This window comes from Bidens hawaiensis, unplaced genomic scaffold, assembly GCF_021521415.1.
Source record: "Bidens hawaiensis isolate Kalapana, Puna unplaced genomic scaffold, B.hawaiensis_p1.1 tig00010895_1, whole genome shotgun sequence".
NCBI lineage: Eukaryota > Viridiplantae > Streptophyta > Magnoliopsida > Asterales > Asteraceae > Bidens > Bidens hawaiensis.
Window position 1 is genome coordinate 338,763 of NW_027491842.1, and position 72,089 is coordinate 410,851.

The 72,089-nt window shown below is 41.2% G+C and overlaps 2 protein-coding genes and 1 pseudogene across 2 annotated transcripts; all 3 read right to left on the reverse strand.

Annotated features, from left to right (window-relative positions):
• Positions 1-21,878: 21,878 nt before the first annotated feature.
• Positions 21,879-25,149, reverse strand: LOC143536708 (uncharacterized). The gene is made up of 3 exons (XM_077030643.1): positions 24,807-25,149; positions 22,472-23,141; positions 21,879-22,141 (listed from the first exon to the last, which is right to left on the reverse strand). Exons 1-3 carry the CDS (start codon positions 25,105-25,107, stop codon positions 21,964-21,966), a joined length of 1,149 nt encoding a protein of 382 aa, XP_076886758.1. The 5' UTR covers positions 25,108-25,149; the 3' UTR covers positions 21,879-21,963.
• A 16,000-nt stretch (positions 25,150-41,149) lies between these two features.
• Positions 41,150-41,858, reverse strand: LOC143536709 (protein ZW2 pseudogene; annotated as a pseudogene).
• Positions 41,859-58,253: 16,395 nt separating this feature from the next.
• LOC143536717 (protein RESPONSE TO ABA AND SALT 1-like) lies at positions 58,254-63,045 on the reverse strand. Its single transcript, XM_077030645.1, has 2 exons — positions 62,730-63,045; positions 58,254-58,713 (listed from the first exon to the last, which is right to left on the reverse strand). Exons 1-2 carry the CDS (start codon positions 62,939-62,941, stop codon positions 58,254-58,256), a joined length of 672 nt encoding a protein of 223 aa, XP_076886760.1. The 5' UTR covers positions 62,942-63,045.
• Positions 63,046-72,089: the final 9,044 nt, after the last annotated feature.

Below are 72,089 nucleotides of genomic sequence, written 5' to 3' on the forward strand. Positions count from 1 at the left end.
TTACCTTGGCGCAATTCTGTTCGCGCATCGAACATCGCCATAAAATCCATTCTACCCTTTTCAGAGGGTAGAACAGGGGATTTCGATGGAGTCCCCGGCGCAGCCGTGGCACCTTGTGGCGCCTGCGGCTGATCTGTTACCGTCCCTGCCTCTGCAAACATTTAAATGAGCAAAGGTTTAATAACAATTCAGCCAGATGAAGATAAATAAAGTATACCTGTTGCAGGCGCGGCACTGCTTCTCTCTTCAGCCGCGCGAAAGGAGGAGGCGACGCCACCATACCTCAAGTGGACAGGAGGTCTGCCCACTCTCACAGGCAGAGAAGCTAAAGAAACCTTTGTGGTAAACACCTGGGTTTCCTTAGGTCCCTTCGTTTGAGCATGGGGATGAGCGACAGGGGTGTCATCTTTCTTCTGTTTCTTACTGGCCCCTGCGCCAGATTTCCCCTTAGCTTTGCGCTTTAGTAGGGGCGCCTCCTCTTCCTCCTCCTCCTCTTCCGCGAGCTCTAGCTCGTAGTTTTCAAGCGCATCTACAAAAACAAGCGACAGAACTGTTAATAAACTTGGGTATTCTAAAGGAATGAGCAGGAGTGCGAAGGCTTACCAGGCGCGTCACCGTCAAAGTCAAAATCAAGATCCACTGGGATGAACATGTCATCGAAGCGATCCGGGAAACCAACCTCCCCAGCGCCAAGTTCGACGGAGCCGCCCTCCACATGTTCATCATAAGCGGCAAGGATGTAATCCTTGGTGACTGCGCAAAGACAAGTTAAATGATATCAGCAAAAGAACGATGTTCGCAAAAAAAAAAAAAAAAAAAAAAAAAAAAAAAAAAAAACTTACACAACCCGTCGACTTGGATAACGGGCTCAAGCGCGCTGTCGGCCCAGAGCCTGCTCATGCCGACCCCAACCAGCGCCTCCTCGCAAATTTTCTTCGCGGGGGATGGTTCGGCGGTCAGTTTCTTAACCCATGCGCCAGTTGGTTCTTGAGGACACCCTCATCCGCAGGCGCAGAAGTGATAGAGCGCATGGTCATACGGATGGGGATCACACCGGCCTTAATGTAAAAAAACCTCTCAGACCAGTCATGAAGGCTCTTGAATGAAACAGTGGAGCACTTCACCTTCTGACTGCGAGGAATAAAAGAGATCCAATTGTCTTGGATCTTGGCCTTATAAAAATATTGAAAGCGCCGAGGAGTGGGTTCCTCGCGCTGGGATTTGCACATGAACTCAAAGTGAGTCACGCGCACGAGTCCAAACGGATGGACTTGGGATATGTGAATCCCATAGAACTTCAGCAGTGCACCCACAAACCTTGTCATCGGGAGACGAAGGTTGCAGTGGGTGAAAAAGTGGCTATATAGGGATATATAGCCGGCAGGCGGGTCCGCCGCCGTTTGCCCGGACCTAGGCAACATGCAGCCAAACAGGGTGGGAAAGCCCTGAGAGGTGATGAGGTTGTCGAGATCTGCCTGCTTCAATTTGCAGGGGATTTCATTCCACCTTTTGGTGGCCTTGGTCCTCCCTACTTCCTCCGATGTGGTCTCAACAACCTTCTTCCCCTTCCCCTTTTGCTTCAATGTCGACATCACCACAGATTTCACGCGGCGTCTTCGAGAGGCAACGGAGGTGATTGAAGGGCTAGACGAGTATGAACTATCAGACATACAACTGTAATAGCCGATAATCGAGGATTCGAATCGATGTAAACACTCAAACCAGAATGTGAAAGCAGAAACTTGAATTTTAGCAACAATGAAGATGAAGATAAAAATTTCCTAATGGCCTGCTTTTATAGGCCCAGGAGAGAGAAATGTGGCAGCTGATCGGATTTCACGCGCCCCCACTCGCAGGGGCAACCCAACGAAAGCGCGACACGTGTCCCTAACAGCTGTGTGAGGGGACAAAAAGATGTAACCGACCTGCCACAAACAGAGACGCGCCCCCACTCGCAGGTACTAACCAATGCGAGTGCGACACGTGTTCAAGACAGCTGTGTGAGGGGACGTGAAAGGCAACTGTAGCACCTCGAGCACACGAAACGTCTGACACGTTTACGGCGCACGTCATCACCAACCAACCACGTGTTTGGACCTTTCGTTTTCAACCAAATGGATAGAACTTCGCGCGACGGACCTTTCGTTTTCAACCAAGAAAACGACAAAACCCCCTATAAAAGGACAATTCAGTGAGTCTAATATCTATCTTACCACGCTCGCGCAAGATAAGACACACATTAGACTGGGGGGGCTTGAAGAGGTATGTACCCGCCTCAACACCAAGCAAGGCGGGTCAACCCACAAGATAAAGACATTATGAAGGCACAAAGCCAAAACCCAGGCGCATGGCGCATACAAAACATGCTCAGGCATCATATGCTCGCGCATCACATATGCGCGCGGCGCATATCACATGCTCTTGCACATCACATATGCTCGCGCGTCACATATGCGCGTGGCGCACCAGCGCGCGGCGCATATCACACGCTCGTGCATATCACACCTGCGCATGAAATATCTGCGCGTGAGAATAAAAAGAAGACTTCGCGCATCCTCAGGATGGGCGCATATCACACGTACACATAATCAACCTCGTCCTTATCCAAATCAGGATCAGGGCAACCTTGATTGTGCACGTCAGACAATCTTCCAGAAGGCATCTTTTTAAGGAGTAAGAATATGCTGATGTTGACAGCTGCCAAATGAAAGGTCGACAACTCAGCATGACACATGTGCTACCACATGATTACAACCAACGAGAAAGCGCCAGGTGTCCCAGAGGACACGTGGCGCAGTGCGATTGGAGGAGGCCAACGAGGCTGAGCCCAACCAGTGGAAACCCTAGCACTATAAATACAGCATCAACTCCACTTTGATGACACATTCATTCATACTCAATCATTGACAGTTACAAGCAGTGATATCACATTCAATCATATTGAATTATATTCACTCACAGTCAGTTACAGAAAACACACAGTCACACAATCAAGAGTATTCAGCGATTCAGCAATACTCTTGAGATTCACTGACTCACACTTTATTATCTTCTCCACAAAGATACTGATTCTCACGCCGGAGGGTTACCCCAAAGAGGACCCCTCTGTCCCTTTCTGAGGGGTAAGTAACGGCGCTGTTCATTTTGTAGGTGGAAGAACACGGATTCAGAGGAACCATCGGTGAAACAGTTTAATCATACCCGAGGAAAGTAGATCTGCTACCACTGAGTAGATCCACGTTTCTTCATAATACATTAATCAATTATCCCACTTATATTAATGAAGGTTTGGTATATCATGATTGCGAATATTTAGGACCTTAGAATGTGGTGAGTCTTAGGACAGCCATCAATTTTGGCTTTTGTGTGCCACAAGTCCCTACTTTACAATCATTCGTGTGTTTTATATATATATATGTATTTTATATAAATACTTAGAATATTATTTTATTTTATAAATACTTACAATCATTCGTGTGTTTTATATATATATATGTATTTTATATAAATACTTAGAATATTAATATTATTTCTAAAATATTATTTTATTTTAGAATATTATTTTATATATATATATGTATTTTATATAAATACTTAGAATATTATTTTATTTTATATAAATTACTAAGAAATTAGACGCTTGTTAAATAATTATAGATACATATGCCTGAAAACCTTTATTTTTCTGTAAAGTTATATTCAATTCCCTGATAAGGAAAAATATGTGATGTTAACTTTTGTAACAGCATAAATGTTTAAGAATCTTTGAAGCAAAAAAAAAAAATCGTGGTAAGTGGCAGAATGACCAAAGGATGGAACATGACCCGGTAATAGGCAATTGTGTTGGCTCTGCAACTGAGTTATGTTGGCTGTTGCGGAGCTTGTTAATGTTTCCTTTGATGATGGGTAGACAAATGGCTTTGTTTTCGGAAAATTTTTTTCGTTAAGACAACTAATTTAAAAGAGAAGGCTCCCACATCATGCTGGGTATGTACATTGTTGGTCCAAGTGGGTACCCATAAAAGTTAACTACTTTGTTTTATTATGTGACTCGACTGACACAAGCCGACCTGAAAAATTGATATGGCATACAACGATAAATGCCCGAGCCTGTTTTAAAAAAAATGGGTTCACCACAGACAATGGTGTAATGTATGTGTACCTAGGTTGTGAGCTGTGTATTAAGCCTTTTGAACCTCCTACAGACAGTCCTGAAAACGTTGGCAAACAAAATGGTGTGGCAGTGCATTTTCTTAGAGAATTCCTAGCCTATCCCCTGTATTTATGTGATGATAGTTTGTAAATTATAGGGTGAGGTTTGAGTGGTTGTGAGTGTAAATTATAGGATGGAAATAAAAAATGTAGTGATTTTTTTTGTAAATTTGGGAAAACTTTGTTTGTCCCTATTTATTTTTTAATATTTGTTGAATTAGTTATGAGTAGAGCAGAGATAAAACTATAATGATAAATGTATAAAATAATATTATTTAATTAAACAGGAGGGAAAAATATAGTGTTTTGTTGTATAATTATAAAGATGAAGATGGAGGACGGGCTGGGAATGCTCTTAGAAATAATATGGGTTATTTTAATGTGTAAAAATAAAGCCAAAAATCTTACCTTTGGAATAATGGACTCATTAGTATAATTTTAACTTAATTTCTTGTATTGTCTTTCCATCTTTCTAAATTCTAGCCACCGGATAGTTATTTCTTTTAACATAATTCATCGTATTTATTCAGCATTAGCGTTTAATTTGAATGTTGACAAGACACATTTTCAAAATGTATTTATACACGTAAAAATATTGTTTTATTATTTTTTTTCTTCTAAAAAATGTCAACCCTAATGGCAACTAAAATTGGACCTAGATTTTCATGAATCATTACACTAAATAAAGTTGCACTCACATTCATCCATAAAGTCGGCAGCTTTTACACATAAAAAATGGTTTTTAATTTTTTATAACTAATATTCTTTAAATGATTTGTTTAATTGTGTAAAATTTAACATCAATATGTATATGTAAAAATGAGGTCATCATACATGAATACGAATGGCTACACATACGAGTACTTTATATATATTTGTGTATTTTTTCTAAAGAATGGAATTTTTAAATAAACTACAAATTAAACATATGTTGTCATTGTCGCACACCACTTCCGAGCTCACCTTTAGTGGCATTAGCGCCCTTGGCAGTTGGCACGGTCAATAGGACACCAACCAAGCCCCAGTCAACGCCCACAATACATAGTCTAATATGAGCAGGCGTATGCAGGCCACATCTAGTTATCAACGTGCGAATGCGAGGTATATGCACATGTATGTGTTAATGTGTAGCCAAACATTATAACTACAACAGCGCATATAGAATGCATATAAACTATTTACACCATAAAACCAAACACAATAGCATTACATATAGAAATATGCACTTGTGTATCTAAAATATAGAAATATGCACTTGTGTATATAGATATAAACATGTAAATATAGTTGTTTCAACAAAACCATCATGCACTTGTGCATATAACTAAAACGGACCCAAAACAAAAAAACTAATTGAGTCATTGAACTTAAAAAAACATAACCAAAAATTTCGGTTTACAAAACACCAAACCGATTGGTTTCTATTAATATGCTATCAGTTGGTTTTGACCTTTATCGAACCATTACCAAAATTTTCGATTAATAAGAAACCAAAAGTGACTGATTTCGGTTAGTTCTGTTAACGGTTTTAGGTTAATAACAAGATGGTTTTGTTTTATGTTTTGCTAATTTGGTTAAACGAACTACGGAACATGTATCAACAGTGGCGGACCAAGGTGGTTCGGAAGGTGGGCATCCGCTCCCCTTGGATTTTTTCCTTCAATAGTATATATATGGTCTAATCTCAACCTCCCCCCATGAAAATGTGGCATCGCCCCCCCATGAACACGAGCAGTTTCATAGAAGAAAGAAGAGAGTAAAGGAAAGATTTTTTTCAACATGTATGTGTATTACCTAGTGGTAGCTAAAATTTATTTTGTTAGATTTCATTTAACTAAAATTTATTTTCACTAGATCACAAGTTTGGTATAAAAGTCAAATTAAAGGGGAAGTAACAATAAACTTGAATTATTAATAATAATGGCTCAACTTAACAAGAAAAAACTTTTTAAACATCTGACCTGACAACAAATCCTTCTTAATAAACATCCGAAAACCAAAATTTTCCACCCCCATAAAAAAGTTTTCTAGGTCCGCCATTGTATATCATGTATGCCATCCTTTTATTATATTCAACCAAACAAGTAATGGGTTGATGTTTGACAAAATAGACTTGGCTTTTCAACCTAGACACAAATGGGCCAACAAGTGAAGAAGAAAAATATTTGTGTTTATCCTCCCAACTTCTCCATGACCTCCCTTTTATATAGATTTTATTCAATGAACTTTGACTCCCACCTTCATTGTGGGAGGCTAGAAACTTCAAAAAGTTAATAGTTTGGGCATTCTAAATAAAACAACACCTATGTGTAAACTGATGATTGGAAAAATTAAAAAATCGGGTTGTAGATAAAACACCACTGATTTGGGTTTAAGGAAACTTCACAAATTTTAACAAAGTTTATTTGTATACTGATGCTTGAAAATGATCTAGCATCTTATGTCAACTGTTTTGAGTCTTTTGACATTTGTGATCTGTAAGAGCTTCAACATGATGTTTGGTAGATTATTAAATTTGAACCCGCTAACTTTTGCTACAATGTCACAAATTAGGTTACACCACACCGATCTGTTGCTCAGTATCAAACCATAATCTCAATCCTTTGCTAGATGACAAACTATATATGTTTTTGCCAAGTTATCATACTTCATTCGTTCGGGTATGATAAACACAGCCGAAACCGACCCACAAAAAATCGGCTTTCAGTAAATGGTTAACCAAACTTCGATTTTGAGTTCGATTGGGTTCCTTATACTAGTCACTGGTCGGGCTTTTTGAAAAAATATATATGAATACTCATACAAATACTTCAGACATAAACTAAACGTAAACATAACATATCAATGAGAAAACCAAGGTCCAATTGCATAACAAAAAGAACTAGTTTTATACCCGTTCGGTGGACGGGTTGCTTAAGATCATAACGCCATAACCATCTTTCTTTTTTCTTTGTATTCTAAAAGATAACAGTATTTGTTAATAAACTTCAAAGATTTTCTCCAATTATTTCATTGCTTATTCTTCTCTTTCTGTCACAAAATTATCCGGCGACCGGAAATTTAACATAATAATATATGACAAAACTCTCTTTAAAGTATAAACAAAATCAAACAAAATAAAATAATATGTCAAATAAAATCACCATCAAAGCTTGCAAAAATGTCACATTCTATAAAGTGTAACATAAGACTCTTAACCAAATATAACATTGTTCTCCTAGACCTCATGCCATTTAAGAAAAATAGTAAATGGGTTGACTTATAAAAGTCAAATATAAACTAATTGAAAAGGTTAAAAAAAGTAGAGATACATTTGTAGGTTGTGCAAGGTATATGTTCGAAGCAATTCGAAACCGACAACATCAGCAAAACTGGAACCGAGGTCTGGACTCATCATTTTCCGGTTCGTGCAAGTTTCGGCTAGTCAATCAACATGTGCAGAGTCAAAACTGAAGGGATTGCCCATCACTGGTTTTATAAAATGTGTATACTTTTCCTCCCACCGGTCAATTTTGTATGAATATGTGCATAATGAGCTAAAGAGCTAATTGTACCGTGTTGCCTGAATAGACATTAAAATCCACCAATTTAGAATTTACATAGAGAGATGTTAATTTAGTATAAAGCTTAACAAAAAAAAAAAGTTACCTTGAAACATTTGGATTGCTTCAGAATTAGAGGTTATAAAGTAGCCTTCTGAACTCAATAAACCCAGTCTTACTCAGCAACCAACTGATATTGGACCACCTCTAAATTAACTATATAAACAGTCAAAACTCATTATGAAGATGAAAAAAAAATCAAATCACCAACAAATATGCAATTTATGATAAAATTGATGAAGATAATATAATTGGTTTAGAAGCTAATCCATACATCCACCTGTTCAACACAACTATGGTCTTGCTTTCCTGCTTTTTTAGTGCAGTATTTAAAATAAAAGACCAAATGAGAATACAATTACCAACTGACCAAATGCTATGATATTCTTTAAAGTCAAGTGTTATAGGTATAGAATTAAAATTGATGCATTGTACCACATATGTTACCTTCACCCTAGACGTACTGAAGAGGTAGGTCCCAGCAGAGCCCAGTTGGACCCGCAAGACTCACCTTGAACAGGGACGTCTGCGCAATGACCAACTGCTCCAGCAGGACCCACCATGCTCAAAGAACCTTACGCGCAGTACGCCAGCTGTACCCGCAGGGAAAGCCTCCCAATGGTGAAGTACCCCGCCTGTTCCCGCAGCTGCGGATACAAGCCATCAGGGAAGGCTACCCGCACTAACAGCAAGGCTACACGCACAAGGCATTCGTTACTTCAGTAGTCACATGAAGGAATGAGCAAGGCGGGAACACTCCCGCCTAAATGAGCCAGTCCGTATGCTTCTGGAAGGTCTTTCGTACTATACCTACTAAGGTATGGGCGGAACAGACAGTTTGACCAGAGCAGCCCATGAACTAATCACAGGGTGACAGCTCACCGACAACAATACGAGGAGGAGCACCCTCTAGTACTGTTTGTCACTATTAGCCGCTGCCTACTCACCAACCCTTACGATGGAACGTGCGCAGCCTACAGTTGGTGGAACAGTGCGTAGCCGGCAGTAAAGGAACAGTATACAGCCGACCTTATTACTGTTGGCCGTAACCTATCCACCAACCAGCATGGCCTGTGCGTAGTCCACTGTTGGTAGAACAGGAATACTATTCAGCCGGCTGTACCTGCTTGGAAGCCTACCTTCGGCTATAAATACTCCAACACCTTGGAATGGTAAGGACATCATCTGATATCTCAATCTTATCTAGCAATCTCTTAATATACACTTATATTCAGAGCAATCTAGTCTGATTCTCACGCCGGAGGGTGGTCACAAGGAGGAACCCCCCCTTCTCAGTGACGAGCTTACGGTGTCTGTTTTGCAGGTCCCCTGAAGAACAACCTTCTCTGCTAGACCTCATTCTCGTGGGAAACATTACTTAACCCCCCAGATTATCTATAATCTGCCCGTGGGTTCACCTAGTGTTTCTTCATTGGCGCCATCCGTGCATAAAAGCTAGAACTAATTTAGTTTTTTCAAAATTTCTGAAGAAATGGTTAACGTTACTCCGGTCCCAAGGCCAGTAACCGACCAAGAAACCCCGGTAACCACAACCCCAGCACCTGGGGGGAACACCGGCGGTTATACAAATCTTACGAACACTACCCCGACTACCCAAGCCGGGGCAAGTGCAGTAAATATTCCACTGGGGTTCACTGATGCCCAGTTGGAAAAACGAACGAGGGCCCCTCGCCAAACACTAGATCAAGTGAAGGCGTGGGCCGAAGCACGTCAAAGAGAGTTCCAAGCTGAATTGGATGAATGCTTGCATTCAGTTCAACCGGCTGACGAATTCAGCAGTACTCGCCAACAGCTCAATATGAACAGCGAGTGCGAGTACTCAGACGAGGAGAGAGAAGAATCCGATACCGACGCAAACCCTCGCCATAAGGCGAAAGGGAAGCGTAAGGAAACGGACTTCCAGCAAAAAAGGAATTTTGGGGAAGCTTTTAAACCAACAAATGCGGAGAGAAACCCGCGTGACTTCTCAAAAACCTTTAGGCCAACTGCTACAAATGCAGGAAAGTCAAAGTTCGCAAGGGACATTGCGGAAGCAATCGCCCCGAGAAGTGCCAAGCAAATGTCCAACATTGGCACTTATGATGGTCTATCCGACCCAGACGACCACTTGAACAGATTCATTGCGGGGGCAACCGTCAGTAACTGGACGGAACCCACGTGGTGTTATATGTTCCAGATGACTCTGGTTGGAGCGGCCAGGGCATGGTTCGACCGTTTACCGGTCCACCACATATATGACTGGGCGGACTTTCAGAACAAGTTCAGCCAGCACTTCAGCCAACAGAGGAAATACACTGAAGAACAGTGGACGATCCTCAACTGCGTTAGAGAGGAGGATGAATCTTTATTAGACTTCATCACCCGCTTTAACTCCAAAAAGCTAAGTCTCGGCAACGTAAGTGAAGATCTTGTTCGCGCCGCTTTCATCCAAGGCGCCGAATACCCGGAGCTTATCCGCACATTGACGGGTAAGGATGGCATGCCATCAACATGGGATGCCATCATGACGGCGGCCAAGCGCTTTGCCGAGACGGAGAAGCAACTGGGAAGGGATCTTCCCCAGAGTACACACCTCTACACGCAGAGGACAAGAGAGAACAATGTCCGGATCGCCCGGCAGAACAAAAAGAGGAAGCTAGGTATCTGGCAGTCAAGGGTAAACTTTGACACCTCATCCAGCTCTCACCCTCTTGTTGGCAGAAGAAATCACACACACCCTTCAAGCCAAAAGCACCGGTGGACGCCACTCACCAAAAGCGTCACGGAGATATTTGCCACTGAAAAGCTACCGTGGCCAAAAGCTCCAGTGATCCGGCACCGACCTAATGCGGATCAGAGCAAATCCTGTGACTTCCACGGGACAAAAGGTCATGGTACGGAAGAGTGTACATCCTTGAAGGATATTGTTGAAGCATTCGTCAAGGATGGAAGACTGGCACACCTGGTGGCATCAATCAAGAAGGGAGGACGGAACGACAACCGGTACCGAGGCAACGGACGAAAGCCCGTTGACATCAGCATCAACATGGTTCATGGCAACATCAGAGGAAGAAAAAGGCGAACGCCGGAACCATGTGCGTGGAAGGAAGCTGAGGTGCGCTTCCCGCGAGTGCCAGGAGGACCCAGCAAAGAAGGCCCTATCGTCATCAAAAGCCAGCTGGGGCACTACATCACTTCTCGCACTCTTGCTGACAACGGCGCCTCGTCAACGGTGATGTACAGGCAGTTCTTCGACAAGCTAGATGACGAAGACAAAGAACGCCTGGAAACGATCTGCGCCTCGATGGAAGGGTTTGATGGCAGCACAAACACCCCCCTGGGTATCCTATCTTTCCCCGTCACTCTTACAGATGGAAAACACTCCCGCACAGAAGATGTGGACTTTGTCGTGATGAGGAAGCCACACCACACGTACGACATTCTCTTCGGGAGAGACGGGATGGCAAGATTCAACGCCGTGGTATCCTCAGTCCACGGCATGATGGGATGGCCAACAGCTGAGGGTGTAGCGATGATCACCGGCATTCCCCAGGTATGCATCGCATCTGTCTCATCTAAACCCAAACCAAAGATGGCTAAACCAACCATCACCGAACCAGAAAGATGGGCCTTCAACGGCAAGTACCCTGACCAGGCCGTAACCATTGGCCCAACAATTGTTGATCCCACACGCACCTTACTTAAGCGCTTATTACAAAAGAACGCTGACATCTTCGCGTGGACACCAGCTGACATGACTGGTGTACCCCGAAGTAAGGCAGAGCATAAGCTAAAATGCGATCCGGCTGTTACGCCGGTCGTACAAAAGCGCAGAGTAATGGGGCCAGAACAAACTAACGCGTGTAGAACCCAAGTCAAGGAACTCCTTGACGCAGGCATCTTACGCGTTAGTAGATATCAAACTTGGGTTGCAAATCCCGTTATGGTACCGAAGAATGACAAACAATGGCGCATGTGCATAGATTTCAAGGATTTGAACAAAGCATGCCCCAAAGATTGTTATCCGTTACCTGAAATTGATCTTAAGGTGGATTCGTTGGCACCATTCCGCCTTAAATGCTTCCTGGACGCGTATAAGGGGTACCATCAAATCCACATGGCCGTTGATGATCAGGAAAAAACCGCTTTTCGGACGCCCGATGGCACATTTTGTTATCAAATGATGCCATTCGGACTTAAGAATGCCGGGTCCACATACCAACGCCTGATGGACAAAGAGTTCCATTCCCAAATTGGGAGGAACTTGGAAGTCTACATGGATGACTTGGTCATCAAAAGCCCTGACCCAGAAGCGATGTTGAAAGACATCGAAGAAACTTTCAACACGCTCAGGAAGATAAACATGAAGCTCAACCCGAGCAAGTGTGCCTTTGGAATGGAAGAAGGGAAGTTCTTGGGGGTCATCGTCACTAAAGATGGCTTCAGAGCGAACCCTGAAAAGGTCGAAGCCATTATCAAAATGGAATCACCTACTACCATCAAACAGGCTCAGACACTGAATGGACGACTAGTGGCACTTAATCGCTTTTTGGCAAACCACGCGGATAAGTCGTTTCCATTCGTGTCAACATTGAGAAACTGTTTAAAGAAAACGCACTTCCGCTGGACACCAGAAGCGGAAGCAGCTTTTCAGGAGATTCGGTCACGCTTGATCGAACTCCCAACGCTGATAGCACCAAAAGCGGGAGAGGAGTTAATCCTATACCTTTCCGCAACTGATAGAGCAATCGGGGCAGTCCTGCTAGTAGAACGAAAAGGCATCCAGATGCCAATCTATTCCGTCAGCCGTATCCTAACAGACGTAGAAACCCGGTACTCTACCCTCGAAAAATTAGTCTTAGCACTTATACACGCTTCACGCAGGTTAAGACGATATTTCCAGGGTCACCCAATCCCCATTCTCTCCAACTTCAAACTTGCAAACGTTCTAGGCAAACCCGAGTTATCGGGACGCCTAGCCAAATGGGCAATTGAGTTGGGGGAATTCGCGATAAAGTATAAGCCAAGACCAGCCATAAAAGGCCAGGTTCTGGCCGACTTTATTGCAGAAGTGCCTGCATCGAGGGAAAAAGAGTGCCAGGAAGAGGCTCAACCCTCTCCAGCACAAGACATCAATGATGTCTGGCGACTCCACACTGATGGGGCAGCCAATAACGAGGGTTCAGGCGCAGGGCTAAAGCTAACCAACCCAGCGGGCCAAGAATACACTTACGCTATTCGATTGGATTTTCCAAGTACGAATAACGAAGCCGAGTATGAGGCATTCCTGGCTGGGCTGAGAATTGCGCGTAAGATGGGAGTGAAAAACTTGGAAGCCCACGTGGATTCCATGTTAGTAGCCAATCAAATCAACGGGACGTACACGGCCGTGAACGACACAATGGCCCTGTACCTCGCACAAGCAAAATCCCTTATGTGCGATTTCAATGACTGCAAAGTCATACACGTCAAGCGAAGTGAAAACAAATCTGCGGATGCGTTAAGCAAGCTTGCATCATTAGCCTTCACCCACTTAGGAAAGGATATCCGCATTGAACTCCTCGAGACACCATCGGTCCCGCACAAGGAAATTTGTGTCATCCAAACATGCACGGAAACGTGGATGACACCAATAATAAAATACCTAGCGGCAGGTACACTACCGGAGTCCAAAACACAGGCAAGAAAACTACGCTGTAAAGAACTGAATTATCAACTCATCGATGACATCCTATACAGACGTAACCTTCTTGGCCTACTCTTAAGATGCGTGGACAACCAAGATGCTGACTACCTCCTAAGGGAAGTACACGAAGGCATCTGTGGAGTACACGCAGGTCCCCGCGCTGTTGTAGCCAAGCTAAACAACGCGGGATACTTTTGGCCGGGGATGCATACGGATGCACTGGCATACATCAGAAAATGCAGGTCTTGCCAGCTTTACGCACCCAACACGCACCGCCCGAAGAATGAACTTGTTCCAGTCACTTCTTCATGGCCATTTCAGAAGTGGGCCATCGATGTGACAGGCCCATTTCCTACAGCAGCAGGAAATGTTCAGTTCCTAGTGGTAGCCATCGACTACTTCACCAAGTGGATAGAAGCAAAACCTTTAGCCCAAACAACCGCGAAACATATCAAAAAATTTATTTGGGAATTTATTATTTGTCGTTTTGGACTTCCACAGAATTTGGTGAGCGATAACGGCACCAACTTTGCTGACAAGAAGCTACAACAGTGGCTGAAAGAACTTCAAATCACCCACACCTTTACCTCAGTGGCACACCCGCAAGGTAATGGTGAGGTGGAAAGAGCAAATAAGAGCATCGTCGAAGGCATAAAGAAAAGACTATTGGAACACAGATCCGGCTGGGTGGACGAGCTTCCGCACGTCCTTTGGGCAAACAGAACGCTGAAGAAGGCCAGTACGGGAGAAACCCCGTTCAGCCTCACTTATGGCACTGAAGCCATGGTCCCGGTCGAAATTGGTTTACCCTCACCAAGGGTCTTGATTCAGCCAGAAGACAATGATGCGGAAAGACGGTTGGACCTTATGCTAACCGAGGAACGCAGAGACTTAGCCGCAGTGCGTGAAGAAAACTACAAGCGACAAATGCAAAAGTACTACAACACGCGGGTAAAACTCTGCAACTTCAATGTAGGAGACTACATACTGCGTAACAACGAGGCTTCGAACCAAGAACGCCCAGGAAAGCTGGCCCCGGTCTGGGAAGGGCCATATATTATCAAAGAAGTCCTGGGAAAGGGCGCATACCGGCTCGAAAGGCTCGATGGCACTCCCATCCCAAGAACATGGAACGGAGCTCAATTACGCAAATGTTATATGTAGATCAATTCCAAACTTGTAAAGAAAAGGCCTAGAGCCACTTCTAATGGAAATGATTCTCCTTTCACAATGTGTTGATAGCCTTACATTTCTACTTATGAACTTCCCACACTGGTGCCGGTATTCACCGCATAAATGGGGGAAGAAGTAAGTCATTACGTGTGGAAGGCGGCAAAACCCGCATAAACACAACGCTAAAAATAAGGAAAACCTACACGCAGGTCAGATGTAAGTAAAGTTTAGCCTTCCTTGTAAATGCAAGTGACGGTCTTACCCGCACAATCACGAACAAGGAAGCAAAACTTCAACCTATCATCTACCACGTTCAAAGGTTAACTTATTCTGAACACTTAGAAATTTCAAAAAAGGATGAGGAAAACCTACACGCAGGTCAGATATGGGTAAAGTTTAGCCATCCTACTAAGTGCAAGTGACGGTCCTACCCGCACAATCACGAAAGAGGAAGCAAAACTTCACACCTATTATCTACCACGTTCAAAGGTTAACTTATCCTCAGAAAAGATGAGGAAAACTTCCACGCAGGTCAGATATAAGTAAAGTTAAGCCATCCTACTAAGTGTAAGTGACAGTCATACCCGCACAATCACGAAAGAGGAAGCGAAACAAACTTATAATTTACCACGTTAAAAAGTTAACTTATCTAAGTACTAAAGAAATTACTAAGTTAGATCAAAACATGCGTAAAATAAACAAGGCAAAGAACAAACACAATCTTTATTTCATCAAATTCAAATATTACAAAGCTATACAAAAGCAAAAATCTATGCTAATGGTGGAAAGGGATCTTCAGAATCAAGCTTCAGGACCACTTCCACTTGGACCCGCTCCATCAGTAGAGCGTGGTGGTTCAAGGAAGGCTTTAAGAATAGCTAGCCCATCATCAGCGGCAGCGACTTCGTTCACCTTCTCCATCACAGGATGCGAGAAGGCGGCATACTGGTTCACTGCTTGGTCGTAAATAGCTTCAGTATCCACGTCGTACAAAGGGAAGTTGGAAGGCGGGATGCCTTTCTCAACGAACCCTAGACCAAGCAGGAAGCCGGCCTTTTCCCCATCCTCATGAGAAGCGTTAAGGGTTGCGCTCATAGCATCGTCATAAGACGTCTCTGAGAAGACCCGATGCACAACCTACAAAGAAAAAAAAATACAAGTATCAGAACCTTTTCTATTTATAAAGAAAAGCGTGAAGACATGAAGTTGACTTACCTGAGACAACGCTTCTCGAAGAAGCCATTCCTTGGCAACCAGGGCTTCTTGGAGGGCAGCTTGAGCTTCGTTACGGGCGCGATCGGCTTCACTCTTGTTGAGGTTGGCAAGCAACACTTCTTTAGCCGCAGCCTCTTCGACGCCCTTCAGCTTACGCTCAGCATGGTCAAGCACCCCCCTCTGGTCCAGGATTTCTTGGAGTTTTTTGGCGTCTTCCATCGCCAAGGCATCATGAGCCTGCTGGAGAGCCTCTAATTTGGCTTTAAGTTCTTCATTCTCCACGCGTAGAGGCTCAGCAACAGCTTCAGCCTTGGTGGCCCTCTCGGTTGCGTTCCTCGCAGTTTCCTTAGCCAGCCGAAGCTGTTCATTAACAGCTTGGGCAGCCTTGGAACGGGCCTCGAGTCGTGCCTGAACTTCAACCTTGAGGGCCTTGAAGGCCTTCTCCTTTTCCGCAGCTACGGCGGAAAGCCTTTGGTTCTCCTCCCGGATAGCCCGCGCCTGAGCCACTTCTTTAAGGCGAGCTGCTTTTAACTTGTCGTTTTCACGACAAAGCAGCTCGACACGCGGCTGCATCCGGGCCAGGAGAACCCGAAGCTCATTGGTTAGCCTACCCTCCTGGTAGCTAGCCATGGCTTCCCCCAACTCACTACTGGGAGCAGCGTGGCGAGCCCATTCCACGCACTCCACAGGGGTACGAAGGGTTGTTCCTCGGCGAATGTTCCATCGTGGAACATACACTTCATTGGAATCCGACACTGCAAAAAACATAAAGCAGTTAGGAAAAGATGATAAGGAAAAAATATATATAAATGGCCCAAAAGAACCCTACGCACCTGTAGGGTCAATTACAGGCCGATAGCCGCCGAACCCATCACCTGAACCCAACGGAAATCCATCCAAGAGGTCAGGCAGATGGAAAGGTGGCAGAGATTGGCGAGAAGCCCCATGCGTACCTGATGGATCGGCCGTCGTTGCCGATGGCGGGGGTATGGTAGCAGCCGCCGCGGTCGCCGCCGCGGAACCCGCAGCAAAAGTCACCGCCGGCTCGGTGAAAGATGCTGTAAAAATAGCACTCACAGCCGGCGGAGACGTCATCACAACTGGAACAGTCGGCTCAACGGAGTGAGCAACTGAACCAGTGGAAGCAGGCGCAGGCGCAGCCGCTTGGGTCGTCGCCTCAGGTAGGCTGACCGGGCCTACCGTCATCGGCGGGGAGGTACTCCTCTCCGCTCCACCCTGGAATGCGTCAACATCCACGCCTGCACAAAGAAAAGTGTTAAATGATATTAAGCTATGAAGATTAAAGCTAAAGGAAATTTGTACTTACGGGTCTTCTTGAGCCTGAAAGTACGGACGGGCGGGGATGAACCCGATGGAGCCGGCCTCTTCACGCCGGTCACCGTTGTCATCCGGGGCTCTTCGGTGACAGTTGTCACAGCCTCCGAAATGGTGATCTTGTCACCACCGGGATTCCCCGCCACCTCTTCGCTCTCGGTCTCCGAGTCAGACCGAGGCGCTGGATCGGCTGTGGAGGCCACCTTCTCCTTCCCCTTCCCGCCGGAAGCCTTCTTCTTCCGCACCAACGGAGGACCATCTGCGGATTCCTCATCAGAACATACGATTAGAGGAATTCCAGCAGAGGTTTCAACATTGAGGGGTCGAGGGTCGAAGAGCGCCTTACCTGGCCGACGGGCGCTAAGGATCTCATGGCCTAGCGGATAGACCTCCACGAACCGATCCGCCGTTTGTTCTAGGATGGGCAACTCGTTCTCATCTAGAGCGCGAGTACCCATCCGTGCGGGACCGTCAGCCTCCCGCGGGTTCAGTAGCGACTGCAAGTCGTTCCCCTCTGAAATAAACAGGAAAGAAGTTAGAAGAAATTCAAAATCAACAAAAGGGAAAAAGGCATACCGTAAGGAACAGAGTTCGAACCGTATTCGAGGACGATCGGAATCTTGCGCGCATCAGCCTCCTTCCACACCCGGCTCATCCCCAGCATCACCATCCCGGACTCTGCAAACCGGTAAACCGGAGATTGGACCCGAGATATCTTCGCAAACCATTCCGCCTCCTGGTAGCTGGAGGCGTGAAGGCTGGGAAGTGCTTGCCCGTTCTTGAATTTCATGGCAATGGGGATGGCGCGAGCGGATATGAAAAAGAACTCCCGCTTCCACGAGCGAAGACTGCGCTCGGTCGCGCAGATCTTTAAACCCTTAATGCGGGTTGTCAACGTGTACCACCCCTGGATGCACCTCCAAGTGTAGAAGGTCATCAGGCGGTCAACATAGGGCTCAATGCCCAGTATCCGGCACACCCACTCAAAGTGGCGAATCTTCGCGATCGCCATGGGGTGCAACTCGGTCAAATGAACACCGTGCCTCTCAAGGACACGGTAAAAAAACTTTGTCAATGGGAACCTAAGATTCCCATAAACAAAGAATGCAGCATAAACCCCGATCTTGCCTCTGGGGGCATCGTACACCGTCTGGTGGGGTTCAGGAAACTCAGGCTCGAGAGACTCGAGCATGAACTTCCTGACGACGTACCGATACAGGTCGCCAGGTAGAGCACACTGGCACTCGCCAGCAGTACTCTTATCATCAGCCGTAGATTCGGGATCACGAGACATCTTGTAAAAGAAGAAAACGATTTCGGGAGAATGCTTGCCTGAAAAGGTTAGTATTTGCCGGAAATCGCAAAGAAGATGAAGAGAAGAGTGAAAGTGTGGATTACAAAGAACCCTCTCCCCCTTTATATACTAATCGCAATTAATGCGATGAAATTAATGCGGAAGAGAGAGAAAACGAAGGTGCAATGAAACTATGACACGTGGCAAAAGGCAAGCTGGCAACAGCTGTTGACAGGACGCATACCATTAATTTCGCGGCCACGCGCCCGAAAAATCGCGCCCACGCGCCTGAAAAAGCGTCTGGAATGACCATGTACTGTCACGTCACCATAACTTCCTGCACGTCCTGACACAGTCAGAAGAAACCGTCGCACTACGTTTCAGAGGTTTGGACTGTTCTTATCCTTTCACCAACTCTTCGAATTTCAAAATTCAAAATTCAAAAAGATTCAAAAGTGAGCGGGAAAATACCCCTTACCTTGGCAACCAAGTAACCGTAAGACGGATGCGGGTACAGTGTCAAGGCAAAACCCTTCACATACTTAGCACCCGCAGGGAATTGACGTCAAGAATACCTTGGAAGTAAAGTAACCGTAAGACGAGTGCGGGTACAGTGTCAAGGCAAAACCCTTCACGTACTTAGCACTCTGCAGGGAATTCAAACCAAGAAGGATCTTCTGGGCCATGCTTGCGGAAACGTGAATAACATTCCCGCACGACGGGAACGTCGAGAACTATATTGTTTGAAACTCCAAGATGGAATTGGTGGTTTTAGCATAATTGATCACTATGTCGAAAACCACCAAGACCCCATGGAGAATCCACACAAGTGGGACTCAACGCACCTGACGTGCGAGGAGGTTACAAACCTACCCGCTTCACACCCAAAGATCAAGCAGAAAAGTCGGGAATTTCTGCGTGACATCAGGAAAACCGCGGGATGAATCACCACGGAAAACCGAAAGACTAAACCCTTTTCAAAACCCCTTGCTAAGTCCAAAAGTTCACCTCACTTATTAATAATTCATGAGAAGAACATTGGACTGGGGGGACTTGAAGAGGTAGGTCCCAGCAGAGCCCAGTTGGACCCGCAAGACTCACCTTGAACAGGGACGTCTGCGCAATGACCAACTGCTCCAGCAGGACCCACCATGCTCAAAGAACCTTACGCGCAGTACGCCAGCTGTACCCGCAGGGAAAGCCTCCCAATGGTGAAGTACCCCGCCTGTTCCCGCAGCTGCGGATACAAGCCATCAGGGAAGGCTACCCGCACTAACAGCAAGGCTACACGCACAAGGCATTCGTTACTTCAGTAGTCACATGAAGGAATGAGCAAGGCGGGAACACTCCCGCCTAAATGAGCCAGTCCGTATGCTTCTGGAAGGTCTTTCGTACTATACCTACTAAGGTATGGGCGGAACAGACAGTTTGACCAGAGCAGCCCATGAACTAATCACAGGGTGACAGCTCACCGACAACAATACGAGGAGGAGCACCCTCTAGTACTGTTTGTCACTATTAGCCGCTGCCTACTCACCAACCCTTACGATGGAACGTGCGCAGCCTACAGTTGGTGGAACAGTGCGTAGCCGGCAGTAAAGGAACAGTATACAGCCGACCTTATTACTGTTGGCCGTAACCTATCCACCAACCAGCATGGCCTGTGCGTAGTCCACTGTTGGTAGAACAGGAATACTATTCAGCCGGCTGTACCTGCTTGGAAGCCTACCTTCGGCTATAAATACTCCAACACCTTGGAATGGTAAGGACATCATCTGATATCTCAATCTTATCTAGCAATCTCTTAATATACACTTATATTCAGAGCAATCTAGTCTGATTCTCACGCCGGAGGGTGGTCACAAGGAGGAACCCCCCCTTCTCAGTGACGAGCTTACGGTGTCTGTTTTGCAGGTCCCCTGAAGAACAACCTTCTCTGCTAGACCTCATTCTCGTGGGAAACATTACTTAACCCCCAGATTATCTATAATCTGCCCGTGGGTTCACCTAGTGTTTCTTCATGTACTCACCTGCATTCACCATAGACAAGATTCACATAAATCAAATTTAAGGTTGTAACAGGGATGAAGCATTGATCAAGATTCAAGAATGCATAAAGTAAATTACAGTTTACAAGTCTATGATAAAATTAAGACACTTGAATTATTAACACGTGTAGGGGTGATTACCAATTTAGAGGTTTGTCTTCAAGAATTAGATGACCCCTGTGTTGTATCCATCTCCCTATATAAGCAAAGTTGTCCTCCATAACTCTCATATCATTAAATTCCTGCAAAAACTTGTGGTGCATTATAATTGAACACAAAATAGACTCCACCCAAATAAAACTAAATCCAAAAACAAATAAGAATGTTAACTGGTCAGGGTTTAGGGGATAGTTAACGCTTGCGATGTTCCTCTACTTTCTTTCACGGTTTCACCATCTTATCGATAACAAGGAAATTAGAAAATAGAACTACATGGGACATGGAGAAGGTATTTAAACCCACCATAGACGTGGGGAGGAATAGAACCGTATGGAGCGTATGAAAGAGATGATGAAACTTCCCTAAACTGCTCCTTCTATAAGGTTTTTAGGGGGGGTTTAAAGGCTGAGATTGAATCCTGAAGAGTTTAAACGGTAATGATTTACCTAAAAGTTGGTTACCGAGTTGGAGAACAATGTAATATATAATTTATAAGAGTCCGATTTTAAACCAATTTGACCAACTAATGCGATTCTTACACCAATTAGCTAAAAGATAATCAGTAACTCACCGACTGCCGCCTAATCACCAATTAATAACGATTTCCGCAACACTGGTTTGATTTTATCAATTAATTTTGTTACAGTTTGGTGTAGACCCTTACTTCTCTCTTATCACATTAGACTTTACTCAACGAACCATGTGTAGATAAACGATCATGATCAAAACACAATTTGATTGTTTGACCTCATATGATTCAACGCTTAAAAGTTTATTATTCAATTTATTTGTATTCTTTATTTTCTTTTTATCGAGTTACTCAGTAACATGAACCGGCATGTGTTCCCAATCTGTCCTTAGCGCGCACGGTTAAGAAATAAATCGTACATAAATTTAGGTAATTTATTATATATATAGGTCTAACAATTTTGCAAAAGATGCATAAGCCATTGAATAATTAAATACATTTAGATTCTTAGTTAATGTCATAGGATTAGGACAATGACCAAAAGGGGGGATAACTTAATAGTTAAGTGTTTAAGTCTTAATCTTAGAAAAATAGCACTAGTGTTAAATACATTATCTCATCCACTTATAATATTATTTTATTTTTTCAAAAAAAAAAAACAAAAAAAAACAGGCCTATTATACTAGCAAATGATAATTCAAGATCAACACAAAAACTTCAATAGTAAGTCAATCCAAACAAGACATGAACCAGGATTCAATATTTGACTTTCAGAATTGTTGACCTTTTGGTGGTGGCGGTGGTGGTAATGGTCGTAATGGTGGTGATGGTGGTGGTAATAGTAGTCGTAGTGGTAGTAGTAGTGGTTGCTCCACCCTTGAACTGCTGCACCCAGAATGCCCAGCACCCCACTTGTCTCCACAAGTATAGCAGAACTCATGCTTACACCTGCAAGAGTTGGTAGCAATCATGAGTTCAAGACTCACTTCTTTAATTATGAGTTGATTTGCGTAAAAATAAATTGTATATGTATTCATTTGGGTTATCTAAAATTAGTTAACGGGTTAATTTGGGTTCGCTTAAATTAGTTAACAGGTCAAAACTGGTAACTATTAAAAACTTGTTAACTTAAAAGAGTCCTAATGAGTTAACACCACCCACGGGCGACGGCCATTGTTGTTCACTGTCGCCGACCCTTCCCCCCCCCCCCCCAAAAAAAATAATAATAATAATAATAATAATAATAATAATAATAATAATAATAATTTCCTGACCTACCTGCAAGTTATATGCGAACAACCCTCCGTTTTTTCCACAAAAAAATTGCAATTTGGGCATTTCTTCCACATTTTCTTCTCCACAAGCGCCACCGCCATCTCATCATCTCCTGTTTCTTTCAGTTTCCCAAACTCCTTACAGCTAAACTCAGAATGCCACGGGACCCGACAAGATGCACAAAAGGACCGTCGGCACATCGGGCAATCGATTTTCGTAATGCTATTGCTGGTGTCATCATTGATTAGCAAAACCGAACAATCAGTAAAAGGACAATACAACTTGTTGGATTCACAAATACTGGACTCACATAACAACTCGTCCCATTTGACAAGAGTCACTCTAGGAATAATAACTCTCAACGAGTTGAAATCCAGTGCGGAGCTGCAGTTGATCCCGGGACACGCAATGGTTCGGTTATGTTCTTGTATCTTGGTTGTTGCATATCTGATGGTGCAGTTGTAACAGAACCAATGTGAACACGTTGGGTTCTTGAACATTTGCCGTGACTCGTGGTTCTCGAAACATATTTTACACACAACTTGTATGTTCAACAATGAAGCCAGGGATCGGCGGTTAGTGTTTGAATTCTGTGAAGCTAACAGAGCTTCTTCGAGTTGTAACTCTTGTGCATACTTGGCATCCTCTTCTAACATTAACTCATCATGTAAAACTACAACCAAATATATAAAGGTTTTATATTTAAATTTAAAGAGACCATGAATTAGTATGTTACTTTAAGACAAATTTTCAATAATAATAAAACGTTACTAGCAGTTTAGTTTATAATTTTACCTAAAAACAGTCAAAACCGTACCGTCAAAATAATAATAAAAACGTTACTAACAGTTTAGCTCACGGTTTGACCTAAAAACAGTCAAAACGAACCGTCAAAATAATAATATATTCAATTAACAGTCTAGCTAACTGTTTGACCTTAAAACAGTAAAACCGGACCATAAAAAAAATGATATTTTCAATAATAAGAAGCCGTTACTAACACTTTGGCTCACGTTTTGACCATAGTTATCAAATGCGCTAGATGCATAGGCCTCGCGCACAATAAAAAAAAATTAAAAATATATTATTTATTCAAAAACTTGAATAACATAGTTCAAATTCAAAAATGTTATCCAATACCTTAAGTTTAAAAACATGAACCAAAAATCATAAAATTGGTATAAGAAACATGAGCATATTGGTGAGTCTAAAACATTATAAACAATTACAAAATTTCACTTAAGAAATTTGCAAATAAGAAATAAACATATTATCAACAGACACTTAAAATTAGAATTAAACAATAAACATCAATAACTGATTAGCAAGTTGCAATTCAGAATAAACCTTCATTAGTCTCTAGTGGTAAGGGATTCATCAAAGAAAAAAAAACTTTCTACTCCTATGCATAACCAGAGTGTTGTCGATGATATATTTGATTATATAGAGAGATTGAAGTAAATTAAGTAAACCCAACTTTGTTTAGGTAATTCAATCAAAAGAAATCAAAAGAAAGTAAAAGAAAATTTAAAAAATAAATAAAGAACCAGAATATATTCTAAAAATACACCTTGACTAATTGGAGCAATGGAGCTAGTTAAGACTTAAGCATGGACTCGACTAAAAATTTGCGCCTAGTCGCTAGTCAATCGCTTTTGATGACTATGGTTTTGACCTAAAACAGTCAAAACCGGACCGTCAAAACGATAATATTTTCAATAATAAAAAGCTGTTACTACTAGTTTTGCTCACCTATTTGATAATTAAAAATTTTGATATCTATCGTTTTGTCCTAAGACAGTCAAAATCGGGCGTCAAAATGATAATATTTTCAATAATAAAAAATATATTTTTTCACTAATAAAAAACTTTTACTAACAGGTTTGATCACGATTTAATCAAATAAACAATTAAAACCGGACCGTCAAAATAAAAAAATCGTTACTAACAATTTCGTTCACGATATGACTTAAAAACAGTCAAAACCGGACCGTCAAAATGATAATATTTTCAATTATAAAAAAACTGTTACTAATAGTTTTGCTCATGATATGATAAAAAAAAAAAACTTTTGATATCTCTCGTTTTGTCCTAAGACAGTCAAAACCGGGCGTCAAAATGATCAAAATGATAATATTTTCAATAATAAAAAAAATTCTTCAAATAATAAAAAACTGTTACTAACAGTTTTGCTCACGATTTAATCAAAAAACAATTAAAACCGGACCGTCAAAATAATTACGTTTTCAATAATAAAGAACCGTTACTAACGGTTTCGCTCGTAATTTAATTTAAAAACAATCAAAACCGGACTGTCAACAAAAATGAAAAAACACACCGTCGCTTGCAGGTTGCCAGAAGATATCTTCTTCATCATCATCATCATCGGAGTCAGAGTCAACATTAATATCAGTTCCGATGTTCTTTTTGCCTGAAATTGAGTAGATAATAGAAATAAGCATGAGTAGAGCTACCGGAGCGGCGGCGGAGACGGCGGCGTGACGGATGTCCTCCGAGGATAGTGAGGTGTTTGGAAGTGTGAAGTTAAGGTTGACGATGTCCGAAAACATGTCTAGACGGAAACTGTTGTCACCGATGATACGATGATTGAGAGTGTTACAGTTACAGACCAAGACCATCTTTCTTTCAATTTCAGTTTCCGTGTTGATGAAGACAAAAAGATTGATTAGTCTTTCACTTTGTATGTTAACTCTTTACATAAAGCTTGTCTTTTTCAAAAGATATAAATTAACCAATGCCCCTTTCTTACACGCACCCCATTAACACTCGTTTGTCTCTTTCTTTTAACTTGCTAACAAAGCTAGTCGCATTTCGGTAACGAAACAACGCGTATTCGATAGGTATGGATTATTTAAGTGATGGTGATAACAAGAAACACAGAAAAGTAAATAAGCATAATACTATTGACACTCGTATAACTTGTAAGGAAAAAAAACATATTAAATACGACGTATACTCGGCTAATAAAACCTATATAGTGCGACTGTGAGTCGAAACGCATTCGGTCGGTATCGGGTTACGACGCCGCATACTACAAATTTTAACAAAAAAAAATAAAATCAAAATCTATGTTGCGACAGTGAAGCACCACGAAATTGGTCAGTATTGATTTACGGTATCCACTAAACTAAAAAAAAATCGTTAACATTCAAATACAACAAAATAGAATATTAAAAAAATAAAATTAACATATTAAAAACAAAAAAATAGTAAAGATGACAAAACTTGTGGCAAATCAACAAAAACAGAATCTTTAGTTCTGCCTATAGGTGTTGAATCGTTATCAGTAAATAACGAGCCTTGAACCAACGTCGCCCATGGCCAACCAGTCTCGATAAATTTCTTGACCAGTAGACATTGCATTGCCCATGCTGTAAGAGTAAAAGTTGGCAAGTTCATACATGTTGTTCAGCGGGAGGGATGCCTTGTTGTAAAAATTCATGACACACATCGTTATCAGTAAATAACGAGCCTTGAACCAACGACCAATGAGCACGATGAACCAAAGGATCCTCATAAGGGTTTGGTTGGCCATAGTATTCCCCGGATCCCCTTTCCTCTTGAAAATGAGTTGAAGTTTCTTGTGGCCCTTTATAAAGGGTATGAGGATTTCCTTCACCCTGGCGGGGAGGTAAGTGGCAGTCCTTGGTCAGGTTCTTGCTGAGTGGAAGATAGTTTGGATCCCGCATCCATTGTCTTTGTTACAACTTCAGTTTCTTTGACGGTAGAAAAATTGACGGGCGACGTGGTTCTTGGTGAAGACACGGGTTCTTGAATGACAATACCCTTGAGTTGCATTTTGGCAGGATCTGAATACATAGCCAATACGTTTATATTTATTGAGGATGATAAAAGTCATTAAATTGAGAAAAATACCTTGAGTGGTCTTGGATGAAGCAACAAGATTAATCCGATCGCCGATGCACACTTTCTTAAATTTCTTAAAAGCAGGAACGAAAACAGGAGCCTTGGAAGATTGAACCGTGTCTTTCACAACATGAGCGGAGGCGTTAAGATTTATCACCTCATGATCTGTGGCAGGTTGTTCGTCCTCACTTGCATTGGAGTCAGGATGTGATTGGTTTTCACTCGCTTTACTAGACGTAGAACGATGTTTCCTCTTGCGGGTTAAACCTGGAATAGCACGCGTGATACTCTCAACATCAGTAGTATCAACAGATGAATCTTCTTTACAAGGTGATGAACTTTCACTAGATGATAGAAGTACGATCACCCCCGTCAGAAGTCATAACAGTTATAGGGCGAGGGCTAGGTAGTCCCTCACCTTTAGCAAACATGGCCTCGGAAACCATCGGTTCTGGGCGCAAAAAAATGGAAACAAGAAATTACCTCGAGTCCGGTCAAGGAACGACAAAGACTTTGGATCACGCAAGCGACGGGCCATGAGACCTGGAACACAGTCTAATAAGGCACATAAAATTGACCCCTCACCTGCAATAAACAATGGATGTCGTTATAACGAAATAAATAAAATTAGAGAGAAGACATTCTTGCACTTACTTTCATCAAGCTTCTGGTAGAAGGGCGCCTCATCAGGAAACGACCATAGACGGTTCATGCCCACACGCTGATGGCTGGTTAATTTGTATATATTTAAGTTCGTTTATTTACTATTTTTAACCGTTTATTGTGGGAACTTCGATACTTCATACGTGTTTCTTGCATTTCAAGTCACATACGTTAAAGCAGTTAATTTGAACCTGTTAAGGCACGAGATGAAGGCCCGGGACGTCCAACACTGTCACACCCCTATCTAAGGCCTAGGAGTGCGACCAACAGTTGGTACCACATTTGTATATAAATCAGAGTTACAGTTAAATAGCGGAAGACTTATAAAACACGTGGATTAAAGTTGTAAATATTTATGTTACAAAAGATGGAACAAAAGATCCATTTACGGTTTACTTGTTTATAATTTACAAACCACAATTCTTTTAAATTTAAGTTAACAAAATATCTGAGCCATCGGAATCATGAGCACTTCGTTCTTCAAGCCATATTCTTGATTACCTGCAAAATGTTAAGAAAATACGTCAGCAACGAATGCTGGTGAATATGCTGACGCTAAAATATTTTCTTTTACCTGATCATCCCTCAAGACCATGTAAGTCTTAGCCCATCTTGGCTTAGGAATAATCAAGTTAAAACAATACAATTTATAAACTCAAGTCTCTACACAAGTCACCCCAGCAAAACACCGCAGCGTTTCAACATACTTAGGTACCATATATATACACATGGTCAGTCTCACTCGGACGTACTTAGGTCCGGCCCATCGTGGCTGGAGGTCCTGACCAAGCGTGGTGCGATGTGCCCACCGCATTTTACCACATATGTAAGGATCCAGACAAACGTATACTATAGCCTGAGGGCTAGGTTTTTACTTTTGTTTATAAATTTTTAAAGACACGTAGTCTCATGTAAACCCTTTTCACATAACATGTTTGACTTATTTGAAAACAAGTTTAAAAGTTTGGGGCGTATTCACCTTTTGATTTGGATCGGCTTCAAACACCGTCCGAGGGTCTTTCTCGTTGCTATCTCGCACATAAGTACGAGTATAACCTTTTGTTAGTCGGATATACAATCCGGCTTAAGACCTTTAGTCTTTATAATCGTTACCTCGATTATATATTCTTTTACTTTAAAACCTTTAGTTAAAAAGTATTTTCTTTCTTTTTATAAGATAACCTATAGTTATATTTATTTTATTAAACCCTACATTTCTTCTTCTTTAAGAAACGTATATCTTTCTTTTTCTTTATTATTTAAGAATACTGATTACTACTTAAATAATATTTATAACAAGGAATTACACATACATATATATATTCACACATATACATTTATATTTCTTTCATTTCTTTTCTTTTCTTTGCTATATATTTCTTTTATTCTCGAGGTATCGAGTATAACCTCGACTTTAGATTTTAAGCCTTTTTAATATTTTATTATTATTTTATTTGGGCATTATGCCTACCTTTGTCGGCTTAACAACCCTTTACACTTGAGCAGCACTTCGTTGCCGCTTGATTTCCTTATCTTTCGATTAACGCTCTTTCCTTTGTCACCTTCTCCACACCTTGGCATGCTTTACGAGGCACCAACACTTCTAGAAAGGAATCGTCGAGACGTCGGGATCACTTTCTTGATATGAACATCATCGGGTGGTGGCACGAATATCGAGGTACGGGCACGGAAATCGAGAAATCGGGGCACGCTTTTCGAGGTGGATCGATAATATGGAACTTGGGATTTAGAGAGATGTTAGTGAGAGAAAGGAGTGTGAGATTTGGTGTGAGGAGGGCTTGAACCCGTGGCCTTCTATTTATAGGCAAAAACAGGGCCCATCACGATAAACGATAGCCCTCTGGATGTAGGCTTGGCCAGTCACCATATAGACCTGCCACGTGTCACCACGTGGCAGGGGTTGTGCCACGTGTTGACACGTGGCGATCGGTGTGCCATGTGTGGCCACGTGGCAAATAGTGTGCCACGTGTGGCCATGTGGCTAGCCACGCGTCTCGCTGTCAGACAATCCATCGTGATACGCAATGGGTTTCCCTTCTGATCCATCGCGTATCCCGATGGGTCAGGAAACCTGAATTTTCATTTTTGACCTTGGAGTTTGGAGTTTGACAGATTTGGTCCCTTGACTTTGGAAACTTGACATTTTTAACTCAAAATTTTCGTGATGTTACAAACACGCAAAACAAGGCAAAAGAACAATTATTGTTGGTAAAGAATAGGGTCGTTAAAAGAATATTATGATAAAAACCCTAATATTCTCGTCTTCGCCACCCATCGCGATATGCAATGGCGGTCTTCTAGGGTCCTTGCGTATCGCGATGCAACAAAGTCAACAATAACAATATTATAATCCCATCGCGATACGCGATGGGTCTTCAGGCTCTCCCATCGCGTATCACGATGGGACTCTTCACCAGCAACAATTTTTCTTTTGCATTGTTTTGCGTGTTGGACGTCCCGGGCCTTCATCCCGTACCTCAACAGGTCCAAAATTAACCGCTTTAACGTATGTGACTTGAAATGCAATAAACACGTATGAAGTATCGAAGTTCCCACAATAAACGTTTAAAAATAGTAAATAAACGAACTTAAATATATACAAATCTGTAACACCCCGACCGATGGCGGATTATACATCGGGGCGCCACGTATTGTTTCATTACTCGTGACACTATTTGGGTGTCAATATTTAATAAATACATTTTCGTTGCGCACGCGCAGAACACAAATCGTAAAGTAACATAAATCATATCATAACTTAAAATATTCAAATAACATAATTCGTCTTGTTACATTTTAATCTAGGTCCAAAGAAAAAGAAAACATCCTACGTGTCCTTGAGATTCCCAAAAGCAGCTACAGCAAACCTGAACATGTGTTAAAATAAAACGTCAACACTTGCGTGTCGGTGAGAAATCAAGTTTAATAGATATAAATAGATAATAACAAACACTGCGCGCAACATGTGCTTAACTGGGGTTTAACATAGGGTGTAATCAGATTGTGATCAAGCCTAAATAGATCATAGCTCATAGTTCAATCTGTGCTCCCAATCGAGCACAAAAACAATAAATCATACGTGCATGTGTAAACAAAACAAGAAAACCGTAAACGATAGGTCTCCCGTGTTCATCTAATGGATTCATGAAAACTTCGGAATAGGCCGAACAAAGCGGTTAATGATTCACACATACAAATAAACAGCCAAGTAAACGTCCATAACACATGGGGTTTTGCGCACATAAATTTCATAAACAAGTTTAAGACTCAAGTTGTACGAACACATGAACATCCCAAAACGTTAAAAATAAAAGGGGATTAAGTACGAGATTACTCACCTGAAAACGGTGCGATGAAAGATAATGCAAGAATCCAATTTTTAAACAAGCACAAGTTAACCTATAAATAAGAGGTTATTGGTTTAACGATTGGTTTTTATGTCTTGAATATATGCAGTAAGTATCGATTTTTGTTAGTTAAACAAATTAAAACAAAATATATATATTTATATTTACCGAGATTCTGGGCAGGACAGAAGAGAAGACGGAGGCAAAGAGAGGAGTGGCGCTGCTGGGGAACTACGGCAGAGAGCAAAGGGAGAGAGATTTGGGGAGTGTTTAAGTGTAGTGTGTGAAGTGTTAATAAAATTAGCTTAATTTATAGGAAAAACCCAAGGGAACACAATCCCTTGAAAAGGGGAAAAGATCTTATCAAATCAAGCAAAAGATACTAAAAAGCACAAGAAAACAAAAGCAAAAGATATCAAAAGATATGCCGGCAGCTGCAGGGGATGGGGAAAAGCTGACAGGTTACAGATCAAAGCATGGGAGGTGTCAGATAAAGCACTGTTCAAGACATGCAAAAGAAGATTTCAAAAGATTATGTCAGTCACTTTTTCTGTCAACCAATAGGATTGGTGCGCATGCTGCGCCGAAAGTGGCTTTTCGGACAGATGTCGGAACTGACCTACAGTGCTCATACAAAAGATAAGATATTTCAAAAGAATACAAGCTGACCTAAACAGAAGAAAAGACTTAAGGTCTAGCGCGAGAAAACTCGAGCGCGCGCGAGGGCGGAGGCAGACAGAGAACGATTCTTAGTGCGCCGCGGGAAGAACTACAATCCTTAGCGCGTCGCGGGAAGAACTACAATCCTTAGCGCGTCGCGGGAAGAACTACAATTCTTAGCGCTCCGCGGGAAGAACTATAATCCTTAGCGCGCCGCGGGAAGAACTACCATTCTTAGCGTGCTGTGGGAACAGTTCGCCTCGCGTATCGCAGGAACAGTTGGTCTTCGCGCAGGCTTCCTTGTAAGGAGTCTGGCGCGTGGAGCTGCGCAGACATCCTTAGGCGGGAAGAACCAAAGGACAAGCAAAGAGTTAAGAGAAAAAGGGGTTCAAGGCTCAAGGGTTAAGCAGAGGGGCGGGACGGCGACAAGAGAGAAAAAGGGAGGCGGGACGGCGGAGAGAAGGAAGAAAGGGACGGGTCGGCGGAAAAGAAATTATTATTACTAGTAAGTAATATAAAAATATATATATATATATGATTTATTTAATGTTAATTTTACAAAGATTAATAATCAAATTTTAAATTATAAAAAGAATCGGATTCGAAAACGGGTACCTGGGTCGGGTCGGATTGGGCAGTTGTCACAGTCTCCCCTACTTTAAGAAATTTCGTCCCGAAATTTATCTCGAAGTAGGATGCGCAGAGAAAAGGTGCGGGTACTTGATCTTCATTTGATCTTCCCTTTCCCAAGTGAACTCAGCTCCGCGCTTGGACTGCCAACGAACTTTGACAATAGGGATGCGACTGCGCTTGGTTTGCTTTACCTCGCGATCCATAATCTCAACAGGCTTCTCAACGAAATGCATAGACTCATCAACTTGAACTTCATCCAGTGGTATGTGGAGGTTCTCGTCAGCTAAACATTTCTTGAGATTGGATACATGGAAAGTTGGATGCACATTGCTGAGCGCGGGCGGCAGGTCCAGTTTGTAGGCAACTTTTCCCACCCTCGCAAGAATCTTGAATGGACCAACATAACGAGGTGCAAGCTTACCTTTCTTCCCAAAGCGGACAACACCCTTCCAGGGCGACACTTTGAGGAGAACAAGATCACCAACTAGAAATTCGAGAGGCTTCCGCCTGCGATCTGCGTAACTCTTCTGTCGGCTTCTGGCAGTCAGCAGATGATCACGGATCTTGGCGATTTTATCGGTTGTCTCTTGAACTAGTTCGGGTCCTGTGATTTGAACTTCACCCACTTCGTTCCAACAAATCGGCGAGCGGCACTTTCGACCGTAAAGTGCTTCAAATGGGGCCATACCGATGCTGGAATGATAGTTGTTATTATAAGAGAACTCGATCAGAGGTAGGTGTGAATCCCAATTACCTCCAAAATCAAGAACGCAAGATCGAAGCATATCCTCAAGGGTTTGGATGGTTCGCTCAGACTGTCCGTCAGTCTGAGGATGATATGCAGTACTCATGTCCAAACGAGTTCCTAACGCAGATTGAAGAGATTTCCAAAAGCGAGATATAAAACGGCCATCGCGATCGGATATGATGCTCAAGGGAGTACCATGACGGCAGACAATTTCTTTAACATAAAGATGCGCAATTTGTTCAACACGGTAGGTTTCACGAATGGGCAGAAAGTGGGCAGACTTGGTCAATCGATCCACTATTACCCAAATGCTATCATGTTTGCTTGCGGTCAAGGGTAACTTGGTGATAAAGTCCACTGCTATACTTTCCCATTTCCACGTAGGAATTTCAGGTTGTTCGAGCAAACCAGATGGGCGTTGATGTTCAGCTTTTACCTTAGAACAAGTTAGGCATTTAGCTACGAACACAGCAATATCCTTTTTCATACCAGGCCACCAATACGAAAGGCGCAAATCTTTGTACATTTTGTCAGCACCAGGATGAACGGAATACCGAGTTTTGTGCGCTTCACTCAGTATGACAGAGCGAAGATTCTCATCATTGGGGATCCAGATGCGATTGAGATAACAGAGAATTCCGTTCAGGTTAGGGACTAGATGCGCTTCTGCACCACACGCTAACTCGGCGCGTAGGTTGCCTTTGCTGATCGATGCACGCTGCGCGTCGCGAATGCGCGATTCAAGATCGTTTTGTATCTGCGCGAAATGAAGCTGCGTGCGCGGCAAGATACAGTTGAGTTGGCTGGGTTTGCGGCTGAGCGCATCGGCTACCACATTAGCCTTTCCAGGGTGATACCGGATCTCACAATCGTAATCGCTGATGAGTTCGTTCCATCGGCGTTGTCTCATGTTAAGTTCCTTTTGATCAAAAATGTGCTGAAGGCTTTTATGGTCTGTGTAAATGATACACTTAGTCCCATAGAGGTAGTGTCTCCAGATTTTTAAGGCAAATACAACTGCACCAAGTTCGAGGTCGTGAGTTGTATAATTCTTTTCATGAATTTTGAGTTGCCTAGACGCGTAAGCGATAACCTTGCCTCGTTGCATAAGTACACAACCGAGACCTTGGTTGGAGGCATCACAATAATCGACAAAGTCATCAGTACCCTCAGGTAACGCTAGAACAGGAGCTTCGCACAACAATTGCTTGAGCGCTTGAAAGGCTTCTTCTTGCTTCGAGCCCCAAATATACGGTTTGCCTTTGTGCATTAATGCTGTTAAAGGCAAGGCGATTTTTGAGAAGTTCGAGATGAATCGCCGGTAGTAACCAGCTAAGCCCAAAAAGGAACGGATTTCGGTAGGAGTGGTCGGTGCAATCCAGTTCTTGATTGCTTCAATCTTGGATGGGTCGACATGAATACCCATCTTGTTTACAACATGACCAAGAAACTGTACTTCATCAGACCAAAACTCACACTTGGAGAGTTTGGCATAGAGTTGTTCGGTTCGAAGCTTTTGCAACACCAACAGAAGATGTTGTTCATGCTTGGCCTTGGTTTTGGAATATACCAGAACGTCATCGATAAACACGATCACGAATCGGTCCAAGAAAGATCTACACACCCGGTTCATTAGATCCATGAAGACAGCGGGTGCGTTGGTTAAACCGAAGGGCATGACCAAGAATTCAAAATGACCGTAGCGGGTTCGAAAAGCAGTCTTGGGAATATCCTCTTCGCGGATACGCAACTGGTGATAGCCAGAACGGAGATCGATTTTGGAGAAACAAGAGGCACCTTGGAGTTGGTCAAAGAGGTCGTCAATACGCGGTAAGGGATACCGGTTCTTAAAGGTGAGCTTGTTCAGCTCGCGGTAATCGATACACATGCGAAACGAACCGTCTTTCTTTTTAACGAACAACACCGGAGCACCCCACGGCGAAGAGCTAGGGCGAATGAATCCTTTATCGGTCAACTCTTGAAGTTGACTTGCCAATTCTTGCATTTCAGCGGGTGCAAGTCGATAAGGAGATTTGGCTACGGGGGATGCACCAGGGACAAGATCAACACGAAACTTGACTTCCCGAGCGGGAGGTAAACCAGAAAGATCATCGGGGAAGACTTCAGGAAAGTCACGCACGATGGGAATTTCAGAAAGTTTCTTCTTTCCTTCATCGGGTTTGACCACATGAGCTAAGAACGCTACACATTTCTTCCGCAAAAGTCTTCGGGCTTCAGTGCATGACATAAGTTTAAGACCGTTAGATGGTTTCTCGCCGTAGATATGAAGATCTTGACCATTTTTCCGAGGAATGCGAATCAACTTCTTGGCGCAGATTACTTCGGCGCGATTTTGCGAGAGCCAGTCCATTCCAATAATCACATCAAAACTTCCAAGAGGCATGGGAATGAGGTCGATTAGAAAATCGTGTTCATTAAGGTTAAGCGTGCAATCTTTGATCACGGAGTTTATTAAAATAGTTTCACCATTAGCCAATTCAACTGAAAAGTTTTCGTTTAAGTTTACTCGCGGTCGCGCAAGTTTTTGTTCAAATGCGCGAGAAATAAAACTTCTATCGGCGCCAGTATCAAAAAGTATAGATGCATATTGTCCGTTAAGTAAAAATGTACCATTAACTACGTCATTATTCGCTTGCGCTTGGTGCGCGGTTATATTAAAAGCTCGTCCGCGCGTCACTTGGTTTGAAATTTGGTTAACCGGATTAGCTTGCGTAATTTGTACTTGCAGTCTCGGGCACGCGTTCCGGAAATGACTGGGGTCACCGCAGTTATAGCACGACCTGGGTCGTGGATTAGGGTATGTTGGTTGTGGGTTTAGCGGGTAAGTTGGTGGTGTTTGCGCGATTGGGTTGGCGGGAAGGACTCTACAGTTCTCAGCAGTGTGACCAGTACGGCCACATCGGTTACATTGTCGACACGGGACTTGAGTTGGATGGTGAAGTCTACAGGTTGGGCAAAAGGGTTGGTTTCCTGTGTAAGGTTTCTTAGTTGACGGGGCAGGGAGTGCGGGATTGGTTAAGGCATAGTTATGGACTACAGGGGGTGTTGGGTAGGTTGACAGTGGGTTAGGAGCGTATACTGGAGGTTGGTAGGCGGGTTGCTGGACATCGAGCGGGTTGGTAAGCGCGTAGGTTTGATGATTGGGTTTGCGCCTACGCTTGAGGTTGTTACGGTTTGAGGGTTCTGGCTTGGTTTCTGTTGGTTCTGGGACAGTCTTGGTGAGTTTGGTCTTTTCGGCTCCCCGCAGGAACAGGGTTCATGCCCTGACATGTTTGTCGCTGAGCACAGCGGCCAACTCGATGGCGTCAGAGAGGGTTGCTGGGTTCCTGGCCCATACAGAATCTTGAATTTCCATGGGGAGACCCCCAAGAAACTTCTCGATGGCTCGGCGGGAAGGGGTAACTAGGTGTGGGACCAGCAAACTTAGTTCGTGGAAGCGCGTAGCGTACTCGCGCGCTTCGCCACTGTACTGCTTCAAGTTCCAAAATTCTTCCTCAAGGCGCTTTATTTCGTTGGGAGGGCAGAATTCTCTAGTCAAAAGTTCCTTGAATTCCTCCCAGAGCATGCTAGAAGCAGCCTCTGCGCCACGCGCGTGAGCTACTCCGTTCCACCAAGTAAGCGCCCTTGATTCTAGGACACTTGAGGCGTATAAGGTTCGTCGGTCTGGAGGGCATTGGGTATGGAGGAAGGTGTTCTCAATTTTCTCGAGCCATTGGAGCATTACGTGGTGTTACATTACGGTGGCTCCTTCAAGTCCTGTGAATTTCGGAGGGTTACCCTCATTAAAGGATTTAATATTGTATCCGGAGGGGTTGGTATTATTTTGGTTTAAGGCTTGGGCTATTGCGGCGGCCATTTTCTGGGAACGACGCTGCATACGTCTGCGCGAGGCTTCTCTCCTCTGATGACGGCGAGATAGCGGAGGCATTCTATAAAAGTTTTAATTTTTGTTAATATCTTGGTATCGTTTTAGCGCAAAGTATATCGTCATAAAGCTTGTTTCACGGAGTTAAATGCTATCAAATTTTGAAGTAAAATACGAATTTAAATGCAAACTTAATACAGGTAATGAATTCGAATTGAAACTCGACAATTCATGCATCACCATGACTTTCCGAATTCTCAATTTAAAATATCGAGTAAATGAATATTGGAGATTGACAATTTATGTATCACCATGACTTTTCAAATCTTCAATTTAAAATATCGAGTAAATGAATATTGGAGATTGACAATTCATGTATCACCATGACTTTTCAAGTCTTCAATTTAAAACATAAAGTTAATGGGGATTGAAAATCAACTATTCATGTATCACCATGACTTTTCGGATTTTCAATGTTAAGTCCCAAGAACAAACGAATATGCAAGTAAATAAACAAATTGAAATTTAACAATAAAAATCGAAAGATCGCGAAATAAAATATGAAATCATGTGCTGCGTATACGCAAGCATATTTTATAAATATCGAGTAATTAACAATTAGCGCGCAAACATGAGATATTTCTCATGCGCGAGAAGGGACTCTTAGGTATTCTAGGTCGTTACGTCTAACCACCTATCCTAAAGTCACGGAGCTCTGATACCAATCTGTAACACCCCGACCGATGGCGGATTATACATCGGGGCGCCACGTATTGTTTCATTACTCGTGACACTATTTGGGTGTCAATATTTAATAAATACATTTTCGTTGCGCACGCGCAGAACACAAATCGTAAAGTAACATAAATCATATCATAACTTAAAATATTCAAATAACATAATTCGTCTTGTTACATTTTAATCTAGGTCCAAAGAAAAAGAAAACATCCTACGTGTCCTTGAGATTCCCAAAAGCAGCTACAGCAAACCTGAACATGTGTTAAAATAAAACGTCAACACTTGCGTGTCGGTGAGAAATCAAGTTTAATAGATATAAATAGATAATAACAAACACTGCGCGCAACATGTGCTTAACTGGGGTTTAACATAGGGTGTAATCAGATTGTGATCAAGCCTAAATAGATCATAGCTCATAGTTCAATCCGTGCTCCCAATCGAGCACAAAAACAATAAATCATACGTGCATGTGTAAACAAAACAAGAAAACCGTAAACGATAGGTCTCCCGTGTTCATCTAATGGATCCATGAAAACTTCGGAATAGGCCGAACAAAGCGGTTAATGATTCACACATACAAATAAACAGCCAAGTAAACGTCCATAACACATGGGGTTTTGCGCACATAAATTTCATAAACAAGTTTAAGACTCAAGTTGTACGAACACATGAACATCCCAAAACGTTAAAAATAAAAGGGGATTAAGTACGAGATTACTCACCTGAAAACGGTGCGTTGAAAGATAATGCAAGAATCCAATTTTTAAACAAGCACAAGTTAACCTATAAATAAGAGGTTATTGGTTTAACGATTGGTTTTTATGTCTTGAATATATGCAGTAAGTATCGATTTTTGTTAGTTAAACAAATTAAAACAAAATATATATATTTATATTTACCGAGATTCTGGGCAGGACAGAAGAGAAGACGGAGGCAAAGAGAGGAGTGGCGCTGCTGGGGAACTACGGCAGAGAGCAAAGGGAGAGAGATTTGGGGAGTGTTTAAGTGTAGTGTGTGAAGTGTTAATAAAATTAGCTTAATTTATAGGAAAAACCCAAGGGAACACAATCCCTTGAAAAGGGGAAAAGATCTTATCAAATCAAGCAAAAGATACTAAAAAGCACAAGAAAACAAAAGCAAAAGATATCAAAAGATATGCCGGCAGCTGCAGGGGATGGGGAAAAGCTGACAGGTTACAGATCAAAGCATGGGAGGTGTCAGATAAAGCACTGTTCAAGACATGCAAAAGAAGATTTCAAAAGATTATGTCAGTCACTTTTTCTGTCAACCAATAGGATTGGTGCGCATGCTGCGCCGAAAGTGGCTTTTCGGACAGATGTCGGAACTGACCTACAGTGCTCATACAAAAGATAAGATATTTCAAAAGAATACAAGCTGACCTAAACAGAAGAAAAGACTTAAGGTCTAGCGCGAGAAGACTCGAGCGCGCGCGAGGGCGGAGGCAGACAGAGAACAATTCTTAGTGCGCCGCGGGAAGAACTACAATCCTTAGCGCGTCGCGGGAAGAACTACAATCCTTAGCGCGTCGCGGGAAGAACTACAATTCTTAACGCGCCGCGGGAAGAACTATAATCCTTAGCGCGCCGCGGGAAGAACTACCATTCTTAGCGCGCTGTGGGAACAGTTCGCCTCGCGTATCGCAGGAACAGTTGGTCTTCGCGCAGGCTTCCTTGTAAGGAGTCTGGCGCGTGGAGCTGCGCAGACATCCTTAGGCGGGAAGAACCAAAGGACAAGCAAAGAGTTAAGAGAAAAAGGGGTTCAAGGCTCAAGGGTTAAGCAGAGGGGCGGGACGGCGACAAGAGAGAAAAAGGGAGGCGGGACGGCGGAGAGAAGGAAGAAAGGGACGGGTCGGCGGAAAAGAAATTATTATTACTAGTAAGTAATATAAAAATATATATATATATATATATGATTTATTTAATGTTAATTTTACAAAGATTAATAATCAAATTTTAAATTATAAAAAGAATCGGATTCGAAAACGGGTACCTGGGTCGGGTCGGATTGGGCAGTTATCACAAAATTAACCAACCATCACACGTACAAGAGCACCCTCATTTATAGCCCGCATTGGGGTAGGCGTGCGAGTCATTGAAAGAAACCATGGGAGATTGGCATAAGCTGCAAATGTAAGACGTGGCAGCTTCTCGTTTTGTGGACGGTAGAGCATCTGAACGATGTCCTCACGAATCCAGAAGAACTTTGTTCGTCATTCATAGGCATTGTGGGGTGGTTCAGACCCAACAATCCCTTTACCATTAGTCGAGCAATTAAACCAACCACCACGTCCGGACATCTTATAGAAGACGAAAAACTTATCAACGGTAGGCACTAGATTTTTGGCACGACAGCAGAACTCAAAATGTCGAATCCTCATCAACCCGAATGGATGCATTTGAAAGAGGTTAATCCCATGCCTGTGAATATATTGCCAAGAAATTTTGTAATTGGGGATCGAAGATTCCCAGTCATGAAATCCTCAGCATATAAGACCATCTTGCCTTTCGGTGACTTATTAGTAGTAGATTATGTAGCAGGAAACTCTGGTTTCCATTCCGGAGCTAACCCATATACATTAACAATATATTGGAAATCTCTTTCTTTCCAATTAACGACGATTTTGTTAATAGACGAAGAACATTTATTCTTGTGAGCCATCATATTAGAAATGAATGGAAAGCAGTGAGCTATGGTGATAAAACGAAGGATAGTAAGTATTTTTCAGAATAAGATAAAAAGAAAATCGAGATGAAGAAGATGAAAGAATGGTTAAACGGTGAAGGAATCTCCTATTTATACCAATCGCAGTTAATGCGATGGGAAGATGACAGTGGAGAGAGAAAGTCAGATGTCCAACAACCGGATGACACGTTAGGCGGGAAAAACGAAAAAGAGGGAAAATGGTACAGCTTGGTGCAGTTGACAGACGGCGTCGACATCACATCACCCATATGGCACATGTTAACCTGTCATATCTACTTGTTTTTATGCTTATCTTCAAAATAGTAAGAATATCTTCAAGGGGCAAAAAACAAAAATTCAAACACCCATAACAATCAGAAGTTCAAAATTTCACTCGCATAAAACTTCACGCGAAAGAAACAATGGACTGGAGGGACTTATAGAGGTAAGGTAGATAAAAACTCCAAATACCCATGAAATAATACCTGCGGATCATCCAAGACTTCCTCAGGAGTCGTCCGCGAGTCATCCTCAACACCCAACTTAAAGTATTTTCATCCTCTAGAAATGTACTTATTCTCACGCCGGAGGTTGGTTACGGGAAGATCCCCACTCTTGTCTTTCCTATAACGAGCTCACGGTGGTTCTGTTTTACAAGTTATCATCGTCAGAGTTGCTAGATTTGTACTTGTGTTAACTCGTTTTCTGTTACGTAATCCATACCCGGTGAAATCATCGATCTAACATGTTTAGGTTTATATCCGTGCTTCTACAAGGACCAACATATGTATTTAAGCAGATATTATTTTGTGAGGTTCAACTTCAAGCATCTTAGCGAAAAAAGAGTGAAGTTACGTCATTAAAAAAGTTAAAAATAAAGTCGAAAACAATATAAAAATATAAATCTTGATTCTTGAGTTATACAGAATGATAAATAAAACAGGAACAATCAATTGGGCCGAACATCACTCTTCCAGAGTTCCATCCCTCTTTTTCAATATATGATACATCATCAAAAGGCACAAGCTAATCAATGAGAAAAGTATATATAATAACAACTTGAGATTCTTTTTTTCCTTATTATTTTGATCTAGACAACGCTATTTCATTACAGTCAAAATATAAAATAAAATAATAAACAAAACCTTACACTCTTAACATGAACTGATATATTGACATTGACTATCCTCAAAGTTTGGAAAAAAAGAAATATTAATCTTTTAAAAAAAATGATTTATTTAAAACTTACTTCAACTCAATACTTCGTTAACTGTTTTCTAACAAACCTACTCAATGTCTGAATAAGACAACTAAAACAGAATGTCAACTATTCATAACTATTCATACTGATTAAGTAATATTATTATGTAGTAGTACTATTATTGGTAAAATGTTCATAAACCACACATATCCCTCTCCATCCCAAGCCTCCTAGACTGAAGCCAAAACCGCGATGTCGCGGCCAAAAACTTCACCTTCTGAGCCGGACTCAACACCTCCAACACTCGTAACCCCGTCTGGCATCGAAGCCCATCCGCATCCCGCATCACTGCCCGCAACGCCGCTTTCAACCCCTCCATTGCATTTTCCATCGCAGACACTTGTCCGTCCACCAAACTCCCTTCCCGCTTCATCAACCCGCCAATCGCGGGCCCCGCCACACTCTCTTGCACACTCGCCATCGCCTGCCCAATCTCCCGCTCCATCCTCCGAGTTTCCTCCCTCACAACCGCAATCCTCTCGGCCTGTTCCTCGCTCAATTCGACTCCAATCGATTCTTTTACGAGCCGAAACGTGACCGAGGGTTTGAACCCGGTTACCCACAAAAGCGTTCGCTCGTAGGAGCTAAACCAAGGTGGAGAAAACATGATGAACACATCGGACTCCGCGGCTCGGCTTTTCTCATCGTAATACTCTTGGAAGTGGTCCAACACTTGTTGGACCAACAGCTCGTGTCCCTCGTGGTTATGTTGTTGGGCTAGTACGAGGTTGTCGAGATGAATCCTGTGTTGGGCTTCCCAGCTCTCAAAAAATTGTGCAAATGGCCGCTCCTGATTTGTCATTCTTAGTGAACTTGGGCCTTGGGAGAGTGGCTAAGCTGTTGTTTAAATACAGCAGCATGTCCACGGTTTCTTGATTCTTAGCAGTTAAGGATGAGGTATTGAGGTGGATGTTTTAATTATTTTTGATGGATACGAAGGTTCATTAAAGAGTGTCGGTTTGGTTTGAAGCTGCCCGTCAGTGTGGATGATGGTCGGCGCTTTTTAAAAATGGATTTTGTCGATTATTTAAAAGTCCACCCGACTTGTGTGTATATATATATATATTAGTATATTAAGAATAAATAACGAATAAACTGTAATTGCTTACCGGGTATGGATTGTGTATGCGGCAGCAGGTTTCTTTAAGGCGAAGTCACCAAGCAATTTTTTTTTAAATTGGTTTGCATTGTGATTTTCTAGAGGTGAATACAAGAGAAAGAAGAAAACCATTGAGAACATGTAGTTTTAAGGAATGGTCAAATCTGACATGTTTTCTTATCTTTGATTTTTGTTTATTGATAGATAATTTTATTAAAAGGAATGCTACCCAACATGGAGATAATAGTAATGAAAATATATTAGATAATAGTAAGGGTGTCAAATGTGACCTATTATGTTGAATGAGTTGTACTAATATGTATATGGTGGGTCAGCATGCGTTAAACTAAAAAAAAAGATTGAAACGGGTTGACATTATCTTGAAAGGTTTTTTTTTTTTTTTTAAATTAATTTTTTTTAAAACGAGAAAACGGAGGAAACTTTTTAGTACTTTTATTTTTTTAGTCTTTGATTTATATTTCGAGTTATGATTTTTTTATTTTTTTTGAATTTTTTAATGAGGGTTTTTTAAATTGGTCAAGATGGGTTGATATTTCAAAAACCTCTAATTAGAAAATTTAAAAAAAATAATTCAAAAATTATAACTTGAAATATAAATGAAAAACAAAAAAAGTAAAAATACTAAAAAATTTTCTCTGTTTTTCTCGTTCCATAAAAAAAACTCAATAAATGTCAACTCATTTCAATCATTTTCTTTTTTTACTATGACTCATTCGGACCCATTATATACATTTTAATACAACTAATTCAACCCATATGTTACATTTGTCACCTTTAGATAACAATATTCAAGACAAAAAGATTGTAATTTGAAACATATTAATGCATCGTGAAAATTTGATATGTGAGTTTGTGATGTAAACATTGAATTTATATTTTACATGTAAAAACTTATGCTATGGTGATATAAAATGTGATGTTTGGTTGTGAGATGAGATGGAGATAAATGATTAGTTTGATTGTTAATAAATCATAAAAAGAATGAATTATAAAAGGAATGAAGTCAAAGAAATGTGTTGCCACCAACCCAGCCTCTTGGTGTTGTGGTGTTAGTGTCCATCTGTGCTATCGTGGACGAGCATCGCTCACCCTTTCACGAAAACCAAAACACTTGGTCTAACTGTGGCTAGTGGTAGAGGTGTGTGACCCGATCACCCAAGATGTGTTGGGTTCGATCCTCAATTGAGATGTGGAGTAGAGTTAGATAGCAATAGAGTGACATTAATTTAAAACAGGGTCTTTAAGAAAAAGAGAGAAAAAAAAAAGAAATAATATGTAGTGACTATGATCTCTTTCAAGATTTATGACGGTTAATTACTATAATAGTGTAGGTTGTTATTTAGAAAGCGCCTTGTCGTTTCTTACACGCCACATGAACCAGTTTCTTACACGTCGCATGAATCATTAGAGGGGCAAAAATGTTTTTTTTTTAAGAATTGCATATGTTGTAAGGAATTATATTCATTAGTTTTAGAATTTAATTCAAATTAATGATTCTAAGATAAAATGAAGAACAAGTTTAAAACATTTAATTCATAAAAAGGAACCATTTGAACCAGTTTGTTCTTTCTAACTATTCATCATTTTTTGTTTGCGGTTGAATCAACAAACTCATTTCTATTTTAGAACGAATGCACGCCTACATTTTCAAATAATAATTACCGTTGACGTATATTCATTTATAGCTTAACATTTCTCAAAATCACTGAATATGTAACATTATTTATGAAAAAAATTTAGCAATATTATAATCTATTATTTTATGTTCTAATAGATATGTTAACATATTTAAAGAATGGGTACGATTTGTAAGCTCTATTAGGGTGGGCAGTGAACTCGGCACCCTTGAGAGTTGGCGAGTACAACTAGCACACCACTCCGTCCTCTTTGACTAGTAAATTTGAGCAAGGCTTCCAGATGGTGGAACTCGAAGCGAGAGATGAACTTGGACCGTTGCAATAGTAACAACCGACTGTTTAGCATTAAATAAATTTTTATTTTTTATTTTCTCAATCTAAAAGTTAATCAGTTATGAGGTGGTACATGTTTGTTTATAAACCATAATTTAAAGTTGCGAAAACAACATAGTAATTTTAAATGGTGCTTGGTAGATGTAATAAAGCTAGAAATAAAGTGTGTACATATGGTTATGTACGTAATACTTTATATACCACGATAAAAATAAAATTTAGTCCTTCAATTAAAATTATTTATCCATTGGAGATCCAAACTTTTAGGTGGAATATTGAAGAAACACTAAATGACCCTGCCAGATTACGGATAATCTTAGGGTTAAGTAGATGTTTCCCACGAGGGTTAGGTCCGGCAAAGATGGTTATTTTTCTTGACCTGCAAAACAGACACCGTGAGTTCGTCACTGAGAAGGGGGGGTTCCTCCTTGTGACCACCCTCCGGCGTGAGAATCAGACTAGTTGCTCTGAATATGTGTATATTGAGAGAAATAGCTAGAGAGAGGATAAGATGATGATACCGTTCCAAGGTGTTGGAGTATTTATAGCCGAAGGTAGGTTTCCAAGCAGGTACGGCCAGCTGTATAATATTCCTTTTCCACCAACTACGGGCTACGTACGTGCCACGATGGGAGTTGGTGGGTAGGCAGCGGCTGATAGTGACATTTTGTACTGGAGCGTGCTCCTCCTCGTACTATTGTCGGTGAGCTGTCACCCTGTGATTGGTTCATGGGCTGCTTTGGTCAGATCTTGTCTATTTTGTCCATACCTTGGCAGGTATAGTACAAAAGATCTTCCAGAAGCGTACGGACTGGCTCTTTTGGGCGGGAATATTCCTGCCTTGCTCATTCCTTCCTCAGGTGACATTGCTGAAGTATAAGAGTTAGTGCCTTATGCGTCTAGCCTTACTGTTAGTGCGGGTAGCCTTCCTTCTTGGCTTGTACCCACAGCTGCGGGAACAGGTAGGGTACTGTACCAAGGGAGGCTTTCCTGCGTGAACAGCTGGCTTACTGCGTGTAAGGTCTTCATCTCTTTGAGCATGGTGGGTCATGCGGAACCAGCTGGTCTTTGCGCAGACGTACCTCTTCAAGGTGTGTCTTGCGGGTCCAACTGGGCTTTGTGGGGACCTACCTCTTCAAGTCCCCCCAGTCCATTGTTCTTCTCATGAATTGTTAATGAGGTGAACTTTTGGACTTTAAGCAAGGGGTTTTTGTTTTTTAAGGTTTTCCGTGGGGATTCTTCCCGCAGTTTTCCTAATGTCACTTGCAGACATTCCCGACTTTTCTGCCTGATCTTTGGTCATGATGCGGGTAGATGTTTAATCTCTTCGCAAGTCGGGAGCGTTGAGTTTTACTTGTATAGATTCTTCACGAGGTTTTGGTAGTTTTGGACATAGTGATCAGTTATGTTAAACCACCACTTCCACCTTGAAGCTTCAAACAATCTAGTTCTCAACGTTCCCGCCATGCGGAGGCGTTATTTCTCTTTCCGCAAGCATGGCCCATAAGATCCTTCTTGGTTTCAATTCCCTGCAAGTGCTAAGTATGTAAAGGGTTTCGCCTTGACACTGTACCCGCACTTGTCTTATGGTTTCTTGCTTTCCAAGGTAAGGGGGTATACTCCCTCTTATTTTTGAATCTTTTTGAATCTTTTTGAAATTCGAAGAGTTGGTGAAAGGATAAGGACAGCCCAAACGGTTGAAGTGACGTTGGCGTCTCCTGACGGTTTCTTCTGACGGCTTCAGGACGTGCAGGAAGTTATGACGACGTGAAAGTATATGGTCATTCCAGACGTTTTTTCAGGCGCGTGGGCGCGAGTTTTACGGCACGCGTCCTTTTGACAGCTGTTGCCAGCTTGCTTTTTCCACGTGTCGCCGTTTCATTGCACATGCGCTTTCTCTCTCCTCCGCATTAAATTCATCGCATTCATTGCGAGGAGTATATAAAGGGGGGGAGAGGGTGCATCTCAATTCATACCTTCACTTCACTCTTCTTCTTCTAAGCGATTTCCGGCGAATACTCTAACTTTTCCGTCGAGCATTATCCTGAAATCGTTCTCTTAACCCTTACACCATGTCTTCTTCTACTCACGATCCTGAGGTTAACGTCGAGTAATCTGACGTTTACCTCGAGAACCCGACGTCTGCGTCCGATAAGGACGATAAGAGTACTGTTGGCGAGTGCCAGTGTACTCTTTCTGTCGATCTATACCACTATGTCGTCAAGAAGTTCATGCTCAATCCTTACGAGCCTGAGTTTCCGGAACCCCACCAGACGGTGTATGATGCCCCTAAGGGCAAGATAGGGGTTTATGCCTCATTCTTCATATATGGGAATCTCAGATTCCCATTAACGAAGTTCGTATACCGTGTTCTGGAGAAACACGGTGTACACTTGACGAAGGTGCACCCGATGGCGATCGCTAAGGTTCGCCATTTTGAATGGGTGTGCCACATTCTGGGCATCGAGCCCCGCGTCGACCGCCTGATGACCTTCTACTCCTGGAGGTGCATCCAGGGCTGGTATACCTTGGTCACTAGGATCAAGGGTTTAAAGATCTGCGCTACCGAGCGCAGTCTTCGGTCTTGGAAGCGGGAGTTTTTCTACATCTCCGCTCGCGTCGTCCCCATTGCGATGACGTTCAAGAATGGGAGGGCACTCCCTAACCTTCACGCCTCCAACTACCAGGAGACGGAATGGTTTACCAAGATCTCCCAGATCCAGACTCCGGTTTACTGCTTTGCGGAGTCTGGGATGGTGATGCTTGGGATGAGCCGGGTATGGAAGGATGCCGGTTCTGAGACTCCGCAAGTACCCATCATCCTCGAATACGGTTTGAACTTTACTCCTTACGATATGCTCCGTCTTATGTGCTGATATAGGGTTTTTCTTCTAACTGTTTTTCTTTTTATTTCAGAGGGGAACGACTTACAATCGCTCCTGCATCCGCGGGAGGCTGGTGGTCCCGCCCGGCTGGGTACTCGCGATCTTGACGAGAACGAGTTGCTCATCTTGGAGCAGACTGCGGATAGATTTGTGGAGGTCTACCCGCAGGGCCACGAGATTTTGAGCGCCACGCGGCCAGGTAAGGGATTCTTTAATCCTCGCCCTCTTCATGCTCAAACTTCTGCTGGAGTTCCTCTAATTTTATCATCTTCTGATGAGGGATCCGCAGATGGGCCTTTCTTCGTGAGGAAGAAGAAAGCTGCCGGCGTGAAGGACAAGGCGAAGGTTACCTCCGCCGTCGACCTGGGAAATCAGTCTGATTCCGAGACTGAAAGCGAGGAGGCGGCGAGGAACCCTGGTGGTGGTGAGACCATTGTCTCGGAGGTTGGGATAGTTGTCACCTCCGAGCAACCAAGCGTTACGACGGTGACTGGCGTGAAGAGGCCAGTTCCATCGGGTTCGTCCCCGCCCGTCAGAACTTTTAAGATTAAGAAAACCCGTAAGTATAATTTTTATTCACCTTTCCCGCATTTCTTTTCGCCATTGTTTTTAATGTTTTGTTTTTTATGCAGGAGTGGATGCATCCGCATTCCAGAGCGGTGCGGGCGGAAGCAGTTCTGGACCCACGACGATAGGTTTGGTCAACCTATCCGAGGCGATGACCCAGGCGGCCGCGCCTGTTTCCGGTGCTGGTTCGGTTGCTCATACCGTTGAGTCAACTGTTCCAGTAATGACGTCATCTCTGCCGGCCGTCAGTGCCATCTTTACCGCATCTTTCACTGAGCCGGCGGTGATTTCTTCTGCAAGCTCCGCAGCAGCGACCACGGTTGTGAGTTCATCTCCAATGAGTTCACCTCCGATAGTCTCTACCACGGTGGCTTCTACCATGCCCCCTCCGGCGCCAGCGACTACCTCGTCCGTGGCCGGTTCTTCAGGTATGTTCAGGGTTGGGGCTTCTAGCCAATCTTCGCCCCCTTCCCATCTCCTTGACCTCTTGGATGGATATCCCTTAGGTTCGGGTGATGGGTTTGGCGGCTACCGGCCTGTTATCGACCCTACAGGTGTGTGGGGTTATTTTGGCCTGTTATCTATTTTTATCATCATTTTTTTTAACTGTTTTTTGTTTTTGCAGTTTCGGATTCCAACGAGGTGTATGCTCCACGGTGGAAGATCCTCCGGGGAACGACCCTCCGAACGGCTGAGGACTGCGTCGAGTGGGCGCGTCATGCCGCCCCAAGCGGTGCGTTGGGGGAGGCGATGGCCAGCTACCAGGAGGGTAGGCTGTCCAATGAGCTCCGGATCCTCCTTGCCCGGATGCAGCCGCGCGTCGAGCTACTCTGTCGTGAAAACGACAAGTTAAAGACGGCGCGTAGCCTGGAAGTGGCTCAGGCGCGAGCATTGCGGGAGGAGAACAAAAGACTCGCTGCCACCGCAGCGGAGAAGGAGAAGGCCTTCAAGGACCTTGAGGTCGAGGTCCAGGCCAGGCATGAGGCCCGCTCCAAGGCTACCCAAGCTGTCAACGAGCAGCTTAGGTTGGCTAAGGAGACTGCGCGTAACGTGACCGAGAGGGCCACCAAAGCTGAAGCCATTGCTGAGCCTCTGCGCGCCGAGAATGAGGAGCTTAAAGCCAAACTAGAGAAGCTTCAGCAGGCTCATGATGCTTTAGCCCTAGAAGACGCCAAGAAGCTCCAAGAGCTCCTGGATCAGAAGGGTATGCTTGATCGCACTGAGCGTAAGCTTAAGGGCGTTGAAGAGGCTGCGGCTAAGGATGTGTTGCTTGCCAACCTCAACAAAAATGAAGCCGAACGCGCCCGCGATCAAGCTCAAGCTACCCTTCAGGAGGCTCTGACAAATAAGGAGTGGCTTCTGCGAGAAGCGTTGCCTCAGGTACGCATAGCTTCATAATTTCTTTACGCTTTTCTTTATACTTAGAAAAGTTTTTGATATATATATTTTTTTTGTAGGTTGTGCATCGGATTTTTGCGAACACATCTTATGACAATGCCATGAGTGCAGCCCTCAACGCTTCTCATGAGGATGGGGAAAAGGCTGGTTTCCTGCTTGGTCTGGGGTTTGTTGAGAAAGGCATCCCGCCTTCCAACTTTCCTCTACACGACGTGGACACTGAAGCTGCCTACGACCAAGCAGTGAACCAGTATGCTGCCTTCCCGCATCCGGTGGTGGAGAAGGTGAAGGAGATTGCTGCTGCTGATGACGGGCTAGCTGTTCTCAAGGCTTTCCTTGGAGGGAGTGGTCCTGAAGCGTGAACCTTGAGATCCCTTCCAACCGTTAGGATAGATTTATATTTTTGTAGACGGGTAGATACCTAGCCATTCTTGTAATGTTTGAATTTTTATTGTGAATATAAATATTTTGTTAATGCTTTGCCTTGTAAACATTATATGTTTTGCTCATGCATATTTCAGTTTAACTTAGCAATTTTCTAAGTGTTTTGAATAAGTTAACCTTTGACGCGTGATTGTTAATAGGCTAATGTTCAGTTTCCGCTATCATGATTGTGCGGGTAGGACCGTCACTTTCACTTAGTAGGATGACCAAACTTCACCTATATCTGATCAGCGTGAAGGTTTTCCTCATCTTTTCCTTAGAAATTTTCTACCGTTTTTTTGTGTTTATGCGGGTTTTGCCGCTTTCCACACGCAACGACTTACTTCCTCCCTCACTTATTTATGCGGTGAATACCGGCATATCAGTGTGGTCAGTTCATAAGTATAAAGGTTAGGCTATCAACACAATGTGATAAGGAGAATCATTTCCATTAGAAGTGGCTCTAGGCCTTTACAAGTTTGGAATTGATCTACATGTAACATCTGCGTAATTGAGCTCCATTCCATGTTCTTGGGATGGGGGTGTCATCGAGCCTTTCGAGCCGGTATGCGCCCTTTCCCAAAGCTTCTTTAATAATGTATGGCCCTTCCCAGATCGGGGCCAGCTTTCCTGGGCGCTCTTGGTTCGAAGCCTCGTTGTTACGCCGTATGTAGTCTCCGACATTGAAGTTGCAGAATTTTACCCGCGTGTTGTAGTACTTTTGCATTTGTCGCTTGTAGTTCTCTTCACGCGCTGCGTCTAAGTCTCTGCGTTCTTCGGTTAGCATGAGGTCTAACTGTCTTTCCGCATCATTGTCTTCTGGTTGAGTCATGACTCTTGGTGAGGGTAGACCAATTTCGACCGGGACCATGGCTTCAGTGCCATAGGTGAGGCTAAACGGGGTTTCGCCCGTGCTTGCCTTTTTTAGCGTTCTGTTCGCCCAAAGGACATGTGGAACTTCGTCCACCCAGCCGGATCTATGCTCCAAGAGTCTTTTCTTTATGCCGTCGACGATGCTCTTGTTTGCTCTTTCCACCTCACCATTACCTTGTGGGTGTGCCACTGAGGTAAAGGTGTGGGTGATTTGAAGTTCTTTCAGCCACTTTTGTAGCTTCTGATCAGCAAAGTTGGTGCCGTTACTGCTCACCAAATTCTGTGGAAGTCCAAAACGACAAATAATAAATTCTCAAATAAATTTTTTGATATGTTTTGCGGTTGTTTGGGCTAAGGGTTTTGCTTCTATCCACTTGGTGAAGTAGTCGATGGCTACCACTAGGAACTGGACGTTCCCCGCAGCTGTCGGAAATGGGCCTGTCACATCGATGGCCCACTTCTGAAATGGCCATGACGAAGTGACTGGAACAAGTTCATTCTTTGGGCGATGCGTGTTGGGTGCGTAGAGCTGGCAGGACCTGCATTTTCTGATGTAGGCCAGTGCATCCGTATGCATCCCCGGCCAAAAGTATCCCGCGTTGTTTAGCTTAGCTACAACTGTGCGTGGACCTGCGTGTACTCCACAGATGCCTTCGTGTACTTCCCTTAGGAGGTAATCAGCATCTTGGTCGTACACGCATCTGAGGAGTGGGCCAAGAAAATTACGCCTGTAAAGTATGTCATCAACAAGTTGATAGTTCAGCGATTTACAACGTATCTTTCTTGCCTGTGCCTTTGACTCTGGTAGTATACCCGCCGCAAGGTAATTTATGATTGGTGTCATCCATGTTTCCGTGCCGGTTTGGATGACACAAATTTCCTTGTGCGGGACTGATGGTGCCCCAAGGAGTTCAACGCGGATGTCCTTTCCCAAGTGGGTGAAGGCTAACGATGCAAGCTTGCTTAACGCATCCGCAGATTTGTTTTCGCTTCGCTTGATGTGCATAACTTTACAATCGTTGAAATCACGCATAAGGGTTTTTGCTTGTGCGAGGTACAGGGCCATTGTTTCGTTCACAGCCGTGTACGTCCCGTTTATTTGGTTGGCTACTAACATGGAATCCACGTGGGCTTCCAAGTTTTTCACTCCCATCTTACGCGCAATTCTCAACCCGGCCAGGAATGTTTCGTACTCTGCTTCGTTATTCGTACTTGGAAAATCCAGTCGAATAGCGTAGGTGTACTCTTGGCCCGCTGGGTTAGTTAGTTTCAACCCTGCGGCTGAACCCTTGTTGTTGGCTGCTCCATCAGTAGAGTCGCCAGACATCATCAATGTCCTGTGCTGGAGAGGGTTGAGCCTCTTCCTGACACTCTTTTTCCCGCGAAGCGGGGACTTCTGCAATAAAGTCGGCCAAGACCTGGCCTTTTATGGCTGGTCTTGGCTTGTACTTTATTGCGTATTCTCCCAATTCTATTGCCCATTTGGCTAGGCGTCCTGACAACTCGGGTTTGCCTAGAACGTTTGCAAGTTTGAAGTTGGTGAGAATGGTGATTGGGTGACCTTGGAAATATCGTCTTAGTCTGCGTGAAGCCTGTACAAGCGCTAAGACTAATTTTTCCAGGGTAGAGTACCGGGTTTCTACGTCTGTTAAGACGCGGCTAACATAGTAGATGGGCATCTGGGTGCCTTTTCGTTCTACTAGTAGGACTGCCCCGGTTGCTCTGTCTGTGGCGGAGAGGTATAGGATTAATTCCTCCCCCGCTTCTGGTGCTGTGACCGTTGGGAGTTCGATCAAGCGTGACCGAATCTCTTGAAAAGCTGCTTCCGCTTCTGGTGTCCAGCGGAAGTGCGTTTTCTTTAAACAATTTCTCAATGTTGACATGAATGGGAACGACCTATCCGCATGGTTCGCCAAAAAGCGGTTAAGTGCGACTAGTCGTCCATTCAGTGTCTGAGCTTGTTTGATGGTAGTAGGTGATTCCATTTTGATAATGGCTTCGACCTTTTCAGGGTTCGCTCTGAAGCCATCTTTGGTAACGATGACTCCTAAGAACTTCCATTCTTCCATCCCAAAAGAACACTTGCTCGGGTTGAGCTTCATGTTTATCCGTCTGAGCGTGTTGAAAGTTTCTTCGATGTCTTTCAACATCGCTTCTGGCTCAAGGCTTTTGATGACCAAATCATCCATGTAAACTTCCAAGTTCCTCCCAATTTGGGTATGGAACTCTTTGTCCATCAGGCGTTGGTATGTGGACCCGGCATTCTTAAGTCCGAATGGCATCATTTGATAACAAAATGTGCCATCGGGCGTCCGAAATGCGGTTTTGTCCTGATCGTCAACGGCCATGTGGATTTGATGGTATCCTTTATACGCATCAAGGAAACATTTAAGGCGAAACGGTGCTAACGAATCTACCTTAAGGTCAATTTCGGGTAACGGGTAACAATCCTTGGGGCATGCTTTGTTTAGGTCTTTAAAATCTATGCACATGCGCCATTGTTTGTTAGATTTCGGTACCATGATGGGATTTGCAACCCATGTTTAATATTTACTAACGCGTACGATGCCTGCGTCAAGGAGTTCCTTGACTTGGGTTCTACACGCGTTAGTCTGCTCCGCACCCATCACGCGACTCTTTTGTATGACCGGCGTAAAAGCCGGGTCACATTTGAGCTTATGCTCCGCCTTACTTCGGGATACACCAGTCATGTCAGCTGGTGTCCACGCGAAGATGTCAGCGTTTTTTTGCAATAAGCGTTTGAGTAAGGTGCGTGTGGGATTAGTGATTGTTGGGCCAATGGTAACGGCCTGGTCAGGGTATTTGCCATTAAAGGCCCATTCTTCTGGCTCGGTGACGGTTGGTTTAGCCATCTTTGGTTTGGGTTAAATGAGACAGATGCGATGCATACCTGGGGAATGCCCGTGATCATCGCGACACCCTCAGCTGTTGGCCACCCCATCATGCCGTGGACTGAAGACACCACGGCATTAAATCTTGCCATCCCATTTCTCCCGAAGAGGATGTCGTATGTGTGGTGTGGTTTCCTCATTACGATGAAGTCCACGTCTTCTGTGCGGGAGTGCTTCCCGTCCGTGAGAGTGACGGGGAAAGATAGGATACCCAAGGGGGTGTTTGTGCTGCCATCGAACCCTTCCATTGAGGCGTAGACCGTTTCCAGGCGTTCTTTGTCTTCGTCGTCTAGCTTGTCGAAGAACTGCCTATACATGACCGTTGTCGAAGCGCCGTTATCAGCAAGAGTGCGGGAGGTAATGTAGTGCCCCAGCTGGCCTTTGATCACTATGGGGCCTTCTTTGTTGGACCCTCCTGGCACACGCGGGAAGCGCACTTCAGCTTCCTTCCACGCACTTGGCTCTGTCGTTCGTCGTTTTCTTCCTTTGACGTTGCCATGAACCATGTGGATGCTGATGTCGACGGGCTTTCGTCCGTTGCCCTTGTACCGATTGTCATTTCTCCCTCTGTTCTTGATTGACGCCACGAGGTGTGTAAGTTTTCCATCTTTGACGAATGTTTCGACAATATCCTTCAAAGACATACACTCCTATGTGGTGTGGCCTTTTGTCCCGTGGAAGTCACAGGATTTGCTCTGATCAGCGTTGTGACGCTGCCGGATTATTGGAGCATTTGGCCACGGGAGTTTCTCGGTGGCAAATATCTCGGTGACGCTTTTGGTGAGTGGCGTCCATCTTGGATTCCGGTTTGACGAGTGCGTGTTGTTCCTTCCGCCTAAAAAAGGGCAGGAGCTGGATGAGGTGACAAAGTTTATCATTGACTGCCAAATACCAAGCTTCCGCTTTTTGTTTTGTCGGGCGGTACGGACGTTGTTGTCTCTTGTCCTCTGCGTGTAGAGGTTTGTGCTCTGGGGGAGATTTCTACCCAGTTGCTTCTCCGTCTCGGCAAAGCGTTTAGCTGCCGTCATGATGGCATCCCACGTGGATGGCATGCCATCTTTACCCGTAAAAGTGCGGATAAGCTATGGGTACTCGGCGCCCTGGATGAAAGCGGCGCAAACAAGATCTTCGCTTATAGTGCCTAGACTTAGCTTCTTTGAGTTGAAGCGAGTGATGAAGTCTAGCAAAGATTCGTCTTCCTCTCGGACGCAGTTGAGGATCGTCCACTGCTCTTCAGTATATTTTCTTTGTTGACTGAAGTGCTGGCTGAACTTGTGCTGGAAGTCCGCCCAATCATAGATGTGGTGGACCGGTAGACGATCAAACCACGCACTGGCTGCCCCGAAGAGCGTCATTTGGAACATGTAACACCACGTAGGTTCCGTCCAATTACTGACGGTTGCCCCCGCTATGAATCTGTTCTAGTGATCGTCTGGGTCGGATACGCCATCGTAAGTGCCTATGTTGGACATCTGTTTGGCACACTTTGGAGCAATTGCTTCCGCAATGTCTCTTGTGAACTTGGACGTTCCCGCATTTGCAACAGTCGGTCTGAAAGTTTTGGAGAAGTCACGTGGGTTTCCCCCTGCACTCTTTGGCTTGAAAGTTTCTCCAAAATTTCTTTTCGAGCGGAAGTCTACTTCCTTACGCTTCCCTTTCGCCTTATGACGAGGGTTTGCGTCACTGTCAGAATCTTCCCAATCATCATCCGAATACTCGCAATCATTGCTCATGTTGAGCTGTTGTCGAGTGCTTCCGAATTCGTCATTGGCCTGTTGGAGTGAACGTAAACGTTCATCCAACTCAGTTTGGAATTCTTTCTGACGTGCTTCCGCCCAAGCTTTAACTTGATCCAGTGTTTGTCAGGGAAGCCTCGTCTGTTGCTTCTCTGCCTGGGTATCAATGAATCCCAGGGGAGGATTGTTTACTGCACTTGCCCCGGCTTGGGTAACCGGGGTAGTGTTCGTAAAAATGGTGTATTCGCCGGTGTTTCCCCCAGTAGTTGGGGTTGTGGTTACCAGAACTTCTTGGTTACCCGGTGGCTTTGGCATCGGAGTAACGTTAACCATCTTTCCCGAAGTTTGAAAAAACTGAGAAAAAGGAAGATTAAGTTCTAGCTTAATGCACGATATGCGCCAATGAAGAAACACTAAATGACCCTGGCAGATTACGGATAATCTTAGGGTTAAGTAGATGTTTCCCACGAGGGTTAGGTCCGGCAAAGATGGTTATTCTTCTTGACCTGCAAAACAGACACCGTGAGTTCGTCACTGAGAAGGGGGGGTTCCTCCTTGTGACCACCCTCCGGCGTGAGAATCAGACTAGATTGCTCTGAATATGTGTATATTGAGAGAAATAGCTAGAGAGAGGATAAGATGATGATACCGTTTCAAGGTGTTGGAGTATTTATAGCCGAATGTAGGTTTCCAAGCAGGTACGGCCAGCTGTATAATATTCTTTTTCCACAAACTACGGGCTACGTACGTGCCGCGATGGGAGTTGGTGGGTAGGCAGCGGCTGATAGTGACATTTTGTACTGGAGCGTGCTCCTCCTCGTACTATTGTCGGTGAGCTGTCACCCTGTGATTGGTTCATGGGCTGCTTTGGTCAGATCTTGTCTATTTTGTCCATACCTTGGCAGGTATAGTACAAAAGATCTTCCAGAAACATAAGGACTGGCTCTTTTGGGCGGGAATATTCCCGCCTTGCTCATTCCTTCCTCAGGTGACATTGCTGAAGTATAAGAGTTAGTGCCTTATGCGTGTAGTCTTACTGTTAGTGCGGGTAGCCTTCCTTCTTGGCTTGTACCCACAGCTGCGGGAACAGGTAGGGTACTGTACCAAGGGAGGCTTTCCTGCGTGAACAGCTGGCTTATTGCGTGTAAGGTCTTCATCTCTTTGAGCATGGTGGGTCATGCGGAACCAGCTGGTCCTTGCGCAGACGTACCTCTTCAAGGTGTGTCTTGCGGGTTCAACTGGACTTTGCAGGGACCTACCTCTTCAAATATACCTGGGATATTTTATGTCCCATAATATAATAAGTAATACTCATTCATGACGTGTCTACAGTTTTTTGTTTTAAATGCTGTGTTACTTGGACTAAAATGTCAAATTTAAAGAGCAAATGTAAACTTTGTGGCCAAAGCTTAACAAAGAAGATATTATAGGGCCATAGGTGGGCACTTAAAAACTTAAAAATCAAAATATGAAATAATGGCAAAAGGATAAGTCAATTCAGCAAGTTGACGTCGGTATGCGTTTTTTTACTTTTTGTATGTTCCATGATTATCTCAAACAATGGAGAAGTAGAGAAGAGCGATTCCAACTCCAATTTAGCTTGTAATGCACTTCAAAACATCCATAAACATTCAATTTAGCTTGTCTGAAATTCTCAAATTTAAAAAATAATCTATACTATATATAATGAATGAAAGATGAGCAAATTAAGACACTTGTTTTTAAGTAAAATACAAAATTTAATATTTACAACCTAACAAAGCATATTGAAAAGGACAATAAATATCACGCTCATTTTTAAATTACCAAACATAGTTGTCTGAAATTCTCAAATTTAAAAAATAATCTATCCTATATATAATGAGTGAAAGATGAGCAAATAAGACACTTGTTTTTAAGTAAAATACAAAATTTAATACTTACAACCTAACAAAGCATATTGAAAAGGACAATAAACATCACGTTCAGTTTTAAATTACTAAAAATAGTTGTCTGAAATTCTCAAATTTAAAAAATAATCTGTAGTATATATAATGAGTGAAAGATGGGAAAATTAAGACACTTGTTTTTAAGTAAAATACAAAATTTAATACTTACAACCTAACAAAGCATATTACGTTCATTTTTAAATTACTAAACATAGTTACAATTTTATCCCCTAAACTTTCATCACTTTTTGTAATTTTAAATAATACTTACAACTATGGTCCTTAATCTTTTACATAGTAGCAGTATTATTATTATTATTATTATTATTATTATTATTATTATTATTATTATTAACATATGATATGTATCAAATTGCTCTACCTGAATTATTTAACTTGTTCTTGTTCTTCTTTCATTATTCAATCTGTCGAAAATCCTAAAAATTGCTAAGAGCACAAATTAATCCATACCCGTACCGATCAAATTAACATGAAACTAAAACACAACTACGAGAATTTGGAACAAAATTCGTAGCTGCAGAACCATGGCGGTCACCTGGTGGTGGTGTTAACCACCGTTTTAGTGATTAAGAAATAACCGATGATCTATTTAAATTACAATTAGGGAATAAAGGAACGACCTTCAAGTACCCGGCCGTTTCAATTAGAAAGCACCTTTCAATCATTGGTTGATTTCAATGGATAACATAAAGGTTCGATTGATTGCACCATTGAGGGGATTAAAGAAGGAAACTTACTTTATGAATCGACTCTTGAATGGCACATGGTTTGAAACAAAAGAGGTGACGAAGTAGAATTAGGGTTTGAGGAAAACATAAAGGAGCAATAAACATCGTTAATTTCAATAACGTACAGGCATTGAATTACTAGTTAATGAATCGTTGTAGCAGGTGAAGCAACGCATAGCCGTTCACAAATTTGGCCGGTGATAATTAATATAACGGCGTCTCGTCGGAAACAGTGAATTACCATTTTATCCTCCTAATATGTTTTATATGTAATATTTATAAAATTTTCAGTATCTAAAAGAGAGACAATTTAATACATTTACAGATCCTTATCATAAATATTACATCACTTTTTTGACCATAAAATTGAAATGATATAATATGATATCAGCCTATCAGGTAATCGTATACTTTTCTAGATAAAATACAAAAGTGTTCTTAAGGAAGAAGAAAGTGTTAAAAAAATAATCTAGCTCTGCTTTATGCCTTTTTTTGTATATATATAATAAGATGGGTTAGAATAGTTATTTCTTTTTTGATTAATGATATTTGATGTGAGTTACTTAACCATGTAAAACAACAGAAAAGAAACTTATATCCCAACAGTCCAACACATAAAAATAAAGTCGGTGGATTATATTAATTTTATTCCATAAAAATGAAATTTAAAATCATATCATAATATTCCACCTGTAGCCCTATCCATATCTAACCCGACCCGTCTAACCCGAATCCTGAACTCGCCAACGGCGGCAAAAAACTTGATCCTCTGTACCACTCCCAACACTTTCAAAATCTCCATTACCGTGACCGCCCTTAATCCGTCCGCCTCTGCCACCACCGCCCGCATCGCCTCCTTCAATTCCTCCATCGCCTCGTCCAACTCCGACACCTCCCCATCCACCAAACTCTCGGGTCTATTCACCAACCCATACAATGGGGCTGCAGCCATACTCTCCTGCACCATTGCCATCGCATCCCCTATCTCCTTCTCCTTCGCCACCGTTTCCTCCCTCACCGTCTCCACCCATTCCGCCTGCACAGCTGTTAGATCTAATTCTCCCGTGAACCGGAACAATAATGAAGGCGGGAATCCAGTCACCCAGAATAATGCCTGCTCGAACGAGGTGTACCAAACATATGTTACTATAATTAATATTATTATTCACCACAAGAACAAAATAAACTAACATACCCACTATAATCCATTCATAATAAAAGCTAGGAGACTGAAAGATGTGATGGAAACAGTTACAATATTATTCACCATAAATTCCTTTATATAGGGTGACAATTACAATAGGACATAAAACACTAATGATGTAAAATTGTATCTAACAACACGACATAAACGCTAATTTTGAAAATTGTCCTCAACAGATGTTATATGTGTTATGATATTCTCAAATCTCAATTGATCCGCGGTCTGATTATAACGGTTTTTAAGCCAAACCGTTATTTATTATCGAAAATCAAAGCTGAATAGTTCAAAATTAACTAAATCAAATATAACCGTTACAAACAGTTTGGTTTTTGTTTGGCCCTTATATACAAAATACAGAATATAATGGAAATAATTCATCATACATAGGGGTGCAAACGAGCCGAGCTGCTCGCGAGTTACTCAAGATCGGCTCGTTAAAAAGCTTGATCGAGCCAAGCTTAATTGAGTCCGAGCCCGAGCCCGAGCTTGAGCTTAAAAGTAAGCTCGTTTAAAAAACAAGCCCGAGCCCGAGCTTCACTTATCGAGCTCGAGCCGGTTCGCGAGCTTAAACGAGTCTGTCATTTATATAATTTTTTAAAATATATCTTTAATGACTACTCCGTATTAATTAATATGTATAATGTTAAATAAATATAAATAACTAAATAATATATATTAATTTATACATATACACAAAATTATAATAGAATATATATATATATATATATATATATATATATATAAAAATCATTATAAATAAATAAAAAATAATTGATAAATAATAAACGAGCCGAGCACGAGCCGAACTCGAGCTTGAAAATCTACTCATGAGCCGAGCTCGAGCTCGAGCATTGTGTAAATTAAACGAGCGAGCTAGAGCCTAATCGAGCTCGGGCTCGGCTCGGCTCGTTTGCACCCCTAAATTCATAGGTGAAGAAACACAGACGCTTATATAATAGGGAATTGATAAGTTTCGTTGTTAAGAGGAAGGGCCGGCACTTGGGGGTAGCAGGGTGGTCGACGGCCACATGCCCGAAATTAAAAAAAAAATAAATTATATGTACCTTTATAAAATGCAATATGTATATTTTATGTTTAAATTTAATTATATAACCATTAGTTTGGTCATAGTGGCAAAGGGTATTACTTCAAACTAAAAGGTTATGAGTTTTAGTCTCGTTTTAGACATGTTTAATCCTATTTTTATACAAAAATTTTTTACACAACCCAAATTATAACCAAGTAAACCCATATAAAAATTTAATTGTTTAAACCCAACAAAATACTCATTTTACATAAGGCCCAAAACAAATTTCGCCTTCGGCCCCAACCATTTTTTGCTTTCTCGGAGTCGGCCCTGTTAAGAGGCTTGAGCGTGGCATTCCAGTTAAGAGCGCATTTTTGAGGTGTTGGTGTTGGAAGTAATTTCAGACTCAAGTCACAAGTCGGTGAACTTGAGGGACCAATATTGACAAGTCGGTCATAGTTGGTATATTCCCTAATTACGTTATGTTTCCTAATTGTATTGTAACTATAATAGGTAATGTCTTGGCTAGCAAGTTAGGTTAGTCTATATAAACATGTCATGGTTAGACGTTATAGATGGTGGTGTGAGGTGTAACCGAGTTAGGGTTCATCCAAGAGGCACACACGAGATGTAACCGAGTTAGGGTTCATCTAGATGTAACCGAGTTAGGGTTCATCAAGAGTCAAACCGAGTTAGGGTTTGAGGGTTTGTAATCAGTTTTTTGAGTTAGATTTTCTGATTAATAAACAAGAGTTTTTTGTTTACATTGTGTTTGATTATCGATCCGGGACTTGAATTGGTATCAGAGCCAAGTTCAAGAAATCGATAATCGTCGGTGTTGAGCGGTGGCTTGAGGAGGAGCTATCATCGGCGCATATCGGAACCAAGTTGGGTTTCCGAAACGAAGTGTGTTTTTGTTAACGCGGGTTAGTCTAACTTGTGTCAGTGGTTCTTTTTTGTCCGGCTGTTGCGATCGAAATAGTGAAAGGGTTTGGTTGATCGAGTTTTGTAGCAGCAACGAGTGGTTTTCTGGTTTTGTGATTCAAGAATTAAAAAGAGATCATAAAGTCAAAAGTGTTTTGTTTTTTTTAACAATACTAGGATTCCATATTTTGTGGACACAAGCTGCGTTACGAAGAAACACAAAAATAGGAGTTTGGGTTTTGTTTTGTTTTATCTTAAAAGTCAACAGAACAAAGCTTTGTTGATTGGTTTACTTGTATAGCACGGGAAAGAACAAAAAGAAAAAAAAAAGGTCATTAATTGGTTTGTTTTTTTTCTTTGGTTGAGTTCTTTTAATTAAACAAGTTGGTTTAATCTCATTTGTTAGTTACTTTTATTTGGGTTGAACAAGACGGTTCAGTTCAAAGTTTGTATTTTATTGGGTTAAACGAGTTAGGTTTTAACCAAGGGTTGATTTATTTATTTTACTAGTAAGCGGATTCGGTTCTGAAAAGTTGTTTGGGACTAAGTTGTTTGTATTTGTTCCAACGAAGTGGAACAAGGGGTTGTGCGAGGCAACTACGGGACATCAATCTGAGCGATTCGGATTGTGTGAAAATTAATCACCTGCGAGGGGTGTGAAATTTACCTGAGCGATTCAGGGAGGTACGGTGTGATACTGGTGTTTACCTGAGTGACTCGGGTGGTGCGTTGTGATACCGGTAAAGAAGAAAATTGTCAATCTGTGACAGATTGATCAGAAATTGAGACTGGTTGTGTGAAGCAATCAAGAACGAGATGAGAAGTCGGTTGTGTGAAGCAATCAAGTTTGTTGACTAAGGTACTAATTTAAACGATGTGGTTGTGTTTTGATTCGGGAACAAAAGAATATCAAGGAAGATTGTTGTTCGCTCGATTAGATGACCGGAATTGCAGCCAAAGGAGTGGTTATGCATTTTCATATGCCCGAATGAATGGTCGAGGACAGGGTCACAGAGGTAGTCGAGTTCGGGGGAGCCGAAGAACACATCTATGGATCAAGAAAAGTTCCAGGGAGATCGAGGCCAAGATGGTTGTGAAAGCCGAGAAGGCCAAGATCGTGTGTCGAGTCAGGCATGTCAAAGGAGACAAGTTTAAATCAAAAAGACCACTTATTTTGAGTCAGAAATTAGGGGGTGATTGTTGGAAGTAATTTCAGACTCAAGTCACAAGTCGGTGAACTCGAGGGACCAATATTGACAAGTCGGTCATAGTTGGTATATTCCCTAATTACGTTATGTTTCCTAATTGTATTGTAAATATAATAGGTAATGTCTTGGCTAGCAAGTTAGGTTAGTCTATATAAACATGTCATGGTTAGACGTTATAAATGGTGGTGTGAGGTGTAACCGAGTTAGGGTTCATCCAAGAGGCACACACGAGATGTAACCGAGTTAAGGTTCATCTAGATGTAACCGAGTTAGGGTTCATCAAGAGTCAAACCGAGTTAGGGTTTGAGGGTTTGTAATCAGTTTTTAGAGTGATATTTTCTGATTAATATAAACGAGAGTTATTCATTTAGTTTGTGTGTTGTTTATCGATCCGGGACTTGAGTTGGATTATGGATTTGTTGGCAACAATATTTGCATTTCAATATTAGGCCAACTTTATTTGGTTTTATTAAACATGGTATAGATTGTTCTTAATGTAATTAAGTTAAAAATCAGAATTTGTTCTTAAATTTTACGGTCTGATACACTCTTATATGGCCGGTTTTTGGTATAAACCATTCACCGCGGTTTTAAGTCTAAGCATTTTGAAAGTAACCGACCAAAAGTTTTGGGAAAAACCAACCGTAAAACCAAACCATTGACCAATTAAACTATTTCACATTTTTAAACTGAACAATAACACGTCCCCTAACTAATATTATTCACAATAAAATCCCTGTATATAGAGGCGCACTACTTATGAAAAAGATAATTAATAGTACGTACCAAGGAAGTGAGCAAATTAAGAAGACGTCATCTTCCATTGCACTTGCTTTTTGTTGGTAGTATTGACGGTAGTGGTCAGCCGCCTGTTCCACTAGTTTGTCAAGTTGCGGTTGTTTGACATGTTGGATTTGGGACAACTGTTGTTGGAGGTGGTGGCGGCGAATGAGCCAGCCGTCGTAAAACGCCGTGAATATTTGAAGAGTGTTTAGGGCCATTGTGGGTTGGTTGGTTGGTTAATTGCTAGATGGTTTACTTTCCGTTATATTTAAATTATTTATTTTCTTAAGTTGAAAGGAAGTGGCCAGCATCGGACTCGGTGCCTTGGCCTTTGCCACCGAGGGCTACGTTATATTATTATTATTATTATTATTATTTTCTAAGATAAAGATTTGGTTTCTCCGTGTATATTTCGTTTTACAATTTCATGGTTACGTCATCTGACGTCTATAAGATTACATAAGTATTTATTTTTATAAAATATTGAAAATATAATATATAATCGGTGTTTGTTATTTTATTAACAATATTTAGGGTATTATTTAATTTGATTTTTCTCGTTATCCACACATTCTTTGACTTATTCGCACACTCTTAGAAACCATACGATCGTATGGATCTTATACGATCGTATAAGACTGCAGCTTTTGTCAGATTCTCGCAGCCTTTGTCTGCTTTCAGGAACATTCCATACGATAGCATGGACACCATACGAACGTTTTTTTTACAATCTGCAACTTTTGTGAGTTTTTTTAAACAAGCAACTACACGATCTTTTTTTAAAGAACGTGTGAGTTTTGGGTAGATGCATATGTTAACTACCCGTTTATTATTCGGAACTTTGGGTATAACTTTTTTAAGAAATTATAACTTTAAAAGGCTTAAACTTTTATAATGTATAACTAGTAAAGGACGTTATGTTTGTTTGGCGCGAGACCCGTATATTTAGAGGAAAAAACATGTAGCATAATTTTAGTTTTTGTTTTTTTTCTTTCCATACGATCGTATGGAGTCATACTATCCCAGTCAAACTTCGTACACTGTGCGTGCAGGTGTACTTTTGTTGTATTTTATTCCATACGATCGTATATAGGGTGTGTGAGTTTTTAGAAGGGGGTGCATGAATATCATGACCCTTTTTCTCTGGTAAATTTGTCGGTTACGCTTTCAAAATTTGAAAATACATACTAGTGTTTTAACTTTTGATATTGGTTTCTATCAAAAATTCATTCATGTATTGAAAACGCAATTGTGCTCGAAATAAAGTGTTCTTTTTAATTGCTAAAGCTTTACATGTATTTGGATCGGTAATTTAGATAAGAGTATCATTACAATTTACACATGTTAACGTCCGCCATTGATACGTACTTGTTTTATTTAAGTATGGATTAATCAACTTAACTCTATGCTTGAGCTATAATTAGGACTGGCATATCGTGTATACTCGTACACGATAAAACACGGACACAAAAAGAAACGAACACGAAACATGTATGCATGTACACGACACAAAAACTTATCGTGTACCTGTATCCCAAACCCGAATACAAACTTGTTAATACCAGGTATACACAATAAGACACGAACCTTCCTGATAATCGAAGAAAGGGTTCGGCCGTTCGGCGGTCGGTGGAGCCATTGCAACTTCGAGGAGGCCGAACTGTCGGAGATTCAGATATGTGGATAAATAGACCAGAGAATCGAAGGGCTGGGACTACTGGAGATGTGGAGGGAACCCATTGGATTACCGGAGACCCACGAAGGGGTTTGTGCGTCGTTTGTTTGATGTTGGAATGGAATTATGTGCGTCGTGTTCAATTGATGGGTATTAAAATTTAAGTTTAACTATTTAGGGTATATAACATATTATATGATTATATATTTTTATTTATAAAAATATCTAATCAGGTACTAACGGGTACTTAACACGTAAACGAGGTATTTTACCTATTTAGACACGAAAATTAACAGGTCGATTCGTGTCTACTGATATACATCTATTTCTATATCTCGAATCCCTTGTAAAGTTATGTGTATTTAAGGTTTTGAGTTTGGTTTAGTTCGTGTTTTATTCATCTTTTACTAATTTTGGTTTTGAGTCAAGTTTATTTGATGTTTATCGTGTTTTAAATCTTTTGATGTCTTGCATGTTAAATATAATTCTTTCTATCATTTCATGTGAAGTCTATGTTCGTTTTTTGCTCGTCAATGGTTACATGATTACATCACTAATGTTTTGTTATGTTCTTTATAGATTTATGGCTTGGGGAGTTAAGGAAAACAAGTTGTAGAAGGTTCCTATCGTTGCTTGGAGTTCAAGAAAAGATTTATCAAGATGTAGCATTGATTTATTAATAAAATAAAAGAAAAATCCTTACCCCCTCCCTGTGTGCGCAGCACAGCGCGGCCAGGGAGCCCAAACCTGGTCGCGCGGCGCCTACTGCCTCTGACGTCCAAAAATACTTCAAAAACAAGGCCCGGCTCATTATATATATATATATATATATTGTTATAAACCTAGACGGAGGAACAACTAATCCCAGCCGATTTTGGAAGGAAAAGAGCCAAGATTGAAGGTGTTTTGGAGGCTAGGAAGAGAGAAGATCATAGAGCTTTCATACGGGTTTTCAAGGGTCGATTAAGACGGGTTCCCTCGTTCTTTTTCATTGTTCTTGTTAACTATCTTTCATGATTTTTCTCTTTGTTTTTTGTTCTAGTTATTTGTCTTTGATTATGATTATGCTAGGCTAGACTCCATGTCTACTTAGGTTTGATGAACATGTTTGATGCTTGATTTTTGCTTTGGATGATTGTTTTGATTATGGATTTGTTGATTTAATAGTAAAGACTTGATTTTGCTTTCATGATGCATATGAATATTTGTTATCTTGATTGATTGTTAAATATGGATTCACATAGATCTTTTATCTTTTGATTTTGTTCTTTAGATTTAGGGTTTATGTTTAATCATTACTTGGTGTTTTGATTATTGTGATTGAATAGGCCTATTAGATCATAGAAGCTTGTTGATAGTTGATTAGGGTTTTGAATATTCTGCTAAATTCCAATAGCTGTAAGGTGAGGAGTTGTTCATGTGTCTTGGTCAATCGCATTCTAGGTTAGATTAGTGACAATATTCTTGCCTGGTTATTGTGTTGATCCTTGTTCATGATGTCGTGTTTAGTTTATCAAGTTATCTAGGGTTTAGTGTTTCGTGAGATTGCTTGCTTTAGATACTATTAATTAACCCTATTTGATAACTGTGAGGAAATCAATCCAACTGATTGCTTAATAATCTAATAATTATTCTTTGGGATTTCGTTTGATTTGGTCAAGGGTCCTTTAGGGTTTGTTAGATGAATACGTTTAGAAATCAGTTTCCATATCATGTTAGTTGTCCATTGCTTGATGATTGTTGATGCATGAGATTCTTACCTAGGTAGATTCCTTCTTTTATTGGTTTTCGATCTTGTGTTTGATTGTTTGTTTCTAGTTTATTTGTTTATTTATTTTTCTTAAGTTTAATATTAGTTAAAAAAACCCCCTTAAAACATTAATAATAAATAGTTGTGTCGTAAGCCGAGTCTAATTAGTTAATTTACGTAATTTATAGAGTCCCGTGGGTTCGATATTCCGGACTTGCTTAGCTTTAGTACAATTGATCGGTTCACTTACCGGTGTTTTGTGTAGTTGAGTCTTAGGTCTAGTTTTTATTACTTGTTTAATTTAGTTAATATTTAATTAACTGTTTTTAGCACATCATCTACCTTGTTATTACATAAAACATGTTAAGGCCATGCCCGATACCCGTTAGAATCGTGTAGGTTCATGTTGTGTATTTATGTATCGTGTCTAAATTGTCAACCCTAGCCACAATAAGCTAAGGTTTTTTTTATCTTCTCGATAATACTAATAGGTGAAGGTTTTGCTTCTTGTAGACAACACATCATTTCAGACCTTCCACATTACACCAACACGTAGTTATAACTCCATATGTTTTTAACTATCCCGAATTGCATACGACAATGAAGAGAGAACATATCCCGAATTGAAAAGGCAAAGATGAAGAGTATTTTACAACACTGAGTGATTATTTTTCATCCTCGAGTCATCATATTTCACAAGACCAGAAAATTGACTTTCAAGATTTGACCGTGACGATTCAGTTTTTGTCCCTAGTCCATAACCATTTGACCTTTGAACTTTTATCAATTGTTAGGACCCGTTTTGTTTATTTACAATATTTAGGCTTATGTATTAGATGAATTTATCATGTATCGTTTAATTTCTTTCGTGTAGCTTATTGTAATGGGTGTAGGTCATTTACCATGTTGGGCCGACCCAAGAGGACCCTAGGTGCATAGGTATAAATATGAAACTATTCACCCATGCACCACAAGTTTCCTTTTACATCCTCTCTCTCTACCTCTATTACTTTCTCTCTACGGTTTTCTTATCATTCTTGATCTTAGATCCGAGTAGCATTAATGATTTCCGCTCACTATTGTTATGGATTGATCCGGGTAAGTTGTTAGATCCATTTCTAGACCCTACATCAATCCCCTAAAGAAGGCCTAGGCATGCCCACATCTACAAAAGGTCCACATTTGATTGGGGTTTCCTAATCTACGACCAGTTCCGAAGAGCCTCATTATCACATCTTTGGAATTTGTAATAGACACACTGTTTGTGTTTCTCTAATAAGAATAGAGAGGAATATTTTTTTTAAAACAAAGGAGTATCGCCGACCCATAAATCGAACTAACACAAAATGTTTCCTCATTTCCTATATCTCCTTTAACTATATAGTGAAGATTTAGCATCTGTTTAACCCAAGATTTAGCGTCCTGATATCTCATATAAGATTATGAAACCAATTTTATGGTCGCATAATATATCCATTAACCCAAAAAACGTCCCAATAAAAACATATTATGACACTTTTACTATGTTTTGACATGTGCTTACCTAATTGTAAACGTTTGATAAACATACAAGCGTCCTAAAAAATTAATTTATAGGACCTTGATGATGAAACATTATAGTACCAAGAAAAGGGTCCTAATATCCCAAACAAGATTATGAAACTAAATTTTATGGTTGCATAATATATCTATGAACAACTGAAACGTCCTAAAAAACATATTATGACACTTTTACAATGTTCTAACGCTTAGGACAAAAATTAGAAGTCCTAACAAATCATATTATACAACCATTTTTTAAACATCCACACACACAATTTTACTATACGGTTATGGACATTTAAATATTGAAAGAAATAAAACTTCATTATAATAAAACAAAAACTAAACATAAATAAGTTATAGCATTATCCAACATAAACTCTTGCAACATTCAAAAAAAATAAAATTAAAAGCAATAAAAGAAACCAGCACCATAAAATATCAAGTCATCATGCGTACGTCCTCAATCCTCACGGACTGCCTATAAATAAACCATCCATGTATAAGCATTAAGTTCCATGTTATTAAAATTATTCGTTTCACAATTTTAACAAATACACACCGAGATGAATGGACAAGGCCATGCGATGGACGCACCAATACAATCTTGAATTGTGGAAAATAACCCATATTGTCTCACCAACTTTTCATCTATTTTTATTGGTACTTGAACATTTACCTCACACCATTTTGGTCCAATCTGTGTACCACTAACTAGCTCATTTGGGTCCAAGCTCTTCACACATTCTCTTGCCACAGGCTCAGTAGGGTTTAGAATACTTTTGAGTATGATTTATTATGTTTTTTTAGCAAAATATAAGATCAAAATCTGAACACTAATTATCTGTGTACATGCTTTTTAGCAAAGATTCATTATGTGTTTTAACACACACAATCTACAATAACACAAATGCAAGTGTTAAAATTAATTTGTTAAAAAAAATTAAGGTGATTCCATGTATAATAACTTAAAGATCAAATTGAAACTTTTTTATAATGATCTCTACTAAGTTGAATCATAATCCATTTCAAACTGAACCAAATTAACATTTTTTAGAAACATGTTTTGACCCGAACTCATTGTACTCATAACCTATTTTGACCCGTCACCAGAACCCGCACACGTTGCCCAACTTAGTTAAATCAACATACAAAAATGTACAACTTTATCAAGAAAGTTCTCAGTATATAAACTTACCATGATCCCGTGTTCATAATAATCATCCAAATCCTACTAATACATCGATTAATGTAACCAAACCAATGTGTTAGATAATCATCCATGCTTGAATACACCGGAAAGGTAAACATATAAACACCCTTATTCTGTAACAAGGCAAAAAAAATATTATATCTTGGAATAATACAATTATTGTCATAACATCTGACAGTAATTATATATTACCATGGCCCCATGTTCATAAGAAATATTATAGCTCGCATAACGGGTCTATTTAGTTTTCTTTTTAATCTAATTTTGAATATTTAAGTTTTATATTTTGATGACATCAAAAGACACATACTATTTATATTTTACACAAACTGAACGTATATAAAAAGCATTTAACTTACTCAATAGATGATGTATTCAACTCCAGTTTAGAGAGAGTCATGGTGGTATTAACATGCCTTGTTATCTCCAAATTGAAACAAAATGGTTATTTCATAAGACCAACGAAATATACCAAATAAAGACATTTATAAAGAAAAGTGTGAAGTTGATCTTACAGGAGTAAACCTTCCTCTAGGGAACCCCAGGCGCCAGTTATGTTGGTTGATGTAATGGATGTAACACATCTAAAGTCTGTTAATACATTCGAAGCTGGTTAGTGTGTCCGACGCTGGTTAATACGCCGGACAACTTTAAAAATATTTTACTAAAAATAAGGGTAAAATAGTTATTAATTAAATTAATTTTACCCAATCTAAGAAGAAAAGTTGTGACCTTGATTTTATCCACGGTAGCACACCATTTGGACTCTTTATCACCTGATTTGCTTTTAAACCGAGGCCCATGAGAATATTATCCGATTTAATATCACGATGCAGAAACCATTTAGAATGAACGTACTCGATTTTTGATAAACTAGCTTTAGAACCCTATACACGGGATTTGTCAAAGTTTAAATTAATAAAATGAGTTATTTTGAACAAAAAAAAATATTAAAGTTAAAAGATAAGAAAACTAAAAATAAATTAAAGAAATATATATATTACAATATGCTTGGTAGGCAATTAACCTACCATCACCTCTAAGCACAAAAAAATATGTGTAATCAAATTTAAATGTCTAAAAAGATGTTAAGACATTTACGATTCATAAAGAATCATCTTTGTGGTCATTTATGTGATTTGTATCGCTACAATTTAGTGAAGTATGCAACATGCTTTGATAAGAATAAACATTCAGTTCATTCTTTTATGTGTTAGTCTTCAAAATCCTGTTACAATGAAAGAAGGTTTGAAAATAATAATATGAAATAGTTGATTAATGACTATATGTATTATGTGAATGACACTTCTAATGAACATGGTTCCATGATTCCATCATACAGACTCGAAGTTGATTTAAGAGTACTAAAGATTATATGGTAGTGCTTAGTTAAATTATTTATAAACAAATTAGATTAAAATTACATCACCATAAGCTAATATGAAGAAATAACAATGATGTATGCCAAAGCCCTCTTAAGTCTTAATGGAGTACCAAAAGTATGTGGTACCGGTGAGTATAAGGCTTAATAGGTTTAGTCAAACTGAATCCATTGTTATAACCGAAACCAAGGTTTAAAAAAACCCAAAATATCAAATTTTTGGTTCGTTTTGACCCCAAAACCAACAGATATATGCACTCCCCTTATCATATAGAGTTTGGTGGAAGAGGTTTGGCTTACTTGTGAGCAATAACGGAACCAGATTTCATGCATCCAACATATACACACAGATTTGTATGGTATCTTGTTAGTGTTGCTCCAAGTGTACATTCATTAAACATTTTCAGTTTTCAAAATGACGAATGTTTACTTGAATATATATTACCTAAATCAGAATCACAATGCTTACTCGTTTTGCAAACAAATAGCCCGTAAATGACCGAATCTAAATCCAAACCCACTCTACAACCTGGAATGTAACCTGTTAACGAACAAATATGAAAATACCATAAGTGCCCTCAATAGAAATCTTCACTTTTAACTCATTTCACAACCTCTTTAAACTATCTCTGTAACGAAGTTGATATGTAATCATTTTTGTAACAAACTTGACCCGTAACCATTTCACACACAATCTAATTCACACAAAAATGATACCCAAAAACTGGTTCGAAATAACGAAACAACATGTACACATCAGCAAATAAACTGATTTAAGTTGAACCTAAACTGTGACCGGTTTGACTTAGGCCCAACTAAAATAATTTATGGTCTGAAACCAAAAAAGCTTAGTTTATAAATCAAGACTCAGTTACAAATCAAATCAGCAATCTATATCATTCCTGAAAACAATTACAAATACCAAATTGTCAATATATCCAAAGCTGTTATACTATCTTTGCCACAATTTTTTTTAATTATAATATTATCATAGCTTACGATCATTATTCTCTAAACATAAAGAATGATTTATTTTAGTTGTGCTTGTTTTGGAGGTTTAAAAAATCAAAATCGTGATACTGAGTAACAAAAATGAGGATTTTGATTTTTCAAGTGATATAAACGAAGTAATTTGAGAAACCTAGGTTTAGAAGGATCCATACATAGTAGAAGAGGTTATGACACGGATGGAATTAATCCCTGGGCTGGGATTATTAGAAGATCCAAATAAGTCTGGGTATCCGGTTATTGACCAATATGGTTTGGCGGGATTTTGATGGTAAGTATTTTATTTTTTAAAAATAGGTAGAATGCTTATTATAGTAGTGATACTTTAGGTGCTACCATAAACATTGCCATTAAAAACGTGTGTCACTAAATGACATTTTATTTGAAGTGAATGGTTAAAGTTATAAGACTCAAATGTCAAGTGTCGTGTCAAGTTATGTTATAATAAAACTCTAGCAAATAAGCGTCATATAAAACAAATGTTTTATAACTCAAATATCAAATGTCCTATTAAGATGTATTATAATAACACCACAATTATTAAGCGTCTTATAAAGGTTAAAGTGATAAGACCATAGTGTAAAATGTCCTACTAAGTTATGTTCTTATATGACATCGACTAGAAAGGGTCCTATAACACTGAAAATTCATAACTTAACTACATATGTCCTATTAACTTATGTTATAATAAGACCTCCAGTGATCAAGTGTCATATTACATTAATACATAATGAGACACCAATAACTACATGTCTTATAGGTTACTTTATTAGGATTTAGATTTAAAGTGTTTTATT

Coding starts and splice junctions, on each gene's coding strand:
- LOC143536708 (XM_077030643.1), bottom strand. CDS start 25,107: ATGGTCTTGGTCTGTAACTGTAACACTCTCAATCATCGTATCATCGGT. Junction 23,142..24,806: donor CTGGCAACCTGCAAGCGACG/GTGTGTTTTTTC, acceptor ATTTGGTTGTAG/TTTTACATGATGAGTTAATG. Junction 22,142..22,471: donor TGTTCGCATATAACTTGCAG/GTAGGTCAGGAA, acceptor CAACTCTTGCAG/GTGTAAGCATGAGTTCTGCT.
- LOC143536717 (XM_077030645.1), bottom strand. CDS start 62,941: ATGGCCCTAAACACTCTTCAAATATTCACGGCGTTTTACGACGGCTGG. Junction 58,714..62,729: donor TTCTTAATTTGCTCACTTCC/TTGGTACGTACT, acceptor AGTAACATATGT/TTGGTACACCTCGTTCGAGC.